General features: G+C 33.2%; 1 protein-coding gene and 2 pseudogenes across 1 annotated transcript; all 3 read right to left on the bottom strand.

The window, feature by feature from the left end:
• Nucleotides 1–17,132: 17,132 nt before the first annotated feature.
• Nucleotides 17,133–17,856, bottom strand: LOC115985053 (putative UPF0481 protein At3g02645). The gene is made up of 2 exons (XM_031108024.1): nucleotides 17,663–17,856; nucleotides 17,133–17,553 (listed from the first exon to the last, which is right to left on the bottom strand). The coding sequence occupies exons 1-2, from the start codon at nucleotides 17,854–17,856 to the stop codon at nucleotides 17,133–17,135; spliced, it is 615 nt and encodes a 204-aa protein (XP_030963884.1).
• A 5,554-nt stretch (nucleotides 17,857–23,410) lies between these two features.
• LOC115985051 lies at nucleotides 23,411–24,846 on the bottom strand (annotated as a pseudogene).
• Nucleotides 24,847–43,942: 19,096 nt separating this feature from the next.
• LOC115985050 lies at nucleotides 43,943–58,613 on the bottom strand (annotated as a pseudogene).
• Between the last annotated feature and the right edge of the window lie 13,476 nt (nucleotides 58,614–72,089).

Raw genomic sequence — 72,089 nt, 5'->3', positions numbered from 1 at the left:
GGGTTTGCTTCTGTTTCAGTTTTTAGGAACTAGGTTTTTGTTATTGCTTGTGGATTTGCTAAAATCAAAGTCATTTGTTAAAAATGTTTTTTGATTTATGATCATGTTTCCTGATCTGGGTCGTTCTTAATTTCTTATAATTTTAATGGGTTTTCTTTGTTTTTTAAATTTTTTTACTGTGTTTTTCTATTTAGTTTGAACTCTGATCTGATGGGGTATGTGGGTTTTTGTTGTTGTTTATCATTGGTTAGTTGCTTGATCATCTATGAACTTTGTTATTTGTCTATTACTTGTTTGATCTAGCCTTTATGTGGTTAATTTTTAGATTAGTCTCATTTCCAAATTCAGGAATAAAGGCATTTATCCAAATTCATTAAAAAAAATGATGCTCCCTTGGTAATTTTTTGTGGGTAGTTGTTTATTTTTGTTTTGGAGGTGAAAGATTCCTCCCTTGGTGTGTCAAAACAAGTTGGTTATTTTATTGTTTGCTTATTTTTGCAGGCCAAAAGAACTTCAAGTTCTATTTGAGAGATTTGGAGCTGTCAGGGACGTGTATATTCCCAAGGACTATTACACAGGGTAAGTTTGTTACCAGTAGATTATATGCCCTTTTTTTTTTGGTTCAATACGACAGTGGTGTGTGATGATGGAAATATGTTGAGCAACTTTTGGCAATTGAGCTCTGATCACTTGCACTTGAATCAAGGTTGAGCTTTAGTAGAGCTGAATTTGTGATTTCCAAGCATAGTTCACCTGTATTCAGTCATGTTTGCTAGCTTGGTTGAGCTTGTTGGTTTTAAACTAGTATAATGTTAGATTTTGCATGACAATCCATGTAATAGGCCTCTAATGTTGTTTGAAGCATTTGGATGTCATTTTTTTTTTTTTTGAAGTTATCAAACCAAAAAATATTTTAGCAGTTTGTTGAATTAAAACATGTCTAGGTATATAGCTAGCTTTTGCTTCCTGTATAATCTGAACAGGGCTTTAAGTTGTACTCTTTGTTCATTGCTTATGTAAATTAAGAGTTTCTAGGACTTGATTACGATTCATTAATTTCCAAACAGTTTCAACAAATGGAAATGCATCTTTATTCTTAATAGATCAGTTGTAGTACCACTACATATGTGATGTAGGACAGATCTTACTTGCAGAGATTAAGAGATATCTACAACTGCTATAAGTGGGCTAATTCTTTAGTTTTAGGTTTTGAGGGGCATACGGTATATTGAATATGCTTCTATGAGCTTTATAGGGCCTATAGGTTTATAGGCAAAACTTCATAGAAAAATGGTCCTCATTGCAGTGTAGTCCATTTTTACATCATAATTTTGGGTGTTGATTGATTGTTGAGCATCATTATTTGGACTAACAACCTCTTGCTTTGGCTGGTTATGAATGGGGTTCAGTTCATGACTTCAAGTACTCATAGCTTAAGATGCCGCGTTAGTAGAATTCTGTTTAACATTCTTGGTGATACATAATACATTACATACCTGCACCTATATTCGTATGTTCATGCCTGCAAAAAGTGTTTCCTTTTGATTAGAATTTGAGCTTTCTCTTGCTTTTCTTCTTCTGTTTTCCATCATTAAGTTGTATGCATTTTTTACAGTGAAAATCCTAGCTGAATTCCCAACCCAAATCAATTTGTCCTTTGGTAATCATCCACTTAGTGGGATTTTCTTAATTATTTCTGTGTCATGTGGCAGATATATTTCATCTGTAAGGGCTGATTTCCAGCAATCATAGGACTGTCAATGCAGAGCTTTGATTGGTTTTTATATACATGGCATTCCTCTTTTTTTAGCGTTTTAGTTTTGCAAACGTATTAGGATGATCAGAATATTCGTTTCCTATCTATATTATAAAAAAAGATTTGGTTTTAAGACTATCAAAGAAAAGTAGAATTAGGACATTGCAGTAGGCTGCCTAAGACATTGAACAGGACTCCTTTTTTGATTATGTAATTTTCTATCAGTTGAAGTGTTTGGAGTTCTTGAGTTTCTTCGTTTTCTTTTTTTTAATGAATTGTAATAGTTGCTACTGCTCTAATAGAACTATAAACAAATGATTACGCTTTTATACATGTACATGTCTATGTTTTTCTTTTGTGAATGCATTGTTTAATGATTGATTTGTTTTGTGTGGTACTAGGTCACGGATTCAATGGAGCCTACACAACCTGATGTTGCCACTACAAGACCAACCATAAGACCTCCTCGTCCACCACAGGTGATATCTTCTTCTAATCCTAATAAAAGAAAATCACCATCAACGGCTTGGGACCACTTTGAGAAGTTTATAGATGAGGAAGGTAGAACTAAGGCTAGAAGTATATATTGTAGCAAGGAGTACATGGCTGATAGCAAAATTTATGGGACTTCTAATTTAAAAAACCATACACCCATTTGTCCTGAATATCTTTATAATGAATTGCATGATGGACAAGACCCATTGTCCAAGGATGTAGAGGAGGGAAATCTAGTGCCTAGGACTTTTACAAATGTTGTGGGTAGAAAAGTTCTTGCTGAAATGATCATATTGGATGAGCTTCCATTTAGGTTTATAGAGAATCAAGGATTTAGAAGGTTTTGTAATGTCTTCCAACCTAATTTTAATATCCCATCTCGCTTCACGGTAGCTAAAGATGTGAGTCGGATTTATTTTGAAGAGAAGGATAAGTTGAGAAATGCCTTGAGAGGTCGTAGGCTTTGCCTTACCATTGACACATGGACTTCAATACAAAATTTTAATTACATGTGTCTTACTTGTCATTTTATAGATGATGATTGGAAGTTACATAAAAGAATTTTGAATTTTTGTATTGTTGATAACCATAAGGGGAAAACCATTGGCAAAATGGTTGAATCTTGTTTAGAAGAGTAGAATATTGATTGGATTTTCACCTTGACGGTGGATAATGTTTCCTCAAATGACGTAGCCATTAGTTACTTGAAAGAAGCTACTAATAGGTGGAAAGGTACTGTTTTGGGGAATGAATTCGTTCATGTGAGGTGTTGTGCTCACATCCTGAATCTTATTGTGACTGATGGCTTAAAATATCATAATAAGTCAATTGATAGGGTGCGTCATGCGGTTAGATATGTGAAAGCCCCTCCAAATAGGTTACAAACCTTCAAGAGATGTGTGGAGAAAATGAAAATAGAGTCAAAGGCTATTCTATGTTTAGATGTGGCCACTAGATGGAACTCTACCTATAAAATGTTGGAAAATGCTGAAAAGTTTGAACATGCATTCAAGCGGATGGAATATGAAGATCTTGAATATATTCTACATTTTCGGGATGGGAACTATGATAGGAGACCTCCAAATGAGGATCATTGGGAGACTTGTAGAAAATTTGTTAAATTTTTGAAACTTTTTTATAATGCCACAAAGAGGTTTTCAGGTTCCTTGTATGTGACATCAAATGCTTTCTTTGATGAGATATATATGATTAAAAGAAAGATAGATCTCTTTTCTAGGAGTGAGGACCATTTTTTGTACTCAATGGCAAAAACAATGAAAGAGAAGTTTGACAAGTATTGGGGGAGCGGGGAGGATTCATCAAAGAAGGGAAATGTGCTTTTATATGTTGCTGTGGTGCTTGATCCTTGAAAGAAGGTGGATTATTTGAATTATTGTTTATCAAATTTGTATGGGGAGAATGTTGCTAAGGTTATCACTGACCTTGTGGAAAGTGTATTGAAACGCTTGTATGAGCATTATAATTCAACTCATTCATCATGTGTCTATACAAAGTGCAAGTGAGATATCAAGGATGGAAGGTGTTAGTGTTGATGTTGATGATGATGATCTAGACAGATTTATTGCCTCTCAATACAAGGCTTTTAGGCAAGAAAAACAACCTGTTGGGTGTGTAGATGAGGTTGCAAAATACTTGATGGAGAATATTGAAGGGGAAAATGAAAAAACCTTTAATATACTGGCTTGGTGGAAGTATAATACTAATAAGTATAGTATATTATCTCGACTAGCACGAGATGTGTTGGCTGTACCTGTTTCTACTGTGGCTTCTGAGTCGGCATTTAGTACGAGAGGACGTATACTAGACCCATTCCGTAGTTCACTTGCCCCTAAGATGGTACAATCTCTCATATGTACTCAAAATTGGCTTCAATCTTCAGTGCAAATTTCGCTTCGACAAGCCATGGATGATGTTGAGCTATTTGAAGATTATGGAAAATGTAATGTTCTTAAAATTTATTAACTTGTGTTTTAAGTGAAATTTAATATATCTTGTTAGTGCATTAATTGGAATTTAATATATATTTTTGTTCTAAAATGTTATGAAGCTTTTTTGGAAGCGAAGTTAGCTTCACCTTCAGCAGCATCACCTTCACCATCAAGCACTATTACAAATCTTGACTGATCTTGTTAGTGAGTATTGTTTTTATTGATCTGGTTGGTTGTTTTGATCTTAGTTATGTTGAATGGGATATGAGTATATCTTAGAAATTTGACTTCTGTTAAATGACTTGTTTATTATTGATTTTTCCCCTTTGGTGCTGTAAGTGGAAAATATTGGAGCAACTTTCACTTGGAGTTTGGAAATGGAAGCTCTTTTGTAATTACTTTAGCTTGTAATTCTAATGTTCAATGATCTGGAGATGTCTAAAAATTTCTTCTTTGTTTGTGTTTGTGGGTTGGCCCTTTTTGTGTTATTTCTTTTCTATTTTTTTGTTTTTTCCCTGAAAGTTCATCTTAATATGTCTGGCAATGCTGCTATTGCCACAGACTTTAATAGGTGAATCTTCAATCTTTTCTCTTTTAATTATATCCTTGTTTTGATCAAAACATTGGGAGCCTAGATGGTTATTTTGATGGGAGCAGCAGTGTTGATAGCAGGTTTCTGTACTAGTTATTAGGAAATATTGGCTGAATAAGGATGTGTATGTGTTGAGTGTTTTGGCTGCAAGTTTCTGAACCTGCAGACTCTCTATGCTTGAATTGTATTTACCAATATTCCTTGAAATTTCCGTTGCCCAATTGTAGATATGCAGGTTTTGGTTCTTTGGGCTTAGATAGTAAAATTATTCTTTGGGCTTATTTGATTTTGTTATGAAAAATTGGGCTTATCATTATTACCTTGGAGTTCTGTCAGGCCTGGTATAATTTGAACAGTTCCAATTGCATCAGTCCTCCATTTTAAAAAAAATTAAAAAAAAAAGTGTCCAACCTGAGACCCGAAAAACCGACCCGGTTACAGACCCGATTTTTTGGATCGGGTCGGGTTTAAGGCAGTTAAACCCAATTTCTATCAGGTCGAGTTTCGGGTCACAGTAAACCCGACCCGACCCGACCCAATATCAGTCCTAATTTTTATGTCAACTCAAGACTTAACCCCCTGTTTTTGAGGGTGGGGGTGGGGCCTGGGGTTGGTATAATTTTCTGTACTTTGTTCCCAAAACACCACCTTGTCTCTCTATTTAATTTCTATGATCATGCTAGAGAATCTAAACTTGCCAATAGAAAGAACCTACTCCACCATACTATGTCTATGAATATGATGCTCTCACCAAATTCTTACATACCCACCAATGGCTCTTGACCTCACCTTCCATCCCATTATTATGAAAAAAGAACCAAGTACCATTTGAGCTAAAGCTTATTGGCAATTTATTTATCTGAGACATATTGGTTTTAGCTTTTGCACATTTATGCCTTACATCTTTATTTTTTTTAACTTTATCTGTGTGTCTTTGACTAGCTCTAATCAGCCACACCAATGATCACATTAGTTATTATGTGACTAGCAAAGAGGAAGAAGACCAGTTTGTTGGTTTTTAGACACCTTAAACACAATTGGATTAACCTAGGTAATTAATCAAGTTGTTACTTAGTCCAATTTAACAAAACTAGGTTATCACAATCAAAACAATCATATCATGCATAACAGCGGAAAGATAAATAACACAAAGATATGATCACCTAGGAAACCAAACTGGTAAAAACCTAGGGAGGATTTAACCTAACTATCCTCAAGGTAAACTTGAATCCACTATCTTGAAAGGATCGAAGTTCATACAATAAGACTTACAAGCCCCCACGCTCGACTTCTTATTACTACCCACTAGTAGAACTTACTGACACGACCACGTGCAAGCTCTGAATCCACAGACTCCTTCTTTTTTGGATTCACCACCAGATACAAGCACACCTGCTTGTGTTTCTTTAAGTTTCAATGGCAGCAACTGAGTTGATCATTAAGGTGTAGATAAAATCTCCTCCTTGAAAACCCTAAGTTTGTGTAAAGGAAAGATCATCTAAATCTCACAAGAGATTTACACAAATAGCAATATGAGCAACACTAAAACATGGTTAGGGTTTGGCTTTTATACTTAGGACAAATTAGAAAACCCTAAACGTTTTAAACAAACTAGGGCTAAGTTGGAAATCTGCAGAAAAACGCATTTTGCCCGAGATTCGATTGGTCGAGCCTAAACTTCGATCGATCGAGCCAGGCCGAAATGCACAATAACTTCTGCATCAGCTCAATTCCAACTTTACATAAAAGATACAACTTTAAGTAAGACTAAACACTTCTAAACATATTTTTTTGATCATGATTTGCCAACAATACACATTAGAGTTCTAAATACATAAAAAGTCTTTAGAACCTAACAAACTCCCCCTTTGGCAATCCGTGACAAAACGCAACTAGAAGCTCAAAGTTTACAAAGAAAAACCCTTTACAAAACAAGTGCTCATAAACCAAACTCAATCCTAACTACTATCCACCATTTGCAAGTGTAGACAACAGTTCAATTGAATCAACCTGTATATTTCCTAAAACACTTAAACAAAATGCATAACCGCATGTGTGGAAAAATACAAGTAAACAAAATAAATTCTTGATTTCAAACAACACACAATAAAAACATATATCAATGAAAAACTCATAAATATAAATCAATAAATAGTTGAAAACAAGAAACATATAAAGCAATAAAAGTAACTCCCCCTAACATGAATATCCCAACAAACATATGGCCAGAGCTAAAAAGATAAAATATAATGTGAAGCACCTAGATACAATCTAAACTCCACAAGCTCCAACCAACAAAAAAACTCTCCCCCTGAAAACAAAACTCTACAAGAGCTCAAAACTAATCAAATATGTACTCCCTCTTTTTGTGACGGAATGCCAAAGGGCAATCAAAATCCATCATCAAAAGGGAGGTGGCGATGAAGATCGTCTAAACTATGCCAACTTTGCGCGCAAAGCACGGATCTCATCAAGCACGTCCACCAAAATCTGTTCATGAGCCGCCTGAACGGTCAAGACATGATCCAACGTACGTCGAATATCTGAATCATCTGAAGTAGTAGGTGGAGGAACATTAGCATCAGCAGCAGCAACAGAACCAGACGTCTCAACAGCATCAGCACCTGTAGAAAAGGGAGGAGGGGAACAGTACCAGATGATGCACCTCTAGGACGCGAAGGAACAACTCTCAAGTGAGCAGCCCTCTGCTTAAGAAAGGTGGCACCTATGGGAGCAGCAACATGAACAGGCTCACCAGAAGGAAAACTATCTATACCAAGAAACAACAAAATCCTATGAATGAAAATAGGATGGATAAACGCATGCCTTATGGCAAAACTCCTATGAACCTCGTTCAAAGAACGAAGGAATAGATGGGGGAAACTGATAGACGCACTAGAAACAAACGCAAACAAAAACACACATCGCTCTAGAGGGATGGTGTAGAGATAAGAAATAGGCCACAAAGAATGACACGCTATCCTAAAGAAAAGATAGGTAGTCTTGGTAAGCCCAGCGGACGTGATTCGAGGATCAGAAGCCCACTGGATAGAAGATCCAGTGATGTATGACATGACAACATCTAAGGGAGGAGACTCATCATAGGGATAGTCAGGCTCCCGAACAATCGGAACCCCAAGAGCTTCAACCACTACCTGAGGGGTAATGGTGAACTCAACAGCTCGTATCCAACTCCGAACAAGGGTGTTGGAATCATAGACATGGCAAGAGAGATTCGAGAAGAACTCTCTAATTAAGACGGTCGGGGGTGGATGATCTATCTCTAGGAGAGACAACCAACCTCTAGACTCAAAGTTAACCCTAATGGTCGGATCAATCTCATCTAAAATCACAGTATGCTCAGCCCAAATCTTACATTTACTGTTCAGATTCTCAAAGGCCTCTCTGCTTTTGTCATTCCTAAACATCTCATTCCTAGAGGGAGACTCAGAGGAAGTGGAGGGGGTCCTATGGGCTCTAGTTTTCCTTGGCATAGTGCTACGATAAGGACCAAGACACAAAGCACAAAAAAAAAAAAAAAAACACACACACACACACACACACACACACACTAAGGGCAAACTGCAAGTTAGCACAAAAAAAATATAGAACAAAAATCTATATGATGCATGAACAAATTAAATGGCATGATGCATGTCCTGATGCAGTGCAATTAAGTTCAAATTAAGTTTAAATTCACAAAATTTGGCTTGAGCATAGAGTTTCTAACAAAAACCCCAAAATATTGAAAAACCACTTGATCAATTTGTAATAAATTGAAGAATTGATCATCATACAAGATAGATTTCAGAAAATAATGACCAAAAACATCAATTCAACAAGCCAATTTCATCAATTGAACCAATTTGAACAAAAAACCCCAATTCGGATTCAAAACAAACCTTAGAATTTTTCATTTTTCAAAAACCACAAAATTGATCAAATTAAACCACAAGGATCATAATTATAACATCCTAGAACAAAAACCCAATGTTCAATTTCACAAAATACGGTTTGTATCATCAAAAACCCCAAAATATGCTAAGTCCGAAAATAACCCTTCAATGCATGAAAAAAATGCATGTAAAACAGAAAGTAAATGAAAAAGAGAGGGTAATATGGACATACCGGCTTAGGGAGAGAGAATCCGTGCAAGAAAAATAGAGGAAAACAACAAAAAATCTCAGTGGAGCCTTGCCTAGTCGGAGAGAGAGAAAAAAGTTTGAAAAAGAGATTTGAACAAGTCAAATATGAGTTTTTAAAAAACCTGATTCACAAGTTTCGATTGATTGAAAAATAGTTTCAATCGATTGAAATAGACAAAGGCACGTTAAAAAGTTTTTTAAAAATTTTGATTGATCGAAAAATAGAATGGATCAATCGAAACTGGTAGAGGCTCACTAAATTTGAGGAAAAACATAGTTTTTGAAAAAATATTTAGGAACAACTCAAAGCATTGAAATTGAGGAATAAAATGCATGAGTATGTGATGATATGATTTTCAAAAACAAGAATTGAAGCCCAAATTTCCCAAAATTAAAATCTCTTACATTTTCCATAAAATTTCAAGCATCAAATCAATTTTGCACAAAATTCAAAGTATTTGCAAACTTGGTTGGTCAGACCATAAACACACACAATAACATGTACAATGTTTAGCAAAGAGTAACTCGTGTAGTGTGTGCAACTAGCAAAAACTTGAGATACATGTGAGGTGATATGTAAATAGCAATCAATCACAAAGTCTACAAAATTCATTACATAGAATTTAAAAGAGATTATCACCTAAAGAGTTACATCATATAACTCCCACATCTCCTAGATCATAAGCTTGCAATCATGTAAGTTTCTTGAATTTTGCCTCATAAGATGCATACCAATTTTAATTTATTCAGAAACTTATTAAAAAGCCAGGATAATGTACACACCAATTTTAATTATGTGATTTGGCATCAAGCCTAATAGTACACACCAATTTTAAGTGTTAAGCAATTAAACCAATGCTACACCTTATGTTCTTTTTGTGCATGTGCTACATTTTCTCGAGCACAAAATCTTACAATATGCACTAAAGTGTTCATGATTGGCTAGTGAACAGTGGTGAGATGGTTATTTATGCATTTCTCTAAAAGTTCAAGTCCGACAGTCAAAAAACATGTGACTTCAAGATTAAGACAAAGTAATCAAAAACTATAAACATATTTCCCACACAACATGCACTACAAAGCTTCAACTAGTAAAGTGCAATAAGTAAACTCATCAAAGCTAAACAAGGTATAAAAGACATGTTATGTGAAAATAAATTGACCAACCTTGTTCTAAAAAACCAAGAAACTAGTGCAAAACACAATTTGCTTCATTTTTCTTCCCTTTTCTTTTTCTTTTTAATTATTTATTAAAAAAAAAAACCTAGAATAAAATGCACAAATGTTATGCAATGCAAATCCTAGAAAAAAAAAAAAAAAAAAAAAAAAAAAAAACAAAACCAAAGAACAATGATTACAAAGGGTAGAGCAATGAAACACAAGGACTGTGTCAGAAAGACTCAATTAGTTCGAGTCTTTTGCATTCCAAACCTTTTAGATGCACCATGAGCATTGGAGTTCTTATTCACATGGGAATGATTACCAACTCCAGGATTGGAATAAAGGTTTAAAGTCTTTACTAATTCACCAATGTGTACCATAGGATCTTGTGCTTGAGGTACAAGTACCTTTGGTTTGTTTGCTCTCTTTGCAATTTGTAGCTTGTAATAGTTTGGATGAATGTGTCCAAACTTTTCACAAAAATGACAAATCCATGCAGGTTTATCAGGTGTCTTGTCCTTAGACAGGGTAGACTTCTTAGGTTTAAACTCTTTTAGATCAACCCTAATATTCCTAGATGGTGAAACTTCTATGGGTTTGACAACCTCACTCACAAGAGGTTTGACAGTTTCACTCACAATCTCACTCGCAGAAGGTTCAGAAGAAGATGAAGGGACAAAGTTTGTGGAATAGGAAGCAGACATAGAGATGCTTTCAACATAACCTAATCCAGATTTGTCAGAAGGAGACTTTTGAACACTCAGCATTTGATCAAGTTTAGAACTAGCAGATTTAGCAACAAATAAATCAAGTTCCAAAGATTTAACTTTATCAAGCAATAGCATATTCTTAGTTTTCACATTGTTCAAAAGTTCATTAGTATCAAACAGTTTTACAAGAAAATTCTTCTTATCAAGCTCAAGAGATTTAATTTTCTTCAGGCCAAGTTCAACATTCATAGCATCCTTTGCAGCAACTTTGCAAAGTTTATTGTAGGCCTTTTAAAGATCTGCATCTTCAGAGAGTTCCCCATCAGAAGGGTTCTCTTCAGCAGATATGCTCTCATTGACTACAGCAGTAGTAGTGAAAGCAATGAAGTTTCCATCCTCGTCACAATCAGGCTCATCATCAGAAACTTTACTATCACTAAGGGTTACAGCCATAACCTTACCCTTAGACTTTAAATAGGTAAGACATTCAGATTTCATGTGACCATACCCTTGACATCCAAAACACTGAGTACCTATAGAATTATTAGAAGATTGACCTACTTTTTCTCTAGGTTTATCATTATTGTTAACCTTAGTTGGATCATTCTTCCTAAAATTTCTAGGTTCAGCAGTGTTCGTGCCTCTTGCCTTTCTGTTACTATTCCTAAGAAAGTTTCTAAAGTTCTTGGTGGCAAGGTAAACAATCTCTATAGCAGAGAGCTCATCATCAAATCCACCAATCTCAACATCATCAACTGACTTAAGAGCTATTGATTTGGATTTGTTAGTTTTGGGTAGGTCCAACTCATAAGATTGAAGAGATCCTACAAGTTCATCAACAGGGATAGAGTCCACATCCTTACTTTTAGTAATGACAGTCACCTTGGGTCTAAAGTCTTCAGTTAAAGATTTAAGAATCTTCCTAACAATTTTAGATTGATCATAGATTTTACCCAAGTTAAAAGCAGAATTAACAATATTATTCAATTTAGCATAGAATTCATCAAAAGATTTATCATCAGACATCCTAATGCTTTCAAATTTTGAAGTCAATTGCTACAATTTATTGATTTTGACAGCCTTTATGCCTTCATGCACAGTCTAGAGGATATTCTAAGCAGTATGAGCAACCTCAACATTAGAGATTCTCTTAAATTCCTCCATAGAAACAGCGTTAAAAATAGCATTCGTAGCCTTACTATTGAACGCGACTGTTTCTTTTTGAGAAGTTTGCCACTCACTAATAGGAGAAGTGGGCTTCTCCCATCCGTATTCAACGGAATTCTAGACTCTCTCATCAATCGATTTCAGGAATGCTTTCATCCTTACTTTCCAATAAGCATAATTATTCCCATCAAAGTGAGGAGGAATAATAAGAGAGTGTCCGTATTCCATGACAACAGGGGTCAAGGATCAGCTCAGTGATCAAAAGATCAACAACAAGAAAGCAACCCGCTCTGATACCACTTGTTGGTTTTTATACCCCTTAAACACAATTGGATTAACCTAGGTAATTAGCCAAGTTGTTACTTAGTCCAATTTAACAAAACTAGGTTATCACAATCAAAACAATCATATCATGCATAGTAGCGGAAAGATAAATAATACAAAGATATGATCACTCAGGAAACCAAACCGGTAAAAGCCTGGGGAGGATTTAACCAAGTTATCCTTAAGGTAAACTTGAATCCACTATCTTGAAATAATCGAAGTTCATACAATAAGACTTACAAGCCCCCACGCTCGACTTCTTATTGCTACCTACCAGTAGAACTTACTGACCCGACCACGTGCAAACTCCGAATCCACGGACTCCTTCTTTCTTGGATTTACTACCAGATACAAGCACACCTGCTTGTGTTTCTTTAAGTTTTAATGGTAGCAACTGAGTTGATCATCAAGGTGTAGATAAAATCTCCTCATTGAAAACCCTAAGTTTGTGTAAAGGAAAGCTCCTCTAGATCTCACAAGAGATTTACACAAACAGCAATATGAGCAACACTAAAACGTGGCTAGGGTTTGCCTTTTATACTTAGGACAAATTAGAAAACCCTAAACGTTTTAAACAAACTAGGGCTGAGTTGGAAATCTGTAGAAAAATGCATTCTGTCCGAGATTCGATCAATCAAGCCTAAGCTTCGATCGATCGAACCAGACTGAAATGCACAATAACTTCTGCATCAGCTCGATTCCAACTTTACATAAAAGATACAACTTTGAGCAAGACTAAACACTTCTAAACATATTGTTTTGATCATGGTTTGCCAACAATGCACATTAGAGTTCTAAATACATAAAAACCTAAGTTTTTAGAACCTAACACAGTTGTTTTCATTGGAGACACATTGGTAAGTTGATGGGGGACTCTATTATATGTGTGCACGCCTGTGTGCACGTGCACGTGTGTGATCAGCTTTCTTTAAAAAGTGCCACATGATTAGATGGAAGAAGTCTTTCTCCTTGGTCTGTTATATTTCTTTTGTTGGATGATAGAAGAAAAAAAAATGAGGGAAACAACATTACCAATTTAGCTTGGCAATACGAATGCACTCACAACAAATCCTTTTTCCCCCTTCTTTAATTAGAATGGTGGGCAATTTCATCACCTTCATTTGCTGAGAAGGGAGGAACAAAAGAGATAAATCCTAAGGGGGAATGCCCTGAATTAGTGGGGTCTGGAAATCTATTTGTGAGGACTCCATGTTTATTGTCTTGCATTATGAAGTGAATATTGTAGCTGTGAATATGAAACAACATAAGATTTTTAACAAAGCTCGGACTTCAATAAATACAATTTTCTTTAATAAATACAATTGTAAATTAGATCATTTTTAGAAAACAACTTATCCAATTCAATTAGAACTTATTTAGAGGATAAAAATCTAATTTAACCAAATTTTTTTAGTGTTATTTTTCTCTATCCTGAAATATGAAGAATTCAAAATAAAAGTTTAAAGATACATAGTTTACTATTTGTTACTCAAAAATCCAAATTAAATAATAATTTAAATGCATGTCATGAAAACGCTGGATTTTCGAAAACTTATGTTTCAATATAATTAGAAGAAGTGAACTACAGGTCAAAAATTTTCATTTTATATATATATAATATCATATTTAAAATTATTGTATTCAAAAATATATAAACTGAAAAAAAAAAAAAAAAAAAACTCTGTTTGTTTCGACTTTAAAGTTTTATAAAAAATTAGATATTTTTCAAAAAGTATTTTGTATAAATTTTTTTCAATGTTTTGGTAGCAACCTTAAATGTATTACAAAACAATCTTCGAACTTTCCTAATTTAGCTTATCATGAAATAGAGTTGTTTTCCGAAAATAATTAGTGAAAAATAATCTCTAATAAATAAGTCATACTACTTTTTATGTTGATAAAAAATAGATTTTTTTTAATTCATTTTTTTTCTAATGCTAACAGATACTAAAAAATGCAAAAAAAATAATAAATAAATAAATAAAAATCTATCTTTACACGAGATTTTCTATACAGTTAAAAAATTTTAATTAATGGAATTTTCTAAACGCGAGAAAAAGAAGAAGAAGAGAAAAACGCGACGCGAAAACGCGGAATCCAAACGTCACCTTAGAATGTAAAAAACTCATTGTAAATATTTTTTTGTGATGTATAGGATCTTTTGTTAGTAGAACTTACAAACTGTTATATTTTTTGTTGGGAACTTGCAAAATTTTGGCAATGAACTTCAGAAATTTAAGTATCTGTTTTGTATCTATTGGGAATTTGTTTTGTATTTCTTGGCAGGAATTTGTGATTTAGAAAGGAGAAAAAAAGCGGGAAAAATTGTCTATAGCTGCGTTTTTATAAACGCGGCTATAGACGAAACCCATATAGGAGGCTTTAGTTCCCCATTTGGAAAACACAACTATAGGTCTCAGCTTATAGCCGTGTTTTCTAAAAATGCAGCTATAGGTCTCAGCATATAGCCGCATTAGACCCGCAGGAGCCTATAGTCGCGGGGGTTTAGGCTGCGTGTGTATAGCCCTCGTTTTTTGTAAAGCCATTTGGATGTTGGTGGATCATCCATAAAGAGACTCCAGCCAAAAAACCTTGTCTCTCCGAGCTTTGTTAGAATCATAATTAGGAGAAACAAGAATGTGGACTTCACAGTTGAGATTTTTTTTTTTTCCCCCGCCCGTGTTGCACCTTAATTTCTTTTTCAAATAAATAGAATTTGACTTGTAAATTCTTTTGCTTTTAGTTTGAAGAAAATTCTCTCCAACTCTTTATGTGGTGGTTTGTAACACTATTTATGTGTTTAATTAATAATCTAATAAATTAAGAAATTTAATACACGTAAATAGCCCTAAAAACCATTACATATTGGATTGATGGAGATTCCTCCGATCTAAGTTGGAGAAAACTTTTATCCTTTTTTTCAAGAGTAGGGGATGAGTGTATTCAACGATTTTTTATTTTTCTCTTTCTTTTTCTTTTTTTGTTTCTTTAAGAGATCAAAATGCAGCATTTTGTATAACTCCTAAGTTAATAGGAGATGGCAATGGTTGATGTTAAGTGGGTTTTCAAATCCAATTGGACCCTAATAATAAACTTTCTTTCTTTTTCTTTTAAAATATTGTATATTAATTGATTGACTTTACATGTTTATTTTGGATAATTTTTTTTAATATAATATCTTAGACATTTTAATACATTTAATATTATCAAAAAAAATTAAAGGAAAAAATAATTAAAAAATTGTGACATAACCAATGATGTAGTTCAATAAGAGCATGACAACATTAAATACTACGCATTGACTTTTAAATATTATAGAAATTATTTCAAATATTTAATTTTAGGTTTAACCTGACATGTTCTGACCCCTTTAGCTCAACTCATCATTAGATAAACAAGTGGGTTTATTTTAAAAATTAATAATGATAACTTGATAGTTGGGGGAGGGAGATTAATTTGAATCCTAAACATCTCTTGCCATTGGAAAAACCAGAAAGTAGCAATCAATTGACTTTTGACATGTAAATGAGATGAGTTTTGGATGGAATGCCTTAAGATTAGGAAACCTGCTTCTACCGCACTTAATTTTCCCCCTTATTCAATGTTGTTTTGCTTCTTCGAGCATCTTAGGAAAAGGTATGTACGACTAATAATGATCTTCCTATTTACCGTCTTTAATACCTTCTACTGAGAAAATTGCTTCTACCACAATTGATTTTCCCCTATATTGTCTTGCAGTGTTGTTCTGCTTCTTCGATCATCTTCAAAAAAATTATTCCTGGGAACGTGTTCGAAAGACTGTTCATACGCTGTCAAAAAGGTTTGCAATATTTATTGCCGAATAGAATTTTTTTTTTTTTTGAGATTCTAGACCCAAAGGTCAAGTTTTATTTCATAATAACTCAAAAGGATTGCCGAATACAGCTGTTTAAAAAAACCCAATTTTATGACTTTATATTCTCTTTCTTTATATTTTTTTATGGTTTATGTATGCTATATTGCTATGTATTAGACTTGTGCTTTTTATCGAAAAATTTTTAAAAAAAAATTAAAAAGAAAAAGAAAAATAAAGAAAGAATAATGCTACCACTATAAACTATTTTACAAAATGTTGATATGACTAATTTTTACAGGTTTTCATCTGAATCCACACTAGAATCACTTTTTTACTTACTAATAAATAATAACCACTTACCAAATCAGTAGTATATAAAAACTGCTGTAAACTAGTTTGTAACTCTAGTATTTTTCTAAAATACATTATGCGAACATACTAAATTATTATTAATGATCAATTTTCCTTAGGAGTTTGAGATTTTTTTTTATTTTATTTTTTTACAAGTCTCTCTAAATTTCAACTTTCCTTCACCATGTGTCGTAAATTTAAAAAAAAAAAAAATTTATTTTCAAAAATAAAATTGATAAATTAAAACTCATCATTTGTCAACAATAATATATATTAAATTATTGGAAACCGCATAATATTGTATATGAAAAATGTCAATGTAAAGAAAAAAGAAAAAATATAGTAGGCATTAACCGCATAATAATTATTAAATTTTATTAGAAACCGCATAATATTGTATATGAAAAATGTCAATGTAAAGAAAAAAGAATCTATATAGTTGGCATTAACCGCACAATGATATTATAAATAGCATTCAGTGGTAATGGGAAATAACAAAAGATAGAACATTATTATTGCATATCATTCATGGATGATGCTGAAACAACATTTCAAACAACCAGTGCCCAAATATAGAATATAGACTACCCTGTTAGGAACGAGACAGAGTGCATCAAAATGACAAGTTCAGATGCAATGGATTTAATCTATAGAACGTAAGGACTAATGATACTCCAGAGACTGAATCCAAAGATTATAAGACCAAAAATAGTTGCAGTGCCTCTCCAAAGATTGGAGAAATAGGTACTTTTCAAGAGCCCCATGTTACGGTTGCAACATTGGTCAAAGTGCTTGTTAAGCTTTTGAGCGAGTTCAGAGTAACAAGAATTTTCTTCCACAATTTCAAGGCAGAGTCTATTTACCATTTTGGAAATTGCTTCATTGCTGCCTAACGAGTTAACTATAATATCTTTTTCAACAAGCAACTCCACATCTTCTCCAGTGTTCAAAAGATAGTCCAATAGCCCCATATAATTGCATAAGTAAGCTTCAGATGGATAATAGCATTGCTCCCATGCCACTATGTTTCGGAAAAGGGCTTCAGTTATATCATCTATCTCGAATTGTCTTCAACAAAGGTTGCGTACGTTCCAAGCACTCAAAGCATTTTAAGCACGGTAAGCAATTTAAAAGCCATGAGCAAGTGAAACAGGGATATATTTCCGTGGGATACCACTTATCGAATTGTATGTCAAGTAAGCCACCCACTTCATCCAATTTGAATATCACTCCTGTTTCGTACAATTGTGTTGCAGTAGATAGATCACGAATACTATCTCCAAAATCTTTGTGTTTAGTCGGACAATGGAAATATCTTATCAAATCAGTGAAATGTTTTACATCCTTCTTCTTCCCTTTCTCCTTCTCCATCTCCTTTGGTATGCTCTTGATACATGAATAAAAATAGTTGCGGGCCAAGTCAATAAAAAGAGAATTTTCACTGTGCCTTTTGGAAAACTTTTCATGCAACTCCTCAAGAATAAAGAATGGAAGCTGATTCTCAAGTAATATCAAGTCTTCAAGTATATGACGGTTCAACAATGGATTACTTAATAAGTAATCGTTTTTATATTTTTCTTTTTTATCAGCCCTCAAGAAAAGCTCAATGATAAAGGTGGAATCCTTTAGAACCATTTTCACAAAATCTTCTCTGCTGATATCGAAGCTCTCTGAATAACAACTCCGAATCTTTTTGTTCATTTTCTTCAATGATCCTTGCTATTTCCTTTGGGCATTTCATAGACCGATTACAGAATTCCTTTAAGTATCCCAATTTCAGCTTTTCCATGTCCCTCAAATCTTGTTCATCATCTTCCTCATCCCTTGGTTGTTTTCCATCGTGGTGAAAAGGACCTATTGAGATTAGCTTTGGAGTGTAGGCTTCTTCGTTTACCTGGCGAAGTCTCTGGGGCACTCTGTAGATGCAACACTCGGGCCGCCGGATTGGTTCCATAAAATCATTTTCCATTATTGGAATGTTAATGCTTAGCTCTTCGCTAATGCGACCATTTTGAAGTGAACCAGCAACAGTAGTAGGGACCATCTTTTAATAGCCAAGTTCTTTTTTCTCCTAATCACTAGAAATAGAAAATTGTTTAGGGGCCAAGTCATATATATATATATATATATAACTTATATATATATTATTTATATATAAAGTATGCAATATGATTTAATGTATAGTATTTTCTCATGCAAAATAAAAATATTTTCGTTAAGTTAGTCTTTACTTAACTCAAAATAATTTCTTCTTTATCTAGTTAGTTTACAAACTATGAACTATTTTTTAAACCATACTGTAGGGTCACAATTCGGGGTTCAGGCCCAACAGGTATGAGGTTCTGGCCAAAGGAACCCGAAACAATGAATTTATAGAGAGTGGATTACAGAATTAGGCCTTAACGAAGTGCATACTAATTAACATTGGGCCATACGACAATTGAAAATAAGAAAATCTCCTTCATGTCCATTAAATATGCGGTCTAAGGAGACGTAGGGGATGTATCTTTGTCCCTGCTCAAAGGCTATGGTTCTCACCCTCTTCTTCTGTTCTAAGTTCCTCCTTTTTTCCGTCCCCTTTTTCATGGGGACTCCCCCCTCTTATATAGCCCCCTTGAAGTCATCAGGACCTTACACTTGTTGATCATCTGAACCTTCACTTGAGTGCCCGTCCTATCGGACATCTCCCCCATCTTTTTGTGAGTTGTGATAGCCAAGGTAACACTGTTCACAAGTCCTCTCCACATTAATGCGGTCGGAAAAGTAGCTGTCATGCATTTAATGTAGCAGCTGTAGCCTCTCCCTTGGCATCCTACACTTTCCTCCCTCTTACGGGCTTAGGGGACTCATCCCTATTACTAATACTCGCTGAAGTGAATCCTTATAGCTAGCAGAGTGTATGTTCGAGCCACATTTGGTACGTCCGAGGAGACATTTCTCCTCGGACCGCCTTTTAAACAATTTTGGGCCCACACGAATTGGGCCGGGAGCCTTTTTGGTACCCACACCTTCTCCTCGGACGTGGTCGAATTTTATATGGGGCCCAAGGCCCATTGTATGATCTTGGGACTTTACCCCTACAATAGCCCCTCAAAATTCCGGTTTTTTCCTTCTTATCCGAGGAGAAAAGGCAGGATTTTGACACTTATGGGATTACTTATTGTAAATCCTTGTTTTACGCGTGTGGAGGTACAGCCTCACATGCCTCATTACTGCTACTGGCGTTTCGTAACCCACGAGGCGCTAATTATTGCGCTAGGCAGCTTTATGTCCCTCGAATCTAACAGTGGGGCGCCTAATCAACGGTTGATATTTCCCCAATTCTCTGGGCGGGAGTAAGCCTATTCAATTTCTCCCTGCTATATAAGATTTCCAAGGGGAATTATTTCCATTTTTTGAAAAAGCACTCAAGCGTCCCAGAGCACTCCAATACTTCCTTTTGCAAAGCATTCAAAACTCCATAGACACTCCATTGAAGATTCCCGGCGAGTTCTTCACAAGCTCGAGAGGTTTAAGATCTTCGCTCCCGTAAGTGCTCATTTCTCGTATTACTTAGCCTTTTCCCTCCGTTGTCTTTCCCGGCTTTCTTCCTTAAGTAAACCTTCTTCATGTCGCCTAGGGTTAGTGGGATGGGTAAGCTTGAGAAACTGGTAGACTCTCCGGCCGGTATGGAAGGCTTCAGGGCCAAATACCGTATCCCGCCGGGAGTAGGTCTAGAATATTGCTCCTCGGAAGAGATCTTAACCAAGAGAAAGACGGGGCATGTCGCCATTCCAATGATAGTTTTCATAGAAGGAGGAATGACGATCCTTATGGGGAGAATAACTAGGGATTATTTGCGTGGTCATAGGCTGGCCCCCCACCAGTGCGCCACGAACATGTTCCGAATTCTGGGGTGCATAGACGCTCTGAACGAACAGATGAACCTCAGCCTCTAATGGCACGATGTAGTTCACCTATATGAATGTCATAGCCTCAATGAGTCGTATTACTTGAAATCCAAGTTCGACGAGGTGAGGCTGATATCTTGCCTTCCCAAGTCCAATAAAGGCTTGAAGGACGACCTTTTGATCGTCTCTGGAGCATGGCACGACGGTCTTCACTGCCCAGTTAGGGCAGGAACACTAGGTGGGGAACTGTAGGGTCAGATCCCTTAGAGGGGATCTTAGTCTCGAGTTTTTCTCTCCTTTATTTTGGTTTTAGTTTTGATTATTTGCTTCCTCGGACTAACATAACCTTTCCTTTGGGTTTTTATAGACAAGGAACACACAACTCCGCGGATAAGTTTGATCAATGTCTAGGCCCTCAACTTCCTCCTAAGGTCCGAAATTTTTGTGAGTGAGGACGGGCAACTGCGTGCCGCTCCTCTTATCTTGGACTACAAGCCCCTTTCACGCGCTTTCTTGGACGCCGGTCAAGCCATTAGGGCTGGAAGCCCCCGATTAGCTTGTATTGACGTTTCTATACCAGGCTTTCTTGCTCGGAGAGACCTACCTCCCGTCCAATTGCCTGTTCAGCGCGTTCTTCCAGAGCTGATCATTGAAGATACTCCAATTGCTTAACTGTGATGTTGGTGTATTTGTTAATAGTTGACTGTGATGTTGGGGTATTTGTTTATTATTGCCTTGATGTTGATGTGTTTATTATTATCTTATTGACGTGTTTATTGTGGACTTGTTACTGTATACTAGAGTCCTTCTCATTCCTTCTTCTTCTTTTTTTTTTTTTTTCTTTTTTTTTTTTAATTTTTTAATTCTTTCTTGTTGATTTGTTGTGTTATTGTATATTAGAGTAGAGTGAAGAGTCTTTTATCCTCTTTTTGTTGTTGTTGTTATTGTTGTTGCTGTTGTTGCTGACTTATTGTGTTATTGTTACATTTTCTTTTTTTCTTTTATTGTAGACTAGACTCATTTTGGCATTAAATTTTTTTTTAATTTTTTAATTTTTATAGTTGCTAACTTATTATTTTTATTGTTGTTTTATTTTATATTGTAGATGAATGAGATAAGAGAAAACCCAGAAGCGGGTCAAGGGGCAACCAATGTGCATGAAGACAAAGGCAAACCCCCACTCCCACCAAATGCAGGTAATATTGGTAAAGAAAGATCTTTTGTTTGGGGTCATTTCCCTGTTATTGAAGGGGGAAAAAACCTAAGGCAGCTTTTAACTACTGTGGCACAACGTATGCTTGTGGTACTAAGTTGAATGGCACTACAACCATGAAAACTCACATACAATCACAATGTTTGGAATATCCTTATAAGGAAGAGAAAAAAAACCAATCAACCCTAGCATTCAAACCTAAAGGAGAAGGAGAAAGTAGTGGTAAACTTGTGCCTTGGGTGTTTAATTTTGAGGAATGTAAGAAAGCATTGGCAAAGATGATTATTCTAGATGAGCTATCTTTTAGGTTTGTGGAGGGTCTTGGTTTTAGGAAGTTTATGTCTTTTACCCAACCTAGGTTCAATCCAATCCCTTGCCACACAACAATTGCCAAAACTTGCTTTAGGGTGTTTTTAGGTGAGAAACAAAAGTTGAAAGAAGCCCTAAGAGAGCAGCGGGTCTGCCTTACCATAGATACATGGACATCCATTCAAAATTTGAACTACACGTGTCTCACTGCCCATTTTATAGATAGTGATTGAAAAATACACAAAAGGATTCTTAGTTTTCGTTTAGTGGAAAATCACAAAGGTGAAACACTTGGGAAGGTGGTTAAGATGTGTTTACTTAATTGGGGAATAGACAAGATTCTAACTATTACAGTTGATAATACTGCCTCTAATAGTGGGCTGATTTCTTTTATTCAAAAAATGACTAGGCATAGAAAGGCAACAATTTTAGGGCACAAATACTTGCATTTGAGGTGTAGTGCTCATATCTTGAACTTAATTGTTCGTGAAGGGTTAGCTGAAATGGATGAGACAATAGTGAAGGTGAGGAAATCTGTGCGATATGTGAGATCATCTCCACAAAGACAAAGCACATTTAAGTTATGTGCAGAGAAGGAGAAAATTGACTTTAAAAGTCAGTTGTGCTTAGATGTGCCCACTAGGTGGAACTACACCTATATTATGTTGGAGAAGGTCGAGAAGTATCAAAAGGCTTTTGAGAGATTGGAGGAAGAAGATCAAAATTATCTTAGGACAATTAGAGAGGAGGCAAAGGAAGAAGGAAATGATAGACATGAGGTTACTTGGGGAATGGATGATGTGGATTGGGAAAGGATTAGGATCTTTTCGAAATTTCTTAAAAAATTTTATGACGCAACCTTGCGGTTTTTGGGTGCTAATTATGTCACTAGCAATTCTTTCTTTTTGGAGCTCATGTCAATTCATGACACAATTGACTTGGAGTATGAAAAAGATGGTTATTTGTTGAGAAAAATGGCTGATTACATGAAGAATAAATTTGAAAAGTATTGGGAAACTTTGATAATATGAAACACTTGTTGTATGTAGGGTTAGTTCTTGATTCTCGATACAAGTTGAGGTATTTTGAGTATTGTTTTGGTACTTTGTATGAGAACCAAAAGGCTACTGATATGGTAGAAAGAGTAAAGGCTGTTTTGGTGGATTTGTATAATGCTTATACTCAAAATCAAGTGGGGAGTAGTAGTGCTAGTGCTACTGCACAAGCCCAAGGCCAAAAACCAAGTGGATCAATGGAGAGAGATGATTCTAGTGTGGTTGATGTGAAGGCAATGATATTATTAAAAAGAAGAATCGATAGTGGGCAGTACCCACACAAGAAACATTGATATTATTAATAGCATTAAGGGGGTAAAGCGAAATAACGGAAGATAGAACATTATTATTATTGGCTTAAATACAAACTCTTCGTGAAAGCATAAACAGTGTTGTAAATAACCAGTGCCCAAATCTAAAGTAGACAACCCTAATATGAACGAGAGGGTATCACAAGCTCAGACACAATGGACTGAATTTATTTTTGGAGCTACATAAGGTCTAATGGTACTCCAGAAAGTAAATCCAAAGACTATAAGACCAACAATAGTTACAGTGGTTCTCCAAAGATTGGAGAAATAAGTACGTCTCAAGTACCCCATGCTACGGTTGCAATTTTGCGCATAGTGATCACAAAGGTCTTCAGCGAGATCAGCGTAACAGGAACTTTTTTCCACAACTACAAGGCAAAGTTTATTTACCATTTCGGCAGTTACTTCATTGCTACCTAAATCGTTATATATAATATTTTTTTCAATGAGCAACTCCACATCTTCTCTAGTGTTGATAAGATAATCCAATATCACCATATGATTGCAAACGAAAGCTTCCAATGGATTATGACATTGCTCCAATAGCATGATGTTTCGGAGAAGAACTTCAGTATCGTCATCTATTACGAAGCGTGGGATCTTCAACAAAGGTTGCGTATGTTCCAAGCATTCAAAGCCTGTCAAGCCCAGCAAGCATTTTAAGAGCCATGAGAAATTGAAGCATGGACTTGTTTTAGTGGAAAGCGACTTATGGAAGTGTATGTCAAGTAAGCCTTCGTCATGCAATTTGAATATCACTCCTGTCTCGTACAGCTTTGTTACAGTACATGGATTTTTCACTCTTTTTTTGAATTTGAGATTATCTGGACAATGTGAAAGTCTGATCAAATCAGTGAAATGTTTTACTTCCTTCATCTTCTCATCTTCTGGTATTTTCTTGATAAAGGGAGAAAAATATTTGCAGGCAAGCTGAAAAAAGGGCTTTCCACTGTGTCTTTCATAAAATTTCTCATATAACTCCTTGAGAATAAAGAATGGAAGTTGATTCTCAAGTAATATCAAGTCTATCTGTATATCGTCGTTCAACATTGGATTACATAAAATAAAATCGTCTTCATATTTTTCTCTATCATCAGCCCTCAATAGAAGCTCGATGATAAAGGTCGAATCCAATAGAACCATTTTCATGAAATCTTCCCTGTTGATATCAAAGCTCTCTGAGTAACAACGACGAATCTTATCTTGGTTTTTTCAATGATCCCTGCTATTTCCTTCTGGCCTTTCCCAGTCCGATCACAGAATTCCTTCAATTTTCTCACTTCCATATCCCTCAATTCTTTTTGGCCGTCCTCGTCCCTTACTTCTTTTCGACCGTGGTGAAAAGGGCCTATTGAGATTAACTTTGGAGTGTAAGCTTCTTTATTTATTTTGCGAATTCTCCCGGGAGCCCTATAGATGCAGCACTCAGGCCACCGGGCTGGCTCCATGGCAGCTGAAACATCAATGATCGACTTGTCGCAAATAAGATCACTATTTATGACTGTTGTAATGTCAATGCCCAGCTCTTTGCACATATGATCATTTTCAAGTGAACCAGCAGCAGCAATAGGCACCATCTCCATTAATTGTCAAGAGCCGTTTTTCCTAAAGATGTACAAAAAATAATCACAAGCACTATAATGGAATCATCTTTTTCTTTTCTTATAACTCAATTTTTATGCTAAATATTCAAACTTTTATTTTTCTAATAAAGAAAACCACATAATGCCATTAAGTTACAAAACTATTAACCACTAAAATGGAATCCTTTTGCAATAGCTTCAGTTATTAAGAAATTTTTTAAAACCCACTAGAGTAAGACCCACTCAAAGTAAGATATTCGATTATACAATAGAAAACCCACGAGGCTACAATCCTATGCACAGCACAAAACGAAATACTAGACTAACACATGACCATTTTAGGAAAAGTGTTAGTCTCACTGCAAAAAGGGAAGCCAAACCCTTAGGACAGTAATCACAAACCTTGGTGAGAGCGAAATAAAGTTTTGAACCTTTTGTTAGGCCACGTACATCGTACTTTCTTTAATTTTGTAGTTATTATCATTTTCATATGAAGAAAAGGAAATTTAAGAGACAAACCTTTTTTTTTGTTTTTTTGATAGGATATAGACAGACATTTAATACGTTAAAAAAAAATGTGTATTTGTGCTTATAGAAAAATTTTCCAAATATAATATCGTATATTATACCATTAAAAGCACAACATTAAAGCAAATACGATTTTGTTATAGAATGACTAAAGCTTTTAATGTTGGCATCACAATTGTCAATAGAGTACTTTTTTTTTTAGAATGAATTGTCAATAGAGTACTTCTATATGAAATTTGACACATAATAATTACTACATGATGATGTGTACATTATGTCAAGCCAAGAAATGTAAAAGAATCAATCTCATTACAAAAGGCCAAAGGCTTTGTAGCTAAATTGATACCTCCCTATGTACAAAATATTTGGAAGTTTGAGGAGAAAGGGTTCGAGCTGTGTGGTTAATAGCATGTTGTAATTATTTCTAAAAAAAAAAAAAAAAAATCTCATTACAAAAGTATTCAATAATTAATCCACTTGATATTAGGAAGCTTCAATATTAAATTAGAGCAACAGAATCATTTACCTTTTAAAAGTTTTAATTTGAGAGTAAATCAATAAAATAGTTACCAAGTTTTTGAAAAATTCCTCACCCATTGTAACATTTGTATTTTCTTGATAGCTCGGACATCTGTCATGTCTTTTATTGAAAGTTTGAAAAAAATATATATTTATTTATAATATTCATTAATTAATAACTATTAATAAATAAAAGTTAAATTAGAGAATTTGTAGAAAATTAATACCTTATCTAACTCAATTAGAAATTACTTAGAGAACATAAAATCTAATTTATTTCGTTTTTTATTGTTATATTCATCAATACAAAAATATGATGAGTTCTAATTTTCAAAAAATTTATGTTGCAATTTAATTAGAAGAATTTACCAAAAATTCAACGGTTTTTATTTTATATTATCGTACAGATTGAAATATATAATATGAGATTTAAAAATATCAGGAAAAAACATAACTAGACCAAAATATTAATATCGGATAAACATATTCTAAACAGTCTAAACCATTCAAAATAATACCAAATTTTAAGACAAGACATAGACTAAAGAAACAAAATGGATAACTATGATATACACACTTACAAAAAAATTAAGAATAACTTGTTAATCATTTATATTACTTATATATAAAGTATTTATGTAATATGATTTAAAATATATTATTTTCTCATTATTTTTTTAAACATCTCATATCATGATTTTTGTTGTTGAATAATTTAGAGATCACACAATCAGAAGACACTAATTAAGGCAATGCTAATTGTTGCCCCTGAGGATGCCGAAAATTGGGTGACTGTCCTAGTGGATTATGCTAGTGAAAAGTTCATGCACTTAAGGAGAATTAATTCAGGGCAAGATGAGCAAATATCTTCACCGAGTTTTGAGGGATCAAAGAAATGTTTTAAGGTTGGTTGTGGTAACGTGCAAGGAAATAAGAATACTAGTAAGGGCCGGCTCAAAAGAAGTGGTAATAAAGATAAAGGTTTGAGTCAATCCTTGCATAGCCCAAAAGAAGTTGAGCCCATGGAGAAATCTACAATTGGAAGCCCGAAAGCAATGAGAAATTGGAAGAGGCTTACCACAAGACCTCAGACTCTTACTAATTCTTTAATTGTTGATGTGGAACCTAGGCAGAAAAGGAAGCAAGCAAAAAACATGAATAAGGAGACTACGGGTGTTAAGGGAGAAAAGAAACATAGAACTATGGAGAATGAGCAATTTGTTGTGTCAACTATGGGATCGATGGAGGTTGCATAGCAACCATGCCGGGCATGAAAACACTCCTAAGATGAAAAAAAAAAAAAAAAAAAACCTCATCGCTTCGATGTCCAAGAAGGTGTCGTTTGCCATTTTTTCAGGTTTTTTGGGCATTCAAGTGAAGATTCACTTTTCTTATAGTAGTTTAGATTTTGAAGGTTTTTTCTTTTTTCATTTCTTTCTCTTTTTACGATGTAATCGTGCTACTCTAGCGTATGCTAGTGTTGCAAAAGAGAAAAATTGGTCATATGTCCCTCTTTCTCTTCCCCATTGTATATCATATTTCTCAATTAATAAAGTCTACTATCGTTTCCTCTAAAACAAAAAAAGAATTATGAAATATATAAAATGTAATCAATTTTATATATAATCTAGATAATAAATATCAATGTAACATGCCTAAATAAATATAATAATAAAAAAAGGAAAATCTTATTTTTTATTGATGGCAGTTAATTTTTTTTTTTTTTTTAAATCTAACTTAAAACCAAAATTTTCAATTGTATTTTCTTCTAAATATAAAATAAAGAATAAAAACCGGTATCTCTAATTTTTCATGTACAAATAAAATTAAGAGTTTTTCTTTTGGAAATAAAGAATGCTTGAAATAAAGAGAGTTACTTATTTCAAAGAACACATATTTTAAATATGTTTTGGTTTAATGAGTTACCTATGGTATAAGAGTAATAAGTGAAAAAATTATGTATTAATCATTTATATAAACTTATCTATTTTTAGAAAAATATACCTTGGATACTTGTTAATTTAATGAGCCACATAAGATATAAGAAGAAGAAGGACAAAATTTAATTACAAAATTGGTTGTAACTTAAGGCTATAACATCACTCAATATCTTTTTATTGGAGGTAAATTTTGATAAATCTATCATCGGATTACATCTTCTTTTTATATACACCGTGCTTGCAAAATTTCTAGAAAATTAAAGATCAATAGTTATGTCATCAATAAATTGTTTAAATTGCAAGTTTTTGAAATTTAAAACTATGCATTAAATATAAGCTTATAGATCATATGGTAGATAATATCAGATTAAAATAAAATTTGACATATGTATTAAGAACGTAAAAAAACATGTAATTCAACAGTTAGATTTTCAAAATATATAGTAGTATTTATTTTATTGAGTAAGGTTATAACTTAAGGTTACAACCAATTTTGTAACTAAACTTTGTTCTAAGAATAATAGAAAAAAAAAATGTATTAGTCATTGATATAAAGGTATTACAATTTTTATGAGATCTACAAACCTACCTACTCAAATATAAGAACATTTGCATTATCTTGTGCAAAAAATTCTATCTATTTTAACATAAGAACTTAATATTTTTATTTTACACAACTACTTTCAAAAACACTCATATCAAATTATCTATTCTATATTATATTTTATATAAATAATCATTTTCACTATTTGTTTATTATTATCTTCGTAAAGTGTGAGGGAGAAAGAGAGATAGGAATTTGATGAGATAGGATGTGAGAGAAAATAAAATAAAATAATGATATACAAAGTTACAGCAATCGGGTAAATACATACCACGGTTATTGTAATAACTTTACAAATTTATACATTTTTAATTTGACTGATATTAGTGATTTTGGAGCTTAAATGTTTAAATTTGACACATTTTTCTATTATACATATATTGATACGAATTCTCTAATCTAACTGTCTTAAACACCGTTTCGTGTAAAATAAATGAATATAACAATAATAATAATAAATAATAATAATAATATTCCCTAATTTTCTATTTATAAAATATTTCCTATTTGTCAAAATAAAATATTTCTATAGCTACTTAAAATAAAATATATTTCTTATTTATTCATTATCTTCAAGCTGATATATATAAATTCAGATCAACTTTGATAATGTATAAGAAAAGTAAGAGAATTTCAATAATAAATTTCTTAATAAGTGAAAATATTGGTGATTTATATTTATCTGCATAACTAAAAGTTTTCAAATAAGTTTACAAATAAAATAAAATAATCTAACTAACGAACTAAATTATATGTATATATATACACTTTTTCCAAATGAAAGTATCACCAACAAAAATATATTATCAGTAGTTGTTACAATTATTTCCACATAAAGAAAATTTTCAAAATTAATACTAATAAATCCTACCCAAGACCATCAATTTTGTGAGAAATGTTAAATTGATTAATCATATTATTAATTCAAAATGAGATGCTGGCAAAAGTTAAATACATGAAGTAAAATAGTCTAACCAAAGGCTAGGACACCACTTTCTTATATAAAACACACAAAAAAATATTGTTATTATTATTATTATTAATCTTATAAATATAAAAAGTTAAATACATATTCTTTAATAATTTGATATAAGAAAAAATAATGTTTAAAATTATCACTTTAAAATCCCTCAAAAATCCCTCGTATTTTTAATAATGATATATGAGAATCATTATCTAAATTTTATATGTAAATGTTAAATTCCCACTTTCAACAACTATAAGTTTTTATATGTAACTTTAAAGATACGTCTCAATTATATTGACTGCTCTTCTTTATGAGAAGAAGCAATCTCACCTATCATTGTTGCAATTATTAAACTACTTAAAAAAAAAAAATCCCAAAACTCACCACTATAATTTTTATTAATTTGTGAAATATGAAAAAAGACTACTATAAATTTTATTAATATTAGTTTCTGAAAAATGTTAAAATTACTATATATAAATTTTACAACTGACATGATAAAGATATGATTAGTGTCAGTACCCTAATAATTAATAAATAACTATCTTAATTATTTTTATAATTGATGACATATAAATTTATAAGTTATATATATATATATATATATAAATTGACAAATAAGTTTTATATATGTTGGAGTTTGATAAATAGTGATACTTCAATTTCCATAATTTTATGGGATTCTAAATTTTCACCTAGAAGATATGAATTTAAATTTAGAGCGTCTTGCAGTAAATTAGAATGGTATCAAATCATGGTTAAAACTAGTGAACTTCTCTTTTCTAGTCTCTACTCTAATGGTCACGTGGGTGGGTAAAAAAAAAAAAAAAAAAAAAAAAAAAAAAAAAAAAAAAAGAAGAAGAAGAAGAAGAAGAAGAAGAAGATAAACTTACAATTTTTTTTAGTGATAATTTCAACTTATGGTTTCCAATCTTGAAAAGCGAAATAAACTCACATTAAAATCTCAAGATTTCAATAAAATTAGATTTTTAGGGCTATTTGAATAATAAAATCTAATTTATCAAAGAATAACTAATAAAAGATATATATATATATATATATATTTTTTTTTGTGAGAATCAACTAATAAAAAATTCTCAATAAGTTGAGTGGTTGTTCCGCTCTCCCTACTGTGGCATAGTTTGTCCCTTCCCTTGGGAAGTAGATACGTCCCCTATAGTAACAGTGCTTACTATTAGGGCTTTAGTCAGGGTTTACGTGATAGTTTTCACTTTGTCTTATGCCATGGAAGAGCTTGCTTAGAGTTGGAAAAAGCTGTCCTTATCAGAAGTGGAAGGGAAAAAGGTTGATTTATCGAGGGAGAAGAAAGCAGGGGAACACGTAGTGGTAGAAAATTTTCTCACACGTAGGAATATTAACATTGAGGCGGTGGCTTGTACGTTCCGGCCAATACGAAGAACCAGGGGAAATTTTGAGGTTAATGACGCCAGGAAGAACATGATACTGTTTGATTTTGAACTTGAAGTAGATGCACAAAAGGTTCTTATGGGTGAACCTTGGGCTTTTGATAGGCACCTGGTTGTTACGGAACGCTACGATGGGTCCTATCCAGTCCATACCCTGAAATTCGACTCAACTCTCAGATGGGTGGGTCTCCTTCAAGTACGAACGTTTACCCAATATCTATAATTGGTACGGATAGGTTTCTCAGGAAGATAAAGATTGTGTTCTCTGGCTTCAAAGCAAGGGTATGTTGGCGATGGAGAAGCAGCAGTTTGGTCCGTGGAACAGAGCCACCCAGTATAACTAGTCAAAGAAAACAATTGTCAAAGTGAAGGGTTTCGAGGTTTCCGTTCCAAAAACTAAGGAACTAACAGCAGTGATCAACTCGGCAATGAATCCTGTGGGGGGTGACTCGTTGGTGGAAAATCATCGAGTATCAAACCAGTTAGTCTTGAAAGGGTCAGCGGGTGGACATAAGAGAGGTGTGGTAACGCCGGTCATCGGAAAACCTGTGTCCAAACAAGCCAACCCGAATTTTGAGGAGATTATTCGGGATATTGATGAGTCTATCAACTCATTCTCAGGGAGTTTAAATTCGAATTTGAGCATGCCTAATCTGTCTAAGGAAAACAAGGAAAGGAGAATGCTTTTGGATGTCCTGGTTTTAGAGGCAAACACTACGCGGGAATTTTCGATGGAAAAATTGTCAGAAAAACTGGGAGCAGCTAATCCTAATGAGGAATTTTCGGGTGGTAGTTTCCATGTTGGGTGGACAGCTGGTATTGGAGATTAAAAAAAAAAAAAAGTGGGAAAGGCGGCAATCATCGTAGAAGTGAAAAGAATTGTGATAAAAACAAAATACCACCCAAGAGAGCTGCACCTACCCAGGCCTTGACTGAGAAACAAAATGGGCCAAGGAAGGGTACGGGGTAAGGATCATGCAAAAGCCCAATCCCACTCAAAGTATGGACTGCATGTTTAAGGAAGCCGCCCCAAAGAGGAAGGGTAGTGACCAACCAAAGGATGCAGTAAGTCTTAGGAGCACGTAAAGAAGTAATGACCTGTTTAGATAAAGGAGAAAAGAAAGAGAGTAGAGGAGAGTAAAGTAAAGTTAACTAAAAATAAGTTAATTTTATGCTAAATTTATTCTACTCTGCTCTCTCTCCTTCTCCGGATCATTGAAGTTGGATGAAGAGTCAAATACAGCATGCTATATTTGACCCTTGCTATAGGAATCTTAAATTTTATATGTGAGCTCCTTATATTTTTTGTTTTTTAATATTTGGACTTTCAAAAGGCCCTTTCCTCCTCAACACATGTTATGCAAACAAATCGCTTAGAATTATGTAATGTATAATTAGTATTTGAATGGTAATCCTTTATATCATCTTTTGTGTTCAATTTTAAATTCCACTAATTAAAAATTTTCATGTATTTCTTTGAATTTCATTATAAAATAATTAATATGAATGGGAAAAAAATCAAACACATGACATACTGTGATTGGTGGAATATAAAATAGAATACAATATATATATATATATATATATATATATATATAGAGGATATATATTCCTTGAATATTAAAAATTTTACTATAAAAAAGTTTACAAATTGGCATAAAAATTAATTTAATTGCTACCTCTACAACAACTAATAAATAAATATTGTGAATTGTCTTCTTATAATTGGTAACACATTAATTTATAAGGTTTTTGTATTAAAACTTGTTGTATAAATATCATCACTCTTATGTTTTACGAAAATAAAACAGGATACCAAATAAGATTACCAAATTTGTAGGTGTTTGGTTAAATAATAGTGTGGAGTTTGATATCACATGACCTTACTTTCCACAATTTATACGATTCTAAAGTTTCATTAAAAGAGCGGAATTTTATCTCATGTCTTGCACTAAATATAAATGGTAAAAAAATAAACCCTGAAATTAAGTAACTAACTTTTTATTTTATTTCAAGTCTCACATACTCTAATGGCCATGTGATTTGTTTTCTTCTCGTTAAAATTCTATTAAGCTCTTAGGATTTCTAAAACTGATTTCGTAGGGCCTACCCAACACAGATTTAGTTTTATCAAGAATTGAAACATACATAAGTTTAAATTAAACTCATGAAAATGAAAACTTTCAATAACAGAAAATCTTACCAATCAAATAGGCTGGAAAACAAATGCCTTTGCCCTTTACCCTTGAGAGCACCTCTTAAATATATAGTATTAGAATTTAGTCTCGATTGTGATAATAATACCATACTCTCTTCTTGCAGTTCTATTTATAGTATGTGTTCTCTCTCACAAGTTTACAAACATCTCACAAACTTCAATTTCACTTCTTTTCTGCTTTAAATTTAAGATTTGACATATTTTATCTCTTCTCACAAACATAGTAGCAGTATTTTGTTCCATAAAGCAAAAACCAATAACTATAGCAGAACATTCTTAACTTGTTTACTTAGCCTATATTGTTGCAGCTTCTTGTTTCAAAAAGCGACAATCAAATATACCAAATTATCATTGTAGATGGCATAATAGCTTATAATAATCATAGTTACACAGACTTTTAAATCTACACCGTCAGTTGAAACAAAGAGTGCATAATTTTATGTAATATGTGGCCCCTCAATTCTGTCCCACGCGTAAAACATCAACATATATCAAGACGAAGGCCTAATAAATGGAGTATGTGAACGGCTTAGAACAAAGGGTACCAAAAAGGCGTGCATTAGCTAAAAACTGTTTGAAAGGTAAATGCCAAAGAGACCTTATCTGAAAGAAAAGGATGGTATAATCATAATAAACATATCTAGATCTAGACTCTATAGAGGGCAAAAAAGAAATCCTAAAAGGTTGGCTTAATGGTTTTTAAAGTCTCTCACAATTCATGAAGTGCTGAGTTCAAAATTTTTAGTATCCTAAAGCTGCTCAATGATATGTACGTACACAATTTTAGGGATTTTATGGAGGGTGACAGTTTTTAGACCCCTTAAAACACAATTGAATTAACCTAGTTAATTAACCAAGTTGTTACTTAGTCCAAATTCCAAGTCTAGGTTATCACAATCAAACAATCATACTTAGTCCAATTAAACAAGTCTAGGTTATCACAGTAACAAAGATCAAATCAAGTAAAGCAGCGGAAAATAAATAACACAATATATGATCACCCAGGAAACCAAACCGGTAAAAACCTGGGGAGGATTTAATCTAGCTATCCTCAAGGTAAACCTGAATCCACTATCTTGAAAGAATCGAAGTTCATACAAAAGGACTTACAAGCACCCCCGCTTGACTTCCTAATGCTACCAACCAGTAGAACTTACTGACACGACCACGTGCAAACTCCGAATTCACAGACTCCTTCTTTCTTGGATTCCCACCAGCTACAAGCACCCCCGCTTGTGTATTCTTTAAGCTTTAATGGCAGCAACTGAATTGATCATCAAGGTGTAGAAAATATCTCCTCATTGAAAACCCTAAGTTTGTGTAAAGGAAAGCTCCTCTAGATTTTACAAGAGATTTACACAAACCGCAATATGAGCAACCTTTAGAGAGCCTTTGGATACAAAACCCTAAAAAATAAAAAGAGGCACAAGAGGCACTCTAATCTCTCTAAAAAAAACTTCAAAAAAACGTTCTAGGGTTTCCCTTATATATAGGAGAGTTTTACTTGAACCCTAATACGTTTAAGTAGAGTTTGGGCTGAACTGGAACTCTAAAAAAAAATAAATCTGCACGTGGTTTGATCAATCGAATCTAATTTTCGATCGATCGAGCCTTGCAGATTTAGTCCAATAAATTCTGCAATCACTCGATTCCAATTTTACAAATAAACATACTTTGAGCAAGCCTAAACCTAGACTCTATGTTTTGATCATGGTTTGCCAACATAATACAAATTGAGATTCTAATACATTAGTTCCTAATTTCTTAGAACCTAACAATCTCCCTTTTTGGCAATCCGTGACAAAACACATTACAAACATGAAATGCTCAAAGTTACATATAGCCCAAAAATAATTCAACATAACTACTGTCTATCAGTTGCAAGTGTAGACAGCAGCATGATTGAATCAACCTGTATATTTCCTGAAACACTCAACAAACGCATAAATGCATGTGTGACAGAAAAACAAAAACAGTAAATCAACAAATATGCAATCTAACTCTCCCCCTAAATTAGATACATCAAAAACAATGTTAACTCCCCCTAAACAAAACATTCTTGTATTTTCCACACATTTCATCTAAATCTCTCCCCCTTTTTGTCACGTATTGACAACGACTACCCAATCAGAAGGTAGACAGAAAACATACGCAACAAAGTAAGAGAAAATAGAGACAACTCCCCCTATGAAGAGTAACAACTCCCCCTAAAAACCACAAAGGTTAAAAACAAGCTTCTCCCCCTATAAAAATAGGAAAGACAAAACAAGTTTTGGGAAAAACAATTTTGGGGAAAAATAAAGGGGTTGGGGATAAATAAAAAGACACAAACCAAGTTTAAAAAAAAACTAAGTTGAGGATACACATGAAGAAAAAATATTCTCTCCTTCAATAAAATGCAAACATGGCACTATGTGACCCATAAATAGTTGAATGAGTAGAGAAAATATTTGCACATTGATTATCCATCATATCTCTTAAGAAAAATATTTTCTACAGTTCACACATAAAAATAGCATATACTAGAAAGTACATAATTCAAAAATTAATCAATCAATTTTTAAATCAAGTTGAGTACCCAATTTAGCAAAGTGTATGCATGTTATGTGTGAAAACAATGAGAGATATGACTGCAAAACTGCAAGATGGATACAGAAAACAATGCAATGCATGTGAATCCTAAACATAAATGATGCATGGAAAAATCAAATTTTTGAAAAAAATAGAGCAATTTGATGTAGAAACTCCTCAAAGTACAATATTTCATGAATGAAATGCATAAGTATGAGATTAAAAGTTAAAAAAAAAAAAACTTGAATTTAACCCAGATCTTCCAAAAAACAAGTCTTTCAACCAATTGTCCTCAAAACTCAAACTTTAAACACATTTTGCATCAAAATCCAGGAACATGTAATCTTGGATGGTCACAACAAGAACACACAATATAATGTACCAAGTTTAACAAAGAGTAACTTGTATAGTGTGTGCAACTAGCAAAAACTTGAGATACATGTTAGGTGATATGTAAATAGAAATCAATCACAAAGTCTACAAAATTCATCACATAGAATTTGAAAGAGACTATCACCTAAAGACTTATATCATATAACTCCCACATCTCCTAGAACATAAACTTGCAATCATGTAAGTTTCTTGAATTTATGCCTCATAATATACACACCAATTTTAATTATGTGATTTGGCATCAAGCCTAATAGTACACACCAATTTTAAGTATTAAGCAATTAAACCGAGAATTCACCTTATGTTCTTTTTGTGCATGTGCTACACTTTCTCGAGCACGAAATCTTACAATATGCACTAAGGTGTTCATGATTGGCTAGTAAACAGTGGTGAGATGGTTATTTATGCCTTTCTCTAAAGGTTCAAGTCCGACAGTCAAAGACATGTGACTTCAAGATCAACACAAAGTGATCAAAACCATAAACATCTTTCCCACACAACATGCACTACAAAGCTCAAACTAAAAAAGTGCAATAAAAGCTCATCCAAGCTAAACAAGGTACATAAACATGTTATGTAAAGATAATATGACCAATGCTTGATTATAAATCCAAGATGTGAAAAATACAAAAAACTTTTTGGTTTTAAAAAATTTATGATCAAAAACAAAAGGCACATATTATGCTAAATGAACAATGCAAATGCAAAGCATGACAGTGCTTAACTAAATTATAGAGGATACACAAATAAGAAATATCAATTTCTTAATTAACCCTTGAGTACATGTACAAACTAGTACATACTCATATAAAATCAGAAATAGCTTAGCACTTATATAACACATACTATCCAAGTTTCTCCACAATGTCAAGCATGTTCTAAATCAAGAGAGATATCATAATTCATGTAATCCTCAAGAAAAATAAAACAAGACTCAAAAAAAATATTTTTGTCCTTTTAAAAATTTTTCAATGTTTTTGGATTTTTTTTTAAATAAAAAACATTCTAAAAGAAACAAAACAACCAAAAACATAAACAAGGCATGTCCACAAACAATTGAAAGAATTAAATTAGGGACAAGTCAGCAACACTCACCTTGGAGAATCTTTTCTCACCCATATAGCATGAGTCTTCGGCTTTGTAGGTGAAAATCCATGAGAAGCAGAGTGTATTTGAAGAATTACACCAATCTTCTGAGACAGACTAAAATCCTGCAAATTCCTTTCACAAGCCAACAAGCTCAAATTTTTCAAAAGAATATGAAACAATTTATATGGACTTATGGCAGGAGAAATATCATCACAAATCCTAGATTGAAACATAGAATGCTTAAATTTCAGTTTATGACAATTAGGACGAATGTGACCGGAGACACCACAAAAGTGACAAACAGGAACAAATTTAGGAACATCAGTATTCCTAACAACAAGTCTAGTCTCAGATTTTGGTTTTTGCCTCAACAAAGAACAATTTGGTCTAATATGACCAACTACACCACAAAGGTGACAAGTAGGCATAAAAACAGATTTATTATGCTCTCTAACAATAGGTTTAAACTTAGGTTTAGAAACTTCAGCGTCTACATCAGAACTTTTGCATTTGTCTAATCTAGCAAAATAAACCTTTTCTTTATTATTCCTCTTGAAATGAGGGATATAAACTTTCTCAGTTTTAGGCTTAAGAGAAACAGAAACACTTCTGTTATCAACAGCAGGCTTGGTACTAGTCAAATTTTCAATTTTAGCTTTAGATTCAACTAACTCTTGTTCCAAGCTTTTCATCTTCTCATCTTGAGAGGAAATTTGATTTCTAAAAAATTCATTCTTTTTATTAGATTCATCTAATCTAACAATCAATTCCTCTTTTTCAAGATTAGCCAATTTTAACTCTTTCTTGAATTTTTTAGCAATTTTCATAGATTTCAATAATTCCTTACGAAGAGTTTCACAGGCATCAATAAAATCAACAGAAACATGAGCAGAAACATGATCAGAAAAACACTTCAAATTATCCATGATAACAGGGGTCAAGAATCAGCTCAGTGATCAAAGGATCAACAACAAAAAGAGCTACCCGCTCTGATACCACTTGATAGTTTTTAGACCCCTTAAACAATTGATTAAACCTAGGTAATTAGCCAAGTTGTTACTTAGTCCAATTAAACAAGTCTAGGTTATCACAATAACAAAGATCAAATTAAGTAAAGCAACGGAAAATAAATAACACAAGATATGATCACCCAGGAAACCAAACCGGTAAAAACCTGGGGAGGATTTAACCTAGCTATCCTCATGGTAAATCTGAATCCACTATCTTGAAAGAATCGAAGTTCATACAAAAGAACTTACAAGCACCCCCGCTTGACTTCCTAATGCTACCAACCAGTAGAACTTACTGACACGACCACGTGCAAACTCCGAATCCACGAACTCCTTCTTTCTTGGATTCCCACCAGCTACAAGCACCCCCGCTTGTGTATTCTTTAAACTTTAATGGCAGCAACTGAATTGATCAAGGTGTAGAAAATATCTCCTCCTTGAAAACCCTAAGTTTGTGTAAAGGAAAACTCCTCTAGATCTCACAAGAGATTTATACAAACCGCAATATGAGCAACCTTTAGAGAGCCTTTGGATACAAAACCCTAAAAAATAAAAAGAGGCACAAGAGGCACTCTAATCTCTCTAAAAAAAACTTCAAAAAACGTTCTAGGGTTTCCCTTATATATAGGAGAGTTTTACTTGAACCCTAATACGTTTAAGTAGAGTTTAGGCTGAACTGGAACTTTACAAAAAAATAAATCTGCACGTGGTTCGATTGATTGAGTATAATTTTTGATCGATCGAGCCTTGCAGATTTAGTCCAATAAATTCTGTAATCACTCGATTCCAATTTTACAAATAAACATACTTTGAGCAAGCCTAAACCTAGACTCTATGTTTTGATCATGGTTTGCCAACATAATACAAATTGAAATTCTAATACATTAGTTCCTAATTTCTTAGAACCTAACAGAGGGGAAAATAGAAATATTTAGAGATGAAGAAATAGAATTTTTGGTTACTCCTAATAAAGCATTTGATATGTAATCGATATATAAATATATAAATATATATATATATATATATATAACCAAAACCTCTGAAACTCCCATAATTTTCCATATCAGCACAATATTAAAAAGAAGAAAAAAAAACGTATAAAAAAAAATGTAATAAAACTTTTCTCTAAAACCCGATACTCTAGGTCTCTTTGGTACATCAACTTGAACACATGTTTTCATTTTTTAAATAACATTATACATATTTCTACACAATTTTTCACCCACACGTATTTTCAAAAAAACTGAAAATTATTATTTAAACACACATACCAAATGGGCCCAAAGCCTTTCCCGGTCACGATGCTCTGCCTTTTCTTCCCTGCCTTCCTCTACCAGCTCCTCCTCGATCAGACCCATGGCAAACTAACAGCAAAGCATCACATCGCATCGCATCTAAAGACCCACAGATTCCTCAATCAAAACCCACCACCCCCATACCCCACAAACCAACAAACATCTTCTTCCTCAAAATCGATCTCCTTCCTCAGACCACTCATTTGCCTCAAACCACCTACATCCAACCTCTACAACCGAAAAATGGCTTCCCATTTGCCATGGGTCTCATCCAGCCCATGGCCACAAATTTCTCAATCAAAACCCACCATACCCACCATGCCCACCATACCCACAGACATCTTCTTCCTAAGAACAAAGGTTGAGCGCTCCTTCCTCAGACCACCCACAGACATCTTCTTGCTTCTCCCTCTCTCTGAATATGTATAATAGTCTTCAAATATATTTCCAATCTATATGATTCTTGATTTCTTTCATTTACTTGAATATCAAATAAGTATTTCCTGCAAAATAAGTTGGGTATATAATCTCTACAAAATTCTCTCTCTCAATAATTTGCTTTAATATTTTGTTATTGATGTAACTAACAAAAAAATTTGTTACTTTCATGCAAATTGTTTAATAAAATACCTGACTTTTTTTTTTTTTTTTTCCCAGAATTTGATTGCTTTTGTACAATGTCCATTTTGCAAGTCTAATAAGTGGACATGTATTCTTCTTGCTATAGTATATAAATGGTCTGACTAGAGTCAATAAATTAGCAGGAGGTTTTCTTCCTTCTTCATGTTTGTATCAATTTATTTTAGATTTTTTTTTTTTTTTTTTTTGATTTATGTGTAATGGACTTCATATGGTAGAATTGTTTTCTTGGTTTTAATGTTATGTGAAATTAGGAGTGTGGGCAAGAAAACAAAAGTTGAATTTTTTATTTTGTGGTAAGGCTTGGAAGTTTGAGATTTGATTATTGATTGAGTAGAGTGATGCGGATACTGGATCTTTTATATTTGTGATTGGCATTTGGGAATGGATTGATAAATTGGATTTGTTATCATTATCATTTTGGTTTAGGATATTTTAAGTTCAAATATTATTATTTATCAGATGCATCTAACATAGATATATGTGGCTGCAAACAATCTCATCAACAGTTTCCAAGAAAGCGCATAATCAAAATTGGGGGCTAACAGGAGTATATAAGCAGAAATACCTAGACTATTTGTCTACTGTTTTGAAGTTTTGAATTTTGTGTTTGTGAGTTGCTTCTTATGAGAGAGACTGGTATAGTGCCTCCTGTGTTTAGGTGACATATTATTCCTTGGCAGCAAATGCATGATCTTGCTATGCTGTCATGTAGATTTTTCTACACATTTGTATGTTCAATTTATCAATAAAGTTTTATCTTTTATCCTTAATAAAAAAAAAAAAAAAAAAATAGTGCATCTTAGGAGTAGAACAAATTAGCAAAGCAGGAAGAGCAAATTTATTAGTTTGAATATTTTAAAGTGCTACAAATGTTCTTTTTCTATTTGTAGGGTCTTCAAAATTGTCGAGAGCTTGCAATATGGCTGTACATGCATAATTGTTTTGTTAATGACTGCTTCACAGCTTTAAGTTTTACAAGTCATGGAAAACTTGTGTACTTGGCCAGATAATCATATTCCCCAATTCAAATATATATAAACATTCCAAAATGCTTAAAAGGTTTAGTATCAAAGCTCAAGCTTCAGTTGCATAGTTTTTATTCTACATTCCATCGACTTGTGAAATGAGTTTGTTTTAATGTCTTAGTGATAATTTGCGAACTGAGTTTGTTTTAATGTCTTATTGATAATTTGACAATTTTTTTTAATATAATTTGAACTGAGTTTATCTTATATATAATGGTTTTTGTATCTTCCTTTGTCATGAACGAATGAGCTTCCTTGCTCTAGGATTGAATTTTTTTTTAAAAAAAATTTGGACTTATTGAATTAAAAAATTATATATGATTAATTTTGCAATATCTTTTCTCAGTTTCTCTTATTGCAATAGTTGTCTGTGTGTTGTCTTTCTCAGTCAAGTACTATAAAGTAGTTTTTAAGTGATCCAGTTACTTATATAGACAAGTGCGCAAGACAACATACTTTATAGTGGTATCGGACTATAAATTCAATTATAGTTGAGCATTATATGAATTCAAATTATACCCAAATTTGTGTATTAGCTTTTGGAATGTTAGCAATAATTTTTTCATTGCCATATAGCAATCAAGGTATGGCCTTTATGTGTTATGTGGAGCACCCTACATTTGTAATCAAAGAACATAGGGGCTTTATATGATTATTTGTACTTGTTATCTAACCAACTATCCCATGCATCGCACGGGTTAGCGACTAGTGAGAACAAAGAATTAATAAAAGAATAAATTTTGGATTTGATTGAGAAAATCATGACCTTTGAAAACCTTTTGAATTTGACGAAGGAAATCTTGATCCCTGAGAACCAATTATGATCCAATTTGATTAAACTTATTTGACATATTTTATTGAAAATAACTTCATCTATCTAAATACAACAAAATAACATTAAAACCTAAAACAATTAGAGCACATCTCCTAAACTTATGGTCACAATAGCTGTGCTCCTAAAACTAGGTACTAGGAGTCTAGGACACCACTAACACTAACAATTCGAGCCAAATACAACTCAAATACTAACAACTTCCTACCCACACTAATCTCTATCTTAACTAATACCTATATTCATGGTAATTGTAATTGAAGTCCCTACAAACATGAAACATCTAATAAATAATCGTTAATATTATTTCCCTATCCTCAAGGGCTAGATATGAAAATTATTGTTGCATAAAAGCTTATTCTTTCGAGGTTGCTTCTCACACGCTACATCATTTCTTGGGATTACAGGGATCTTATAATCGTGCATCCGTCGACGTATACCTTTTGGTTCAACAAAAAATGTCTTCAACTTGATCAAAACGTTGCTGCATGAAAACTAACACTCCTATAATTAGTCTAATGGACCCACAATTCCAAATACAGGTTGGTATCACTCAAAGAGTTATGGACACCACCTCATTAGCGCCAAAAAAAAAAAAAAAGAAGAAGAAGAAGAAGAAGAAGCCAATTTCACCTTTTATTTTATTTTATTTTTTTGTATTTTTAATGATTTGTGTGTTCATTTGCCTTCATTGCTTAAAGCTATCACAATTAAACGAAACCAATGCTACATAAGGTATAAACATTTACCAAATTGGTTATTTTCCCTGGAATAATACATCACACTTGGACAAGAATAATCATGGATCACTGTGGGGTTCAACTATTGAACAAATTACTACAAGAAAAATGCCTTTTAGCAATGAAGAATTTTTGACGAACTCAAAAAGCCCTCTCAAAAAATCCTATTTCTGTTGGCAAAATAAAGTCCTCTCAAATACTTGGTAAAATATAAAACATTTGTGACCAATAAGAAAAGCTGTCGCAAATATGTGTGAAGTCGTCACAAATGCTAATATTTTGGAGGGTAATTTTCCGTCCATATTATTTGCAAAGGACAATTAAAAATCTCTCGCAAAAAGTGTATTATTTGTGATGGTTAAAAAAATGCCATCACTAATACTAAATTATTTGCGAGGGCCAAGATCAACTCTCACAAATAACCATTAAAATGTCAAAATATTTGGAGGGAAATGTTCCCACTAAATTATTTCCAAGGAACGATAAAAATCCCTTGCAAAAAGTTTATTTTTTATCTGGGTTAAATATAGGTTCACACTAATACTAAATCATTTGCAAGGGTCATGATTGGCCTTCACAAATAATCATTAAAATATTAATTTTTTTGAGATAAAAGTTATTCTAAGATTCAAAGAAAAATAAAAAGAAACGCATAAACATATAGCACTTTTGTATTCTTTAGATGAACCTTTTGTTTAAAGCCTTTTATATACATCCTATATATGAAAGGTCTGTCCTTATTTTCTAATAAATTTTACCCATAGAAAAAAAGATAGCACTTTCAACTTCAAATTGTAGCCTAAAATTCAAAAATAGCATTCTCTCTCTCTCTCTCTCTCTCTCTCTCTCTCTCTCTCTCTCTCTCTCTCTCTCTCTCAAAAGAAGAAAAATTTCTTCCCATCAAGGAAAGCGAGCTTGTCCAACTGGAATGTAAGCCAATCATAATATAAACATTATCAAATAAGTCAAGTCTCTTCTTTTTTTTTTTTTTTTGAGCTAAAAAGGATAGAAAGACTTTATTAGAAAACAAAGAAGAATTACAAGTAAAGCTAGTTAGAAAACTAGCGTAGGTGAGAAACACCAACTACATGAAGTGGTGTCCCCCGCACAAGCTGAAACCCAGAGAGTGGAATACAAAGGAAAAAATAGACCCCAACCCCAGAAAGTTTATACCAGAGCCCATTAGACTTGTGAGGCCATTATTCTTTGATATTCCTCCAAAAAACTACTTGCACTTTCAAAGATTGCATTCAAATGGACCTGGACCTGCTGAAAGTAGAATCTGTTTCTGGCGTTCTAGATTGCCCATGCCGTGGTTGCCCATCTCTCCAACTCCAACTGGCTACGCTTCTGCTGCATCTGTTTGAAGAGAAGGAAAAAGTCAGTGGCCTCATTCCTGCATTTCTGAACTATTCCCTTGAACGGAGCCCACACATTCTGCAAATGGGCATAGCTAGTCTCTAAAATGCAAAGAAAGTGACTTCACATTGTAATATCATTACACTTATGCATTGTAAGGATATGATCAAATCCTCTTGCTATTTCTTAGGTAGACATTAAACCTCTTCAATGTTGGGAATAACAACTAACTTTCCTAAATACAACAGAAGTAAGAGGTGTTCAATGGTACAACCTGTTTATTTTCTTGTTGAACCAACTATGACTAAATAGGTTCCATAAATTATTTTGAAAATTCTGCAAAATAATAAAAATAAAAAAATAAAAATAAATTAAAGACTCTTTGAAGAACTATAAGTACATAATAGTGCATGTAACATCTAATTTATCGCATCATGGAATATTTTATCTTCAAAATACATTCCAATTGTATAAACTTAGCATTAATAACTACAAATTTCACCAAATGAACTTGGTGGATCTCCAGAAAAGTTATTCTATGATAGGTCCCTATTAAAGGAGTGACACAAAACATTTAATTTAAGGATGTCCATCAGATTATACTGTCAATTGACAACATGCTTAATACACTAAAGTTAGGAAAAATAATCAATTCAAAAAGAGGGTAGCCTAATGCTTAAATTTAAATTGCGTGATGAATTCATCAAATGAACTACTACAAGAAAGAAGACCAATTTGACAGTTTAACCTGGGAAGAAAAAACAGTTGCTTTTCCTGTTACTATATAAACAAATATAACGCTTAAGACAAAAGATTTCAGGAAGCAATACCAGCTATCTTAGTTCTGCTTTACTCAATTTATATTAAGTTTTATTCAAACTCATCAAAAAGATAGTAAGAGGCCATACCATGAAGGAAGTTTCAGAATTGTTCATAAGAAAAACTAGTAACAGAAACCATAAGTTCAGTTATACTAGAACTTGTTTAAATTTCGTGGAATGTTGTACTATGCATTACCTTCTTTTCACTTCAAACGTCAGGGTAAAGAAAATATAAGGATCAGGTGAAGAACACGTACATCTCTCTAAGATTCTGTAAGCCAATAAAAACATTGCCAATTGGTCCCGATAACAAATTGTGGCTGAGATTTCTAAAAGAAAAAAAAAAAAAAAAAAATCAGGAGTTTTTGACTAAATAACCAAAAAACAAAAGCAATTCAGTAAATAGGCACTTGGGGGGAGAAGTAACTCACAGATGTTGGAGATATTTCAAGGTCAGTAAAGAGTGGGGAATATTTTGGCTCCATAGTTGTATGCCATATTTCTGCATTCACGAAAAAGTAGAAGAATCACCAAAAACATGAAAGAAAAAAAAAATTAAGCATATAAGAATCACAATTTACAAAACAGGCATCCTACATATTTGTGGCATTGGGGGGTAAAGCTATATGGAATTTCACCCTGAATGTTATTGTAGCTGTCATCCTTAAAGAAGACACCAGAAAAAAGAATTAAATAAATAGTACAGGTACTATTTCAATAAGAACTAAATATAACAAGACAGCTTCAGTTACAGGTGCTTCAAATGATGCAGGTTATTAAGCTGGCCTCCAATCCACCCAGTGAGGTTTAGTCATTGAATTTTATTGCATAAAATTAGTACAGACCATAGAAGGGTAAGGTTTTTGGCTTTTTATGGCAATGTGGCATTGTTAGTAGAAAACATAGGTTAGCTAAGTGGATTACAGGTATAACAGATGAATCAGAAAATGACACTCCAGTCTATGACTCCCACAGGAATCCCCACCGTCCACTCTCCATCTTCAGGACTGGTGGGTTGTTTAGGGACCTATATAGATTTGAAGAGCACTGACTGCACAATGTAAGCAAATGAGAGCACAGCACAACAGAGCAATATTTGAACTCGAAATAAATATAGAGAGAAGCAACAATAACACTGCTATAGAACCCAAAAAAATGAGAAATAGTACTGCTAAAAAACTAGAATAGTGAACGTTATATCACTCATACTAGATTAATGAAGAAACATATTATTACACTTCTACAGCAAACTATACCTCATAAATGCTCTCTTTGAAAGAAATACATATTATTACCCCCAAAAACGAGTCGATGCCTGAATCTTTGTGAGGTATTCTATGGTAGCCTTCCTAGGTTTTTTGATTGGTATCCTCGTATCCATCTTATTTAAGTAATCAGCAATTTCCTTTGGTAAGTGGCCTGGACAGAATTACCATTTAAGAGAGACCTTTATACAAAGATGAAAATTGTCGGATTGAAATCCATAATCAGCAATTTGAAATCCACATTCTATTTCCTTAAGTAGCATAATTTATTTATTTATTTATTTATTCATTACTAAAGTCATTACATTGCTCTGCCAGTAAGATTCAGACATAAAGCTACACAAGTTTCCACATTCTATTGAAACTACAAGATTCACAACAAGAACACATTTATTCCAATATCTAGTGAACAATAGAATGTCAGAGATCAATTCTGCAAAGTTGTGATTTACATCTATGGTTTATGTTGGCTTTATTCCATGACAAAAAGTGTTGTAATTGCTTTAATTTATATTCTTGTACTTTGTGGGATTTTATTATATTGGGTTTAGTATTAAGTTGGTGAAGACTCAAACTTAAATGAAGAATCAGTGGATTTCACGAGAAGCTCGCGAGAAGCTAAGTCGCGAAAGAGCCACGTGAGGAGCACATGACTAGAAACAGAAGAGTCGTGCCAGGCTGTCGTTTTCGCGAGTGTCTCGCGAGTAAGACCTTCCCGTGAGACAGTCACGGAACATTCTTCCTAGAGGATTTTTATGTGTGAATTCCTTACCCTTCACTCATACTATATATACCCTCATTACCCACAAATGTAAGAGAGGCTATTCAGAGAGAAAAACTCTAGATAGGTTTTCTACAACACACACACCCATCTTTTTGAGAGAGAGTTATCATCCTTAGTGAGAATTAATTGTAGCCTCTTCTCCTTCCTTCTCCCATTATCATATCTTGAGAGGAGATTTGTATTCAAACACAATCCACACCTTTTCAGAGTGTAGTGAATGTTTTTGGTGTTGGTGGGAAGCATTGGAAGATGCCAAGATTGGCGGATGCACCATGGAGCTTGTTACGGGATCCGGAAAGCTAGACAAGACACGATTTCAAGAAGCCTTGTTGGAGCAAGAGCTTGGAGGGCTTAGGTACATCAGATAGATTAGGTTTGGAGGGTCTCTTGCTAACCCATATATCCCAACTGATTGTCTAGTGGATCAATTATTGCTTGGAGGATGACGAGAGGTTTTTCGCTGAATTCTTCGGTTTCCTCTTCGATAACACGTCTCAGTATTATATGTATTTGCATCTCTCTTCCCTACTCTTGTTCACTTCATTTTACTGTTATATTGCTTTAAATATGAACTAGAGTAGCTCTTTTGCTTGTATGCTTGTGTTTATACTATTTCGCACTTAGTATTAAATTAGTGTAAAATCAACAAAGCCGTAACTTTAAAATTGGGGGTCTAAACAAGCTCTTGTGTTTTTAACACATTTTCGAGGTTTCAATTGGTATCAGAGTGGGTACACTTGATTTGGATTCATTACCTAAGTGTGATCATTGACCCCTTGTGTTTATTTGCCATGGATAGTGCTTTGTATGCTTCTATAGGTGTTGTTAATTGTGACATGCCATGTGTTTGTAAAAATGCCTTTATGAGTGTTTATCCTCATGATTGAGATGTCATGTTACATGATTCTATGGGTGTTGTTGATATTCCTAACATCAAACTCTTGAAGAAAGATGCTAAGAAGTTTCAAAAGAATTTGAGTAAGTTATTTTGTGAAAATGATGATTTGATTGCTAAGCTCAATGAATCCAATAAATTGGTTATAAATACAAGAAGCTTGATAAAAATTCTCTTGAAAAGCTAAAAGAGTTTGAATGTCTGAATATGGACTTAGATACTAAACTTGTTTTGTCTAACAAACTAGTTGATGATCTTAAATGTGAAAATAAATCTCTTAAGATGCATGTCAAGTGTTTGATTGCTGAACCTGTTGATAAAAATGATGATAATATATGTTGCAATCATGTTGTGGTATCCAATTTTGTGCCTATTGTGCGTTCTACCTCAAAGGACAAATCGGTGTACATTCCTCCATATAAAAGAAATCAAAAGGTGGAGAGTAAGGTTGTTAAGTCAAATCCTCCGTTTAGATCTCAACCTAAGGCTTTGGATGGATCTAAGTTTGTTCCAACTTGCCACCATTGCGGTGTGAACAGTCATATAAGACCTCAATGCTCCAAGTTGAAGAGAAAACAAAACCATGTTGTTAGATCCCTTTCCAAAAAGCCTAGTAGACCTAAACACATTGTTTGTCATCATTGTGGTGCCTTTGGTCATCTAAGACCTCATTGCTCTAAGTTTCAAGCTCTTAAAAGAATTAAAAGAAAAGAGAAACTTAAGCTTTTTGGAAGTTGTGCTGAATAGGATAAACCAGATTTGAGTGATCATAGCATATTGTTAAAGAAAGTGTTTAATGCTCTTAACTCCTTATCTATGTGCATCTCTGGTTCTCTTTCTTCCAACCCTCGTCTCACTTCTCATGAGACACTTATTCCAAACAATTGTTCTGTTTGGATGAGGAAGGGTTCCTATGGTTGAGCTTTTGCTCCTATGGTTGAGCTTTTGCTCCTTTGGTCCTTGATCTAATTCTTTCGATCTTTGTAGGATCCTTCATGCATTAGATGCTTTATTGTCATGCATTTGTGCATCATGCATCTCTTTATATGCATTATTTTGTTTTTGTTTTGATCTTACTTTTATGTCTTTGTTTTGTGTGTGTAAAAATCCAAAACCACATAAAAAGTGAAAAATTCAAAAAGTTTGATCGTATATGTTTAAGCACTTTTCACATGTGAGTTTGGCCTAGTACCTTCATACTAGTATTTGACTAGAAAAAAGGGAAAGCGACTTCTGTATTAAAATGTATGGTGTTAAAAAAGCCAAAGACTAAATCTAAAAGTTGACGTATCAAAAATTTCAAGCACCAATCTCAAAAAGAGATGTATTGTTCAAAAAATGATCAAATGTTATGATTTGTAAAGAAGCCAAATGAAAAGCTTCAAAGATTTTGTAATCATTTTTGTGGGAGGTTATATATGTTCACTTCTATAATTGAGATAGACCATTTGACTTAATACTAGTTGTGTATGACTTGATTGAATTGATTATTGAAGTTTCACTCTAGTCTAAGGACTACTTCACATTTGATCCACATATGGTTGAGTACGCACACATCACATTTGAACATGTACAATCACACAAATGAAATAGATATTCATTGATTATATTTTATTTTTAATGGGTTTTGTATATGGTTATAGCTAGGATCTTTGAATAAGCTTTTAGATACAGGGGCAAAATATTTCTTGGAAAACGTAAGCCTGATGACAGTATTTTCTTGTTGAACTCTTTTTTTTATTTTAAGGAACACATTGTAGTTTTGTTTACATTAATTTTTATAAAATGTTAAAAATTTCATGTTCTTGTTTTTATTTGAATCTTATCCATGATTTTTATTAGGGTACAAATCAGATCAACTGTATTTCATTTTTTTGGTGGCAATGAATTATCATTGATTCATGACGTACACAATAAAGATCAATGTTAATTAGTTTGCATCTTTTATAGTTGTCAATTGAAAATTTCTGTTTCAATTTATCAATGTGATAGGATGATGAGCATCTATTTAGTTCTGAAAAAATTGTTAATTATACTTAATTTAGCTATGAATGAATGTTGGTGCAATTCTTGAGTAATTCTTATAATATTAAATTATTATTTATTAGCCTATGCATGATTAGTTATTCATTAAAAAAAAATTAAGATTAAAAGATGTGACAATATGAAGCCAACCATCTCAGTCCCATCAAGCTCACCTAGATGGGATAGTAAAAAAAAAAAAAAAAAAAAAATTGAAATACTAAAAGATGTCTATGTTTATAGGACCCAATGTTAACTATGCTAGTTATTTTTAAGAGTGAATAATTATATATATTTTAGCAACCATTATTTTTGCTAGTTATGATTATTATAATGCTTTATATAGAGTGGATAAAATGTCAGTTGATAAATTTTGGATGCATCATTCTACTAGATCGTGCACAGAGTATATTAATGGGGTTGAAAATTTTCATGAGTATGCATTTAAATATTCAATAAATAAAGATATGAAAACCAATTATTTGTGTGTTGATTGTAGCAACAAGTATCGGGATGAGGTCTAGTATCATATTTTACTAGTGGATCATGTCTTAAACACAATCGTATTGGAAATATACATATTTATATTATAGTTTCATCATATTAATACTAACTAATAGAAGGTAGATGTGGCAAGGGCTTATCAAAAAAAAAAAAAAAAAAAAAAAAGATAGACATGGCAAGGGAAGGTAAAAGTAAAGGCAGAATCATCACACCAAAAACTACTCAAGAGATTACTATTTTTTTTCACCAAAAACTAATGGAGCTTGGACGACTTTTACTGAATACCCAAGATTTGAGCTTGAAACTCTATGTGCTTGCTATATAGCTCAATATTTTAAGCATAAACAACTAGACATGGAAGTGAAGAAGGCATTTGTGGAATATGTGAAACACCACTATTCTGATTGGATGTTTCACATTAAAAATCCTATTTTTAAGAAGTACACAAAATAAGAAAATCATTACAAGAATGGTCCTTCCTTCATTCCTACACCCTTTTGGAAAAAGATGATGGATAAATGGATGGATGGAGAATAGGAGGTGAGTATAAATGAAATACATGTCATAAATTCTCTCTATCTCTCTTGCACTCTCTCTAACCATTATTTTTGGTTTACATTTTTCACAATTGTTATATTATTTTAATTTATATTTAATTTTGATAGTGGTTTAAGTAATCAAATTAAGTTATTATTATTGTTAAATTAAAAAAAATAAAAGTTATTACTATTGTTTATGATATATTATATGAGTATGTTTGATATAGTAATATGTGTACTTATTTATTGAAGCATTGATACAAATACAAATTCACTTTAATTGTTTCATTTTAACTCATGTTTAATGCTTTTTTTTTTTTTTAAAGGATGATACTAGTAGAGATGAAGAGGACTACTCAAACAATAACATGGAGGTCGAAAACAACTTGGAGGGTGACTTAGAGGAAAACTAATATAGATCTTTTCATAATTCTAGTTGTTTAAGTTTAAAACAATACTTTTTTGTCATGGTTTAGTTTCAGGATTTCTTTGTGTATTCTATATTTTAAAGTTTGAACTTATAAGAATTTTTATGTTTCGATGGATCAATTTTTAGTAATCATTGTACTATTGTAATGGGATAGTTAAACAAAAATGATATAAAATAACTTAAAAATAAATAAATAATAAAATATTTAAAAAATTATATAAAATATTATCACTGGTGACATAAAAATTTGGTCATAAATAACTTTATAGTAATGACAAAGTCTCTCGCAATTTATAGAATAGTGACGCTACTTAACTCACAAAAACGTTTTAAATGATAGATTAACATCGTCACTATTATTTCTAAATAATTGTGAGAGGTTAAAAGCCCTCACAGATAAATTTTAGCGACAACACTATTTGTCTCTAAAAAGTATGTCATCAATTTGGAATTCCCAAATAATTAATTGTGAGGGTATGAAGGTCCTCACAAATAGTTGTTAACGACAACTACTTCCTCTCACTAAAAATAAGTCGTCAACTTTTCTCATCATTTGGTAATATATTTGTGAGGGCGGATTTGTTCAATAATAACGATGGATTGCCCTCGTAAATTATCTATCTACAAAGGTATAGTCGCAAAATCTCTTTTAGCAACAAGAGCAAATACAACGGCCTTCTAGGGCCATATGCCCTCAATAATAACCTTTTGCAATCACATTTGAATTTTTACAAGGGCATTTTAGCCTCGCTAGTAGACTCTTTTCTTGTAGTGAAAGGAAGTTGCATCTAGTCAACTGGTAGAGATGCACAAAACCCAAATCAAATGGGGTCTAGGAAGTTTTCTAGGCCTAGGTGTATTTCTCTATTAGCAAAGAGTAATGCTAGGATCATAATTTCTACCACAACTTGCTCACATGGCAAGTCGTAAGTAGTGTTGGAGAACTCTACCGCTCATGACTTGTTACATGAGCAAGTTGTTGTAAAAGTTGTGGTCCTAACATTTTCCATTAGTAAACCTAATTTACAATCTCCATTGTGGGAGGAACTATAGTTGAGCCTAAATCCTCCTAACAAAAGTACCTCATCAATATTTTTCTCCAAACAAATAAGGAGCAAAACCTAAGTGTTGTAATTGGATCCATCTAAGCACAAGCTAGCCTTCTTTAAAGGATGTCCACGTATCATCGGTTATAAGTTCAATCACAATATTGGCTCTCTCTTGTTGTAAGTGTAAAGTCTATATTTTTAGGTTGGCAATCATGAATAAATTGTAACATTTAGAACTAAGTTTTTGTCTAGTGTTTAGTTTAAAAATATTCAGAAACAAGACAAATGAGGTTCTACACAATTGAAGACTTAAGAAAGTAAGGAAAGATAAGTACAGAAAAGTCTCACTTATCTCGACCAATCAAGATTCATGCTAATAGGACCATTAAGATAATGCCATATGGACCAATAGAATAGTTTAATGGTTCTATAAATATAAAAGAATGTGTTCTTGGTGGCAACAATGGGAAGTGCCAAGGTTCTAATGCTAGCATTGTTTTTCCATATAATGGAATGTATCTTGCTAATGAAGGAAGTCTTTGTTTCCTTAGGCGTATCTTGCTAATGAAGGAAGTCTTTGTTTCCTTAGGCCGGAATACATGGAAGGGTATCAAGATTTGTCTTTAGAAACAATGTTGTTCACAATATTATCAGCACAAGGAAAGAAAAAGTGGCAATGAAATGAATATTTTACAGGGTCAACGCAGCAATATTATTACTATGAATCTACATGTGCTTTGCAATTGGAATGCAAAGAAGTTAACACTACTATTCACATTGGTTGTTGCTACAACTCATTGTTTGATGTGGAGGACAACACTGAAACAAGATGCAGATTTTCAATGAGTGCTGGTAGTAAGTCTGCTGGCTTATCAAATTATGCTACTCTATTTTGGGCTATGGTTAAATGCTTGGAAATATTTGATGTGTTCAATGGTCAAGTTGCTTTGGTATATTGGATTAATGGCTGGTTCCCCCTTATGAAGGTGGCACTCAATAACAACACCTTGTGGGCAAGGTGTTTTAAAGATGAGGAAAATGTTAGGAATGCTATAAGCATATAGATAATAATTGTTCTATTGGGATTTAGTTAGTTAGTTAGTTAAAATTCCAAGCATGTCAATCATATTTAACTCGTTGGAATTATTAATGCACATGAAGAATAATAGGATCATTAGAATAAGACTATGTGGGCCAATAGAATAGTTTTATGATTCTATAAATACCTACTTGTAATCACATTTCCAATATTGAAGAATAAACCAATTGCTTAGTGCATTATTACACCTCTCTCTTAATCTTTTCTTTTTCTATGGAGGGTGGCTAACTCAAATTAAGTCAATTCCCTTACAATTCCTACCCATCTCCATTAAGAACCACCGGGTTCCTAACACATGCAAATCTGAACTCTCACTTTCTTTCTTAGCCATTAGATCTAGGGTTTTGATGGATCTTAAGGATATGTAAATACAAACCCTATAACACGACTTTTCACATTCAAAAGGGCAGTGTTTGGTAGTTTTTCCAAATCTTTTTGAAGCTACAATTAGAGACCTTATGCAAACAATAGATCTAGCTATAGAGTAAAGTTGCTGCATCAAATCAACCACAATTGATGATCTAAACCTTTGAGTGGAATTTTGAAAGTCACAAACTAGAGTGTTTGTGTGCAACAGTTTCATAGTAAAAGAGTCCGTGGATTCGGAATAGTATGTGGTCATGAGAGTAAGTACTACATGAGGTAGCAGTAGATTTAGGGTTAAGTCTATTGTACAAATTTTCATCATATTAGTGAAATGCTTCCCTAGGTTATCATTCTTAGTGTTCATGTAATTTGTGCTTTATGTGATGTTTTTTTAAATCAAATCTAATTGCAGAATTGATCACCTTAATTAATTGGCTACAGATTTGATTGAATCTGACTCAAATGTGGTCTAAAATCCTAACAATAAATTACAATTAGGATAAACAAGCATGTGTGTCCTATGCCTGTGAAGCCCACATATTTGTGAACATGCATATAAGATAATTTTTCACATAATTAAGGTCATCCTATAACTCCATCAGAACTAGCTAGGTGGTTCTAATCAAGTTCGATTAGTTTTTCTGGGTTCTAGAGTGAATGGAAAGTTTTGTTTCCAAAGGGTTGTACCCAATCTACTGACAAGATATTGTTTGGTATGGCTCATAATTTTGGCGAATTGGGTGGATGTAGGGGCAAAGGGGGTATGGGTGGAAAGCCTCTCTATGCAAAACCAACCATAGTCTCTAATACCACTATTGACCATAGACTCTATTTATAAACAAGTGTGCACCCCTCGGAAATAGACACAGTTGCATGAACATATATATCTACACAAGAGTTACAACCTTATTAAATACTAGGTTATTCTCTACTGAATCAATCTTGCATCTATGAAGTAACCAATGACAGAGCCAAACATTTATTTTTGGGAGGTCATATATATATATATATATATATATATATTTGTGTGTATGAAATGTAAAATAGTAATAAACAATACTTTATAACTCAATTTTTTCCCTTTTATTTGTTGAGATAATTGTTAAAATACCTATGTGTTCATTTTAAAGATGATGAATATTTAATTATTGTAATTTGTTGACATGTATTTATGGATTGTATTTTATTTAAATGAAAATTATGTTCATTTTTAGACTTTCTTAAATAAATAAATATATATATATATATATATATATATGTATCTTATCAGGTATGGGGGCCAAAATGATAAGGTTATTTAAAAGTTTTCAAAATATATATATATATATATTTCAAAAAATTTGGGGTCCCAGGCCCCTCTTGGTCATCAAGTGGCTCAGCCGCCGGAAGTAACACCAATTATCATGTGGGTTATTGTCGGTGTGATGGTATGCCATATTTTGGTGTGATCATCTATCATAACCCAATACCAAAAAAAAAAAAAAAGGGTCCTATAGCCACGTTTTTAAAATGCAACTATAGCTCATAAAAACATGGCACTATGACGATTTGGCCTATGGCCACATTTTTTTAGGCTGCATTTACAACCGTGGCCTAAAACTCATGACTATAGGCCAGGACCAATGGCCATGTTTTTAGAAACGTGGCTATTGGACATACCCTAGCCACATTTATAAAAAGCGGCTATAGAAGACAGCTATAGCCGTGTTTTCAAAATGCGGTTATAGAACATACTCTAGCCACGTTTATAAAAAGCAGAGATAGGGAACAGCTATAGCCGCGTTTTGAAAACGCGGCTATAGCCCTTTTGTTTTGTTTTGTTTATTTTTATTTTTTGAATTTGGCTATAGCCCTTACTGTAAAAGAATCTAATATACATTATAGCTATCTAAATCCAAGTCAACTAGCCATCTTAATAAAAGAAAGCAAAGTCATTAACCTTTTTTTTTTAAGAAAAAAAATTTACTTTATGTAAGAGAGGAAGAACTACAGCTATATCTAATGAAAAATTTACCTCAGATGACAAAAAGGGTGGTAAATCCTATTATATCACACCAAGTTCATATGTAATCAAATTTGTAAAAAAAAAAAAAAAAAAAAAAAAAAAAAAAAAAAAACCTACAGATTTTTGTTCAACTTGAACAAAATGAATCCATCACCAGATCAACCTTAGCTGTGAGCCAAAAAGTTTCAATTTTTGTTGAGAAACAAACCAATCTCAAGCCAATAACAACCTCCAATGTTGAAATCCCATATTACTACATAAAACACATCCTTGAATAGCCATCACAATAGTTTCAGTAAAGGAATTAACTAATCAAATTTTCAACAAAAGAATAAACAGATGCAAATTCCATGTTCAGACGCCAAATTGGACTTCAAACCAACAACATGAAAAATAAAAATAAAAATAAAAATAAAAATAAAAATAAAAATAAAAATAAAAATTAGGAAAAAGGAATAAAAAGTTCCACCTTTTACAAATTCAAACCCAAAACCACATACCCAAATCATAAAATCATCAACAAAAACTCAACCCCGTAGCTCATAACCAATCCAACAAAGAAACATCACAACGATTTTAGAAATCATGATTTCATTAAAAAAGATTTTGAAATTACCTAAGCGACGATGGCATCGGAGTAATCAGCTATAGGTTTAGTCTATAGCCATGTTTCGTAAAAACGTAGCTATAGTTTAGCTATAGCCGTGTTTTTTAAACACGGCTATAGACCCGCATGTTTTGTAGTGACCACTAATTTGACAATTTTTGCATTTTTCCCTTATAATTTTTGTGAGAACATGAGGAATTTAAAAAGATAATTGGCCACTAGTACTTGATGTAATTTCATGTCCGTTGTTCCATCATGAGCTTCCGGTTGCTCTTGTGGTGTTTTGGAAATAAAAGCTTATAGTTATCGTGTCCATTTTCCCTGTTACAGCGTTACTATTATTCATATATATATATATATATATATATATATATTTTAAATTGACTTTTGTAAAATAACAAAGCTATCAAAACAATGCTCTCTGGACGTACAACATCTACAAACTCCCTCTTTAAGCTATTGGATTAAAAAGGATTGGGATGCAAGTCAATCAGAAATCAAAAAATACATTGGCTATTTAATTTCTTCTTTTTTCAATCAGATTGTTTTTGCAAGAATAGGAAACAACAACCGCATTGTAAATTTTGTTAGATACTGCATAATATTATATATGAAAAAATATTAGTGCAAGGCTGTTGTGCTTAGTAGGAATTACTCTAAAAATGTGTATTACCCGCACAAGAAATAATGATATTATTAATAGCATTCGGTGGTAAATTGAAATAACAGAAAACAGGACATTATTATTATTGGCTTACAAACTTTTCTAGAATTCTGAAACAACGTTTCAAACAACCAGTGCCAAAATAAAGAATAGAAGACCCTTAGGAACGAGAGAGTATCACAAGCTCAGACACAATGGACTGACTCTATTTGATGAGGTACATCAGGTCTAATGGTACTCCAGAAAGTGAATCCCAAGACTATAAGGCCAACAGCAGTTACAGTGCCTCTCCAAAGATTGGAGAAATAGGTACTTCTCAAGTATCCCATATTATGGTTGCAACATTGAGCATAGTGATTCTTAAGGTCTTCAGCGAGATCAGTGTAGCATGAATTTTCTTCCACAATTTCAACGCCAAGTTTGTTTACCATGATAGCAACTGCTTTATTGCTGCCTATCTCATTAACTATAATTATTTTTTTCAACGAGCAAATCCAAATCTTCTCGTGTCGATAAGATAATCCAATAGCACCATATAATTGCATACGTAAGCTTCCCTTGGATAATGGCATTGCTCCAATGCCGTGATGTTTCGGAGAAGGCTTTCAGTTCCGTCATTTATCTCGAACCTTGGGATCTTCAACAAAGGTTGCATACGTTCCAAGCAGCCAAAGCATTTCAAGCACGGTAAGCAATTTAAGAGCCATGAGCAAGTGAAGCATGGGCATATTTCTGTGAGAGGTGACTTCACAAATTCTATGTCAAGTGCGTCTCCCTTTTCATCCAATTTGAATATCACACCTGCCTCAGACAATTTTTTTGCAGTACATAAATCACGTATACCACCTCCAAAAGTATTGTGTTTGATCGGACAGTAGGAATATCTGATCAAATCAGTGAAATGTTTTCTTTTTTCTTGATATAGGAAGAAAAATAGTTGCAAGCCAAGTCAAAAAAAGAGGGATTTTCACTGTGTCCTTCAATTTCATATAACTCCTCGAGAATAAAGAATGGAAGCTGATTTTCTAGTAATATCAAATCTTCTTGTATATGGACGTGCAACATTGGATTACTTGCTAGATAGTCTTTTTTTAAGTCCTCAAGAAAAGCTCAATAATAGAGGTGGAATCCATTAGAACCATTTTCACGAAATCTTCGCTGCTGATATCTGAGATTTCTAACAATGGCGAAACTTTACTTCGTTTCCTTCAATGATGCTTGTGATTTCCTTTTGGCTTTTCCTAATCCGATAACAAAATTCCTTAAAGTATCTCACTTTCAACATTTCCATTTCCCTCAGTTCAGGATCGCCGAGATGAAAAGGACCGATTGAGATTAGCTTTAGAGTATAGGCTTCTTTATTTATCTTGCGAAGTCTCTTAGGAGCCCTGTAGATGCAACACTCAGGCCACTTGGCTGGCTCCATGACTAGTGGAATATCAATGTTCAGCTCGTCGCACGTAAGATCATGTTTCTTGATTGGAATGTCAATGATATGATCTTTGCACATACCATAGTTTTTAAGCGAGCAAGCACCAATAGAAGTCATCATCTTCATTTATCACCAAGTTCCTTTTTTCCTAATGACACAGACAATAATCACAAGCACTATAATGGAGTCATATTTTCTTTTTCTTTTATTATAATTTAACTTTAATAATTAGGAATGAGAAATTTTAACTATAATTCTACTTATAAGACAATTAAATAATACCACACCACAATAATTAAGTCTTTCACATTGACAACACTCAGGCCACTTGGCTGGCTCCATGACTAGTGGAATATCAATGTTCAGCTCGTCGCACATAAGATCATGTTTCTTGATTGGAATGTCAATGATATGATCTTTGCACATACCATAGTTTTTAAGCGAGCAAGCACCAATAGAAGTCATCATCTTCATTAATCACCAAGTTCCTTTTTTCCTAATGACACAAACAATAATCACAAGCACTATAATGGAGTCATATTTTCTTTTTCTTTTATTATAATTTAACTACAATAATTAGGAATGAGAAATTTTAACTATAATTCTACTTATAAGACAATTAAATAATACCACACCACAATAATTAAGTCTTTCACATTAATAACTTCAATTATCATACCACCTTTTACTTGGGTTTTTTTTTTTTTTTTTTTTTTTTTTTTTTTTTTGGTGTGTGTGGAAAAATTTTAAAATCCACTAGAGCAAGCCTCACTCAAAGTAAGATATTCAATTGTACAGGTTTTGGACAATAGGTGAGGCAATCGCCCTCTGCACAATATAGGACAGGATAAGAGATTGACATATTACTATTTTAAGAAACATGTCAAACTCAAGGAATCCAAATTAACCCTTTGATAATAGTAACAAACTTTGGTGAATGTTCAACCTTTTGATAGGGCTCATACATTATGGAATGATTTTAGTTTTTATTTTGGCATCACAATTGTCAATGGAGGACTTCTATGTGAAATTTGCACATAATAATTACATTATATTATAATAATATGTACATTATCTTGAGCCAAGGAATTTAAAAGAGTCAAGCTCATTACAAAAATCTTCAATAATGTACAATATCAAATTAGAGCAATAGAATCATTCACCTCTTAAAATTTTAATTTGAGACTAAAAGGAAAATATAGTATCAAATATTTGAAGCAATATTTAGAAAAATTCCTGACACAATGCGGAACATTTGTACTTTCTTAAAAGCTTGGACTATTAATAATTATATCTATTCTTGGACATATATATATATATATATATATATATATATATATATATATACACATTTAATTAATAACTATTAATAAATAAATAAATCAAATTGAAGAATTTGTAAAAGATACATTAATAACTTATCTAATTAGATTGGAATTTTTTTAGACAAGGTAAAATCTAATTTATTCCAATTTTTTTAGTATTATATTGATCTATCAAAAAATATGACGGATCTTAAATAATTAAAACATATATGAGATAGGTCCAAGTTACACCTAACACAACTTGAGAAAAGTTGCTCATTTTATGGATTGTTAATTTTCATTAGATCTAAGAGTGAGCAAAACATGATTTAATCATGTCATTAATGTGGATTAATAACATGGTTAAATAGTTTAGCCCTATTTGAAACTCTAAGCACCAAATTGAAAAATATATATTAAATGATTGGAAAATTTTAGATTTTAAAAAAACGTATGTTTCAATATTATTAGATGAGGTCAACCAAAATTCAACAATTTTCATTTTATGTATTATTATATCGATAGAAATATATAATATTAAATTTATAAATATCTTGACAAAACATAATCAGACCAAAATATTAATATAAACATATCCTAAACAACTGAACAAGACTAGGTTAACCCAAATTTTGACACAATATATAGACAAAGGGTACAAAATTGATAGCTGTGTTATGCACAACCAAAAATAGAGCAGTGGTGGAAATGGAAAATGTGATTTAACCTATATTATTGATCATGTGAAACAAAAATATTCTTCTAAAAAATAAGTTAAAAATATATATATATTTACATTTAGTCTTTATATAACTCGAAATAATTTATTTCTTCATCCAGTCCGTTTATAAATTATATTCTTCTCCAAAAAAGTTTATAAATTATAAAATATCTTTTAAATCATAGTGTCCACAACTAATATTTTTCAAACATCTTTTTTTTTTTTTTTTTTGGTTAAAATAATATAAAGATCACACAATCAGAGTACACTAATAGTTTTAAATTTTTTTTTGAAATATATAAAATGTAATCAATTTGAGATAATTTAGATTATAAACATCAATGTAAAATGCCTAAATACATACAAGCAATAAAATATATATATATTTTTTCCATTGATGGCAATACAATAAAAATTGATAGTTTTTAGACCCCTTAAACAATTGATTAAATCTAGGTAATTAGCCAAGTAGTTACTTAGTCCAATTAAACAAGTCTAGGTTATCACAATATAAAAAATCAAATCATGCAAAGCAGTGGAAAATAAATAAGACAATAATATGATCACCTAGGAAACCAAACCGGTGAAAACCTGGGGAGGATTTGACCTAACTATCCTCAAGGTAAACTTGAATTCACTATCTTGAAAGAATCGAAATTCATACAATAAGATTTACAAGCCTCCACGCTCGACTTCTTATTGCTACCAACCAGTAGAACTTACTAACACGACCACGTGCAAGCTCCGAATCCACGGACTCCTTCTTTCTTGGATTCACCACTAGATACAAGCACACCCGCTTGTGTTTTCTTTAAATTTCAATGGCAACAACTGAATTGATCATCAAGGCGTAGATAAATCTTCTCCTTGAAAACCCTAAGTTTGTGTAAAGGAAAACTCCTATAGATCTCACAAGAGATTTACACAAACCGCAAATATGAGCAACACTAAAACGTAGTTAGGGTTTGCCTTTTATACTTATGACAAATAAGAAACCCTAAAAACATTTTAAAACAACTAGGGCTGAGTTGGACGAATCTACAGAAAAACATTCTGCCCGAGCTTCGATCGATCGAGCCTATCTTTCGATCAATCGAGCCAGGCCGAAAGGCACAATCCTTTCCTGCTTTAACTCGATTCCAACTTTGCATAGACGCACAACTTTGAGCTAGACTTAAACACTTCTAAACACATTATTTTGATCATGATTTGCCAACAATACACATTAGAGTTCTAAATACATAAAATCCTAAACTTTAGAACCTAACAAACTCCCCCTTTGGCAATCTGTGACAAAACACAGCTAGAAGCTCAAAGTTTACAAAATAAAAAACCCTTTACAAAATAATGCTCATAAAACAAATTCAATCCTAACTACTATCCATTAGTTGCAAGTGTAGACAGAAACTCAATTGAATCAACCTGTATATTTCCTGAAACACTAAACAAAATGCATAACCGCATGTGTGGAAACAATACAAGTAAACAAAATAACTTCTTGATTTCAAACAACACACAAATAAAGACATATATCAATGAATAACTCATAAATATAAATCAATAAGCAGTTTGAAACAAGAAACAAATAAAGTACCAACAAAACAGAAAACTCCCCCTAACAAGAATATCCCATAAAAAACAAGGTAAGAGCTAAAAATGTTAAGTACAAAGTGAAGCACCTAGATACAATCTAAACTCCACAAGCTCCAACCAAAAACAAATAAACTCCCCCCGAAAACAAAAACTCTACAAAGTACTCCCCCTTTTTGTGATGGAATGCTAAAGGGCAAATAAGATATCCATCATTAAAAGGGAGGTGGTCTAAATTGTGCCAACTCCGCACGCAAGGCACGAATCTCATCGAGCACGTCTACCAAAATTTGTCCTTGAGCTGCCTGAACGGTCAAGACATGATCCAACATGCGACGAATGTCTGAATCATCCGAAGCAGTCGGTGGAGGAACATCAACATCAGCAGCAGCACCTGAAGTCTCAGCAGCAGCTGTACCTGTATAAGAGGAAGGAGGGGGAACACCACTAGATGACACACCTCTAGGACGAGAATGAGTAACTCTCAACTAAGCAGCCCTCTGACGAAGAAAAGTGGCACCTATGGGAGCAATCACATGAACAAGCTCACCAGATGGAAAGCCATCTAGACCTAAGAAGACCAAAATTCTATGAATGAAAATAGGATGAATCAGTGCATGCCCTATGGCAGAACTCCTATGAACCTCGTTCAAAGAACGGAGGAACAAATGAGGAAAACTGGTAGACGCTCCAGAAACAAAGGCATACAAAAACACACATCGCTCTAGAGGGATGGTGTGGAAGTGAGAGATAGGCCACAAGGAATGACATGCTATCCTAAAGAAGAGATAGGCTGTCTCGGTAAGTTCAGTGGACGTGATCCGAGGATCAGAACCCCACTATATAGATGATCTAGTGATGTAAGACATGACAACATCTAATGAGGGTAACTCATCATAGGGATAGTCAGCATTCCAAACAATCGGCACCCCAAGAGCCTCAGCCACTACCTGAGGGGTAATGGTGAACTCTACACCTTGTATCCAACTCCTAATAAGGGTGTTGGAATCATAGATGTGGCAAGAGAAGTTAGAAAAGAACTCTCTAATTAGGGCGGTCGGGGGTAGATGATCTATCTCTAAGAGAGGCAACCAACCTCTAGACTCAAAATTGGCCCTAATGGCCGGATCAAGCTCATCTAACATAATAGCTCGCTCAGACCATATCTTACGCTTACAGTTCAAAGTCTCATAGGCTTCTCTACACTTATCATTCTTAAACAACTTAACCCTAGTGGGAGACTCAGAGGAAGTGGAAGTGGTCCTATAGGCTCTAGTTTTCCTAGGCATGGTGCTAAGATAAAGATCAAAACACAGAGCAAAATAACAAAAACACAAAACCAAAACCAAAGGCAAACTGCAAGTTAGCACAAAAACAGAATATAGAATAAAATTCTATATGATGCATGAACAAGTTTAAATGACATGATGCATGTTCTAATGCAGCGAATTAAGTCCAAAAGGTTCAAATTTACAAAATTGGCTTAAACATTAAGGTTTTAACACAAAAACCCCAAAATTTGGAAAACCACTTGATCAATTTGAAAAATATTGACGAATTGATCATTACACATGATATAATAACAAAAATAATGACCAAATGCATCAATGTGATAAGCCAATTTCATCAATTTAACCCAATTAGACAAAATCCCCAATTCGGATCAAATTCAAAACTCTAGAATTTCCAATTTTTCGAAAACCACAAAACTGATCAAATTAAACTATAGGGAATATCATTATAGTATCATAGCACAAAAACCCATTGATCAATTTAACCAAAATAGGTTCGAATCATCAAAAACCCCAATATGTTGAAAGTGCTGAAAATACCCATGATAATGCATGAAAAATACATGAAATCAAGAAATAAACTTGAAAAGGAAGGGCAAAAGGGACTTACCAGCCTCCAAGGACAAAAACCTTGCAAAAATCTTGAAGGAAAATGACAAAAATTGGATGGTGGAGCCTAGAGCCAACGCGGAGAAAGAGAGAAAAGTTGAAAACTATTTGAAAAAGTCCAATCTGTCTTTTTAAAAACCTGATTCACGAGTTTCGATCAGTCAAAAATCAGCCTCGATCGATCGATCGATCGAAACAGACAGAGACTCTCTCTCTCAAATTTAAAAATTTTTGATCGATCGAAAAACAGAATGGACCAATCGAATTAGGCAGAGGCTCACCATATTTTTGAGGAAAAACACAATTTTTGAAAAACAAGTTGATTTAACTCAAAGCATTGAAATTTAAGAACAAAAATGCATGAGAATGGGATGATATGATTTTCAAATCAAGGATTTTAAGCCCAAAATTCCCAAAAACAAAATTTCTTGCATTCTCCACAAATTTTCAAGCAACAAATTAATTTTGCACATAATTCAAAGTATTTGTAAAATTTGGTTGGTCAAACCATAAACACACACAATAATATGTACAATGTTTAGCAAAGAATAACTCGTGTAGTATGTGCAACTATCAAAAGTTTGAGATATATGTGAGGTGATATGTGAATAGCAATCAATCACAAAGTCTACAAAATTCATCACAAAGAATTTAAAAGAGACTATCACCTAAAGAGTTACATCATATAACTCCCACATCTCCTAGATCATAAGCTTGCAATCATGTAAGTTTTTTGTATTTATGTCTCATAATATACATTCCAATTTTAAGTTATGTGAGTTTGGCATCAAGCCTAATAGTATACACCAATTTTGATTTTAAGAATTAAGCAATTTAACCCGAGACTTCATCTTATGTTCTTTTTGTGCATGTGCTACACTTTCTCGAACACAAAATCTTATGATATGCACTAAGGTGTTCATGATTGGCTAGTGAACAGTGGTGAAATGGTTATTTATGTCTTTCTCTAAAAATTCAAGTCAAATATTTAAAAACATGTGACTTCAAGAATAAGACATAGTAATCAAAAACCATAAACATATTTCCCACACAACATGCACTACAAAACTTCAACTAGTAAAGTACAATAAATAAGCTCATCAAAACTAAACAAGGTACAAAAGACATGTTATGTGAAAATAAATTGACCAACCTTGTTCTCAAAAACCAAGAAGAATAGTGTAAAACAAAATGTGCTTCCTTTTTCTTCCTTTTTTTTTTTAATTTTATTATAAATAAAAAACACCTAGAATGAAATACATGAATGTTATGCTATGCAAATCCTAGAAACAAAAAAAAAAAACCAAAACAAAACCAAAGAACAATGATCACAAAAAGTAGAGCAAATGAAGCACAAGGACCATGTCAGAAAGACTCAATTAGGTCGAGTCTTTTACATCCAAAACCTTTTAGATGTACCACGAGTATTGGAGTTCTTATTCACTTGAGAATGATTACCAACTCCAGGATTGGAATAAAGGTTTAAAGCCTTTACCAAATCACAAATAAGTACCATAGGATCAAGTGCTTGAGGCACAGGTACTTTTGGTTTGTTTGCTCTCTTAGCAGCTTGCAGCTTGTAGCAATTTGGATGGATGTGTCCAGATTTTCCACAAAAATGACAAACCCATGCAGGCTTATCATGTGTCTTGTCCTTAGATAAGGTAGTTTCTTAGACTTAGACTCTTTCAGATCAACCTTAATCTTCCTAGATAATGAACATTATAATGGTTTAACAACCTCACTCACAGGGGGTTTGACAGTTTCACTCACTGAAGGTTTAGAAGAAGAAGATGAAGGGACAAACTTTGTGGAATGGGGAGCGGACACAGAGATGCTATCAACATAACCTAATCCAGTTTTGATAGAAGAAGACTTTTGAACACTCAGCATTTGATCAAGTTTAGAGCTAGCAGATCTAGCAACAGATAAATCAAGTTCCAAAGATTTAACTTTATCAAGTAAAAGCATATTATCAGTTTTCACATTGTTCAAAAGATAATTAGCATCAAACAGTTTAACAAGCAAATTTTTCTTTTCAAGCTCAAGAGATTCAATTTTCTTCAGGCCAAGTTCAACATTCATAACATCCTTTGCAGCAATTTTACAAAGTTTATTATAGGCCTCTTGAAGATCTGCTCAACAGATATACTCTCATCAACTACAGCAATAGTGGTGAAAGCAATGAAGTTTCCATCCTCATCACAATCAGACTCATTATCAGAAACTTCACCATCATTAAGGGTTACAGCCATAGCCTTACCCTTAGGCTTCAAATAAGTTGGACATTCAGATTTCTTGTGTCTATACCCTTGAGATCCAAAACACTGAGAGCCCAATGAATTATTGGAAGATTGACCTACCCTTTCTCTAGGTTTATCATTGTTGTTAACCTTAGTGGAATCATGCTTCCTAAAATTTCTAGGTTCAGCAGTGTTTATGCCTCTTGCCTTTTTATTGCTATTCCTGAGAAAGTTTCTAAAGTTCTTGGCAAGGTAGGCAATCTCTGTAACATAGAGCTCATCATCAAATCCACCACCTTCAACATCATCAACTGACTTAAGAGCCATTGATTTGGATTTGGTAGTTTTGGGTAGATACAACTCATAGGATTGAAGAGATCCTACAAGTTCATCAACAAGGATGAAGTCCACATCCTTGTTTTCAGTAATGACAGTCACCTTGGGTCTAAAGTTTTCAGTCAAAGATCTAAGAATCCTAACAATTTTAGGTTGATCATAGATTTCACCTAAGTTAAAAGCAGAATTAACAATATCATTCAATTTAGCATAGAATTTATCAAAAGATTCATCATCAGACATCCTAATGCTTTCAAATTTAGAAGTTAATTGCTGCAATTTATTTATTTTGACAGTCTTTGTGCCTTCATGCACAGTTTGGATGATATTCCAAACAGTATGAGCGATCTCAACATTCGAGATTCTCTTAAATTCCTCCATAGAAATAGCATTAAAAATCGCATTCATAGCCTTGCTATTAAACGAAGCTGCTTCTTTTTGAGAAGTTTCCCACTCACTAACAGGAGTAGTGGGCTTCTCCCATCCGTATTCAATGGAGTTCCACACCCTCTCATCAATAGATTTCAGGAATGTTTTCATCCTTACTTTCCAGTAAGTATAATTATTCCCATCAAAGTGAGGAGGAATAACTAGAAAGTGTCCGTATTCCATGACAACAGGGGTCAAGGATCAGCTTAGTGATCAAAGGATCAACAACAAAAGAGCTATCCGCTCTAATACCACTTGATAGTTTTTAGACCCCTTAAACAATTGATTAAACCTAGGTAATTAGCCAAGTAGTTACTTAGTCCAATTAAACGAGTCTAGGTTATCATAATATAAAAGATCAAATTATGCAAAGCAGCGAAAAATAAATAAGATAATGATATGATCACCCAGGAAACCAAATCGGTAAAAACCTGGGGAGAATTTGACCTAGCTATCCTCAAGGTAAACTTGAATCCACTATCTTGAAAGAATCGAAATTCATACAATAAGACTTACAAGCCCCCACGCTCGACTTCTTATTGCTACCAACTAGTAGAACTTACTGATACGACCACGTGCAAGTTCCGAATCCACGGACTCCTTCTTTCTTGGATTCACCACCAGATACAAGCACACCCGCTTGTGTTTTCTTTAAACTTTAATGGCAGCAACTGAATTGATCATTAAGGAGTAGATAAATCTTCTTCTTGAAAACCCTATGTTTGTGTAAAGGAAAACTCCTCTAGATCTCACAAGAGATTTACACAAACCGCAAATATGAGCAACACTAAAACATGGCTAAGATTTGCCTTTTATACTTAGGACAAATAAGAAACCCTAAAAACGTTTTAAAACAACTAGGGCTGAGTTGGACAAATCTGCAGAAAAACATTCTGCCCAAACTTTGATCGATTGAGCCTGTCTTTCGATTGATCGAGCTAGGCCGAAAGGCACAATCCTTTCCTGCTTTAACTCGATTCCAACTTTACATAGACGCACAACTCTGAGCTAGACTTAAACACTTCTAAATACATTGTTTTGATCATAGTTTGCCAACAATACACATTAGAGTTCTAAATACATAAAATCCTAAACTTTAGAACCTAACAAAAATGTATAACTACTAACCAATAAAAAAAAAAAATGGGATTTTATTTTTGTTAGGCTCTAAGGATTTAGGATCTAAATGTTTTAGAACTTCAATATGTAATGTTGGCAAACTATAATCAAAACTTAGAGTCTAGATTTAGGCTGCTCAAAGTGATTTATGTGTAAAGTTGGAATCGAGTAATTGTAGAAAATTACTGTTCAATTTCTGCAAAGCTCAATCGATCGAAAATTAGACTCGATCGATCGAAGCTCATGCATAATGTTTTTTTTGCAGAATTTTCAACTCAGCCCAAGCCCATATAACGTGTAGAGTTTTATGTTTTGCCTTAAATATAAAAGGAAAAACTCTAACTACGTTTTTAGGTTGTTGATATGCTGTGTGTGTTAATCTCTTATGAGATCTAGAGGCGTTTGCCTTCATACATATTTAGAGTTATCAAGATCAAAATTGATGCCGAGAGCTTGGTGATTGCTTCAGTTGCTGTATAAAGAGTTTAAAGAAAAACACAAGTGGGAGTATTTGTGGTTGCTGTGAATCCAAGAAAGAAATAGTCCATGAACTCGGAGCTGTCATGTAGTTATAGTAGTAAGTTTTCTACTCATGTTAGTGCTCTAAGTCGCTATTATAAAATTTCAATTTTTTCATAATGAATCTGTTTTACCTTAAGGATATCTACATTAAATCCTCTTTAGGTTTTTTACCAATTTGGTTTTCCTAGGTTATCATATCATTGTGTTCTTTATTTTTCGCATTGTTTACATGATATGATTTACTTGTGTTAACCTAGATTTCAATAATTTACCTAAGTAATTACTTAGCTAAATAACTAGGTTAAACAACTTGTGTTTCAAGGAGTTTAAAAATGTACAAATGGTATCAAAGCGGATTAGCTCTAGTATTTAGATTTTTTGATTTAAGAGCTGAGCCTTGACCCCTTTGTCATGGAACACAGTCACTCTCTTGTGATCCCACCTCACTTTGATGGGAATAACTATGCCTACTGGAAAGTAAGAATGAAAACATTCCTAAAATCTATTGATGAGAGAGTTTGGAATTCCATTGAATAAGGATGGGAGAAGCCCACTACTCCTATTAGTGAGTGGCAAACTTCTGAGAAAGAAGTAGTCGCTTTTAATAGCAAAGCCATGAATGCTATTTCTATGGAGGAATTCAAGAGAATCTCTAATGTTGAGGTTATTCATACTGCTTGGAATATTCTCCAAACTGTATATGAAGGCACAAAGGCAGTCAAGATTAACAAACTACAGCAGTTAATTACTAGATTTGAAAGTATTAGAATGTCTAATGATGAATGTTTCGATGAATTCTATTCTAAACTGAATGATATTGTTAACTATGCTTAAAATTTGGGTGAAATCTATGATCAACCAAAGATTGTTAGGAAGATACTTAGATCATTGACTGAGGACTTTATACCGAAAGTGACTATCATTACTAAAAGCGACTATCATTATTAAAAGTAAGGATGTAGACTCCATCCCTATTGATGAACTTATAAATAATATATTATAAGGAATATAAAAAAGGAAGCAAATAAAAAGTTTTAAAAAAAAAAATTAAAAGAAAGCAAATGCAAAGTACCTGGAAAAGAGTTAAAAAAACAAGGGATTAGTCGATCAGCTAGGGGCACAGAGCATTGCACAGTCAGGAAATGAAGGGCCCACAGAAGTTTCAATCTTTCACTCTTTCTTGTCTAGTTTAGTCACACAATACATAACTTTTACTTTTTATATTTTAAACAAACTACAACAGTAGTGGGAGGGGGGAAAAAAAAAAGAAGAAGAAGAAAGCAAACGCCAAGTCGCCAACAAGGGAGAGAGAGAGAGAGAGAGAGTCACCTGTGTGAGACAAAATGTTTCAGCAACTGTGTAGGAAACTTGGTGGTACAGCACATCAATAAAGCTTCTGACTTTTCAATTTTTCTATTGTTGTGGTACAAGTAAGCCTTAGATGTGTAGGAATGAAAATTAGAATTTTTTTTCCCTTTTTATTTGCTGAGGTAATTGTTAAATTACCTATGTTTTCATTTTAAAGATATTGAAGATTTAATTATTGTTATTTGTTGACATATATAATTATGGATTGTATTTTATTTAAATGAAAATTATGTCTATTTTAGATTTTCTTAAATATGTATATTATCAAGTATGGAGATCAAAATGATAAGGTTATTTTAAAAAAAAATTAATTATTTAAGATATTTCCAAAAAATAATAATAATAATTTTTTTCAAAAATTTTGGGAGACCAATTCCTCCCTGGGTCATCAAGTGGCTCCACTACCTATTTGATTAATAAGATCTAATTTATCATTCTCTCAAAAACAATAGATATAATTTATCAAAAATTCAAAAGACAGTAGTTTCAATTAAACTCATGGAAATTTTAAATTCTCAATAATGTAAAGCCTTACCAAGGAAATAAATGCTTTTACCCTTTGAGAGCACCTCTTAAATACACACTTAAATAATTGAGTTTCTCAATAGTGATACCAAACCATCTTCTTGAAATCCTATTTATAGACTTATAGTGTGTGTGTGATTCTCTCTCTCTCTCTCTCTCTCTCTCTCGCTCGCACAAATCACGTTATAGTACGGACAACGTAATTCTCACTAGTTTACAGACATCTCACAAACTTTAATTTTTTTTTTTTTTTTTTTTTTTTTTTTTTTCTCTTTTTTCTTTTTTTCTGCTTTAAATTTAGAATTGACGTATTTTTTACAAGCATAATACTAATCATTTGTTCCAAAAAGAAACAACCAATCACTTTCAAATAGTTGGAGAACATTCTTAGCTTGTTTACCCGGTCTTATTGCGGCATCTTTTTGATTAAAAAACTAAAAGCCAATCATACAAAATTATCATAGTTAGTGCATTACTGATCATGCGGATTTTACATAGACTTTGAACATAAACGGTGTTCGTGAATTTAAAACAAACAGCGTACGTGCAGGAATGTATAATATACGTAACACACTAACAACTAAATTTCAAGATGATGTCTCAAGCTGATTGAGTTTATGATTGGCTTTGGTTTTATTTAGATTCATTACTTAAAGTGGACTCAAGGAACTGAATCGATCCTACATGATCAAGGTAGGGATATATACCAAATTGGTTATCTTCACTTGCATAACACCTCAGACATGGACAAGAATAATCAGCTGGAACATATAGTCATATACACAAAAACCCAAAATTTTTTGCTAGAATTTTGACGTAGCAGACTGTGGGTAGCTGCTCATGACTTTCACATGAACCTTTTTTTTTCTTTTTTTTTTTCACCACACACAATTAACTACGTTAAAGTTGTGAGTCTTGTGACAATTATTGTGAGTTTGGAAAATGCGTTTTTCAGTGGGTGCCCTTTTTTTAGTGGGTTCCGTGTATTGTTTACAAGACCCGTAAATACTTTTTTCAGCAAAAACAATTTTAAAACAGGGTCCCATAGCACTATTCACACATTTAAAAATTATTTTACTACAGTATTTTCAGTTTTTAGTTTTCAGCAATAAGCGGTATCCAAACAGACCTGTATGTTTTTAGACTCCTTAAACACAAACAGATTAACCTAGTTATTTAGTCAAGTGATCAACTTAGGTAAATTATTCAAATCAAGGTTAACACAAGTAAATCATATCAAGTAAACAATGTGGGAAATAAAGAACACAACAATATGATAACCCAGGAAAATCAAACCGGTAAAAAACCTAGGGAGGATTTAACCTAGCTATCCTCAAGGTAAAATAGATTCACTATGAAAGAATTGAAGTTTTACAATAGTGACTTAGACCATTAACATCCTATTGCTACCTCGAGTAGAAAACTGACTACCATGACCATGTGACAGCTCCGAGTTCACGGACTACTTCTTTCTTGGATTCACAGCAACCATAAGTACTCCCACTTGTGTTTTCTTTAAGCTCTTTATGCAGCAACTGAAGCGA

This window comes from Quercus lobata, chromosome 4, assembly GCF_001633185.2.
Source record: "Quercus lobata isolate SW786 chromosome 4, ValleyOak3.0 Primary Assembly, whole genome shotgun sequence".
Lineage (NCBI taxonomy): Eukaryota > Viridiplantae > Streptophyta > Magnoliopsida > Fagales > Fagaceae > Quercus > Quercus lobata.
This window is presented reverse-complemented; position numbering and strand designations above follow the sequence as displayed.

Excerpts from the sequence above, each read along its gene's own strand:
- LOC115985053 (XM_031108024.1), bottom strand. The coding sequence starts at position 17,856 with ATGGAGAAGGAGAAAGGGAAGAAGAAGGATGTAAAACATTTCACTGAT. Across the intron at positions 17,554-17,662 it reads CTTGACATACAATTCGATAA|ACAATTCGAGATAGATGATA; the intron begins GTGGTATCCCAC and ends CCTTTGTTGAAG.